The following is a 54,383-nucleotide window of genomic DNA, read 5'->3' as shown; positions in this document are numbered from 1 at the left end:
TGGCCTGCCAACTCTCCTGACCTGAACCCCATAGAGAATCTGTGGGATTTTGTGAAGAGAAAGTTGAGAGACGCGAGACCCAACACTGGATGAGCTTAAGGCCGCTATCGAAGCATCCTGGGCCTCCAGAACACCTCAGCAGTGCCACAGGCTGATCGCCTCCATGCCACGCCGCAGTGAAGCAGTCATTTCTACAAAATGATTCCCCACCAAGTATTGAGTGCAGAACTGAACATAATTATTTGAAGGTTGACTTTTTTTTTTGTATTAAAAACACTTTTCTTTTATTGGTCGGATGAAATATGCTAATCTTTTGGGAATTTGGGTTTACATGAGCTGTGTGCCAAAATCATCAGTATTAAAACAGATTAATTGCACACCAACTGAAATATTTCAGGTATTTTACTATCATATAAATGAAAGTTTAATTTTTATAATTACATATGATAATGAAATAGTGAACTTTATCACAATATGCTAATTTTTTGAGAAGGACCTGTATATATATATATATATATTATATATATATATATTTTTTTTTTTTCTTTGTTTGCTAATAACTCTGGAACTGTGACAAGAATAAAAATGTCTGTCCTACAAATCCTTCATTGCTTCCAAAAAATGTTTTCATATCCATATCAATTTCCATTTCATTTGACAGATAAGGGCTTGTGCAATTTTGGTTGTGTGCCATAATACTAAATCGGCCTGTCTCTTGTAAGTGTAACTGCGTTCCAGTTCGTTTTTATCATGCCCTTCACTCGCAAACTGCCCTCCGTCTCGTTCACTCGGATGTGCATCATTGCTTACGTTGCATGAGTGCCCACTACTGGCGGTAACTTTGCAATGGACTGAACTGGAACGCCCTAAACCCTTGATCACTTGGAATCCACTTTGGAGTTGATTTATTATTATTATTTTTTTCCTTTACGAAATAGTTTAATGCAGCATTCTATATGTATATGGATGTGTCTGGGTTGTTTTAAATGTTTTAAAAAATATCATAGAGTTGTTTGTGGTGGGGTAAATTAAACGCAGTGGTGGGCTGTCAGGGCCATTAGGGCCTTCTCTGCTGGCCCTGCCATTTTTTATGGCGACGGCGTGGGGTGTGTTGATCGTTAGTGAAGGCCCTGGCTGAAACCCCATGGTACGCTACTGATTAAACGCGGTATGTGGTGACGTCACAGTCGCGTTGCATTGTGGTATATGAAGCTATCTGAAGTGTACATATGAAGTAGACTCGCTCACTCGGTCAAAATCGATGGAGAAAGGGTCTGTCCATATAAACTTCCCTTGTCCACTTCACGAAGTGGAACACACTTCAAAATGGCGGCGGGGATTCCCCCGAGGGGAAGTGCTTAGGGAAGTTTGCAAGTGCGTTTCTAAAAGTGGAGTGGAACGCAGCAATGGTAGACATGGACAACAGGTGGGTTCATTCAAACACACAAAAAAAGCATTACATGTCATTTATGATACTGGCATACATTCATGCATCTTGTATAAGGGTGTCAAGGTTCAGTTGAGAGAAACTTCTGTAGAAAATGTTTTGTTTCAAACGATCTTTTGGTGTATAAACTACAGAGTCGATGCTTAAATATGAGTACTGTATAGTTTTGAGTGACCGGTGCTGAAGAAAATAACGACATTTTGGAGGAAAAAAGACCACGCACTAAAATTATTTAAAAAATAAGTTACCTGGTTGCCTTAATTTTGAGTTCATTGAAATTAAATACAATGAACATTTTTGAGAATCGACAACCTTTATTCAAATATTATTAAAGGATTTTGTAAGCATATTGGGTAATTGCGTGTTTTATTTGTGATGACGCAGTGAAACATGCCAAATTGTGCTATTTTCATGATTTATCACATTTTTTGTAGTTCAGATAAAATAATATTTTGAATTTGCTTCTTTGTATCAACTTTTTATTTTTATTTCTATAAACTCAAATTTTTAATGCAAACAGGTAACTTACTTTTTTAAGTTAAACCAACAATATTTTTACATTGTGGTTGTAAATTTCACACTTTTTTTGCATTTTGTCTCAAAGCAGTTTGTCAGGGGATGTATGGATCATTGTAATGGCCAGACCCCATGTGTTTGCCCAAAGTTATAGAGCCCATTGTTCCTCTTGAGCCCAGAAGCCATACATCGGAGCAGCAAAGTTTGAACGTGTGGCTCACAAATGAAATAATCTGTATAAGACTTTAGTGCCTGTACTGTATATACAGTAGGCAGTTATTGGGGAGTTTACAGTGATACAGTTAAGCTTATACAACAAAATGTAGGGTTTAACATTGGACTTGGACCTATACATTAATAACATCTCTATTTTAGTTATAAACTAGATTGCTTTGGCAATTGTTGTAAATGTTTCTCCACCGAAAATAAAACCCAATCATTCTCTAAACTCACACTAGCCTAAAACATGGAATGAAACCGGCCAATGAAAAACAAGACACTGTTAACTGATGTCTTTATTTTGCCAAATGCAGACATACAAATCATGCATTTCAAACGTGGTATATAGAAGAGATTAAGCTACTAAATGAATCTACTGTTCTCTCCTCTCAGACGCCCAGGAGTTTCTTAACCATATAGCCAGGCATACTGTAGAGGAACAGGGCAAGAAGGGCCAGAAGCAATAGCACCAACACAATTTTGATGACCAGCCACTTGTATTGGTCGCAGACGAGATGGCGGATGGCCTTTAGCGGGCTAAGGAACCACAGCAATGTAATGTCAGGGCGGCTGGTGGGACAAAATCATTGAACAAGCTTTTAAAAATTGTAAACATAGACAATTTTTACATGTTTGTCTCATTGATGGCATGCACTTTTGGCAGGTTCAAAGCAGTGATTAACATGCCTTCATGTGTAATGGTGCACATTAGCTGTTCAACGAAACCCGAGTGTTCAATCTCTAATGGAGAACAAACATGGCTGTTCAATTTATGCTTACTAATGGATTTTAGATATGCCTGTTTAGTGCAAAGAATTTGCGCTCAAAGATAATTCACGATTAAATTGGTTCGAGTACAGGTGCAGAAAATGCATGAAAAGATTTGTCAACGGTTAAAAAATAAAATGCAGGTTTTTGTTTTGTTTTATTATTGATTTATTAGTAGCAGCCAAAGCACACAACAACACATCTTTCAGTGAAGAAATATTACTTCCAACAATCTGATAACCCCAGAAACTAACAAATCGATATAAAAACATCATACATCAGCATTGGATATGCAGAGAAATGAGACAGGTTTTTGGATTTTGTACGTTTTCTGAAACACAAACAGCTAACAACTATGGTTGGGAAATAACAGGTCAAATTTAAAAAGGCAAAACTGCAAATGCTTTTATAGTGGTTCCCAAAATATTACGAACTTTATGGTCTCAGTTGTGCTTTGCCCATTAAAGCAGTAATGATTTTTAACAAAATAGGTATGATGACTTCAACAAACAAATACATCATTCTAGCTGAAATAAGATTGAAGTAATATCAAATACTGCAGGCATTGAGCGAGCTTTTCAAGCACCCAGAAGCTTTTTCACCATGTAACCTGGCATATTGTACAGAAACAAGCCCAGCATTGCTAATATCAACAGAACCAACACAATTTTGATGACCAGCCACTTGTATTGGTTGCAGACGAGATGGCGGATGGCCTTTAGCGGGCTAAGGAACCACAGCAATGCAATGTCAGGGCGGCTGGTGGGACAAAATCATTGCACAAATTTTTAAAAATTGTAAACAGACAATTTTTACATGTTTGTCTCATTGATGGCATGCACGTTTGTCAGGTTCAAAGCAGTGATTAACATGCCTTCATGTGTAATGGTGCACATTAGTGCTCATGCATGGACTCGAGTGTTCAAGAGTAGCTGTTCAGCGAAACTGCTTAGAATTCAAGAGTTAAATCTCTAATGGAGAACAAACATGGCTGTTCAATTGATGGATTTTAGATGTGCCTGTTTATTGCAAAATAATAGGAAATTGCACTCAAAGATAATTCACGATTGGATTGTTTCTTGAAAAGTGGCAGGATTTATAAATAAAAAGCATGTTTATTTTTTATTTTTTTATTATTGATTTATTAGTTGAAGCCAAAGCACACAACAACACATCTTTCATTGGAGAAATTACTTCCAAAAATCTGATAACCCCAAACAAATTAATTGATATAAAATAAAATAAAATTACACCAGCATTGGATATGCAGTCAAATAAAACAATTTTTTTTCCTCTCCTTTTTATAAGTTTTCTGAAACACAAACAGCTAACAAATCTGGTTGGAAAGTAACAATTTGAAAAGATAAAACCGCAAATGCTTTTGCAGCATTTCCCAAAAATGCATGAACTTTGTTCTCAGTTGGGCTTTGCCCGTTAAAGCAGTTATGATTTTTAACAAAATAAGTATGCATCTGACTTCAACAAGTACATAATACCAGGTGATATCAAATACTGCAGGCATTGAGCGAGCTTTTCAAGCACCCAGAAGCTTTTTCACCATGTAACCTGGCATACTGTACAGAAACAAGCCCAGCATTGCTAATATCAACAGAACCACCACAATTTTGATGACCAGCCACTTGTATTGGTTGCAGACGAGATGGCGGATTGCTTTTAGCGGGCTAAGGAACCACAGGAAGGTTGTGTCAGGGCGGCTGGTGGGACAAAGAAAAACTCGTGGTAAAACTCGAACTTTAGCTGTCAAAATCATTACGCTTTGGGATTTATGATCGATTTATGCTCGATTTATTCAGACATGCGTAATGGGGGGATATATTAGTACTTCATTTATGATGCACAGACAATTAACATTGTCCACACATTTAGGGTCATGGGAGAAATCAGATATTTTTATTTTATGTATTTATTTATGTATATTTTTAGAAATGTACTCCAATCAATGCTGGAAGCATTGGAAACAAGGAAAACATGAATCTAACATATACACAGATGAGTCAAAACATTATGACCACCTGCCTAACCTGGTCCTCTGCGTGCTGCGAAAACGGTGCGGACCCACCGAGACCTGGCCTCCACAAAAGCCCTGGAGGTGTCCTGTGGTCTCCGGCAGAAGATCCTCTAGGTTGCGAGCAGAAGTCCTCTAGGTTGCCAGGTGAAGCCATCGTGGATCAAACTTGTTTGTCCAGTGCATCTCACAGATGCTCAGCTGGATTGAGATCTGGAGAATTTGAAGGCCAAGGCAACACTGAACCCTTCATCATGTTCCTCAAACCATTCCTGAACCATGTGTGGAAGGGTGCATTATCCTTCTGAAAGAGCCACTTCCACCAGGGAACAGCACTGTCATGAAGGGCTGTACCTGCTATGCAACAATGTTTTGCACATTTACGCCTGGATGAACGGCTAGATGAAGGGTTTCCCAGCAGAACATTGTCCAGACCATCACACACACTCTCCACCAGCTTGTCGTCATCGTCCTGCAGTGATCCTAGTGCCATCACTTTCCCAGGTAAATGGCACACAACAACACGGCTGTCCACGTGGTGTAAAACAAAATGGCACTCATCAAACCAGTGATCTTCTTCAACTGCTCCAAGGTACAGTTCCGACACTCATACCCGTTGTAGGAGGTTTCGACGATGGACGTTGTCATCGTAGGCATGTAGAACAGAGTGTGATGCACTGTGTGTTGTGAATAGACTGATCTGCCGGTGATCACAGACTGGCTTATCTACCTGGTATGCTATTGGTGGGTTCAACACGATGACAGATAGAGAAGCGATGGATTGATGCCCGTTGATCACGCCTCTTGTCGTCAGATTAGTTGAAGGACTATCCAATTGCGTACGGAGTCATTTGAATGATGCCCATTGATCATGCCTCTTGTGCAGTAGAAAACGCAGAGCAGACTCCCCCGACCAATGTTCAATCTTAAATTGACCTTGGTCTGGTGATAGCCAGACAATGTTGTGACACATTCCTCCCATAAGCTCTAACGACCATGCTCTCGTGCATCGATGAGCCTTGGACCTTTAACACCCTATCGCCGGTTTGTGGTTTGTCCCTCCTCTGACTACTTACTAGATCCTCTCTGTCCATCGCCATATTGTTCTTGGCCTGCCTCGTTTGTGCTTGCCTGTTGGTGTCCAATGCAAAGCCACTATAGGTATCCTTTCCAGAGATATCCTGAGCACATGTCCAAGCCATCTTAATCGGCATATCTCCTGAGATATGTTCTTGGATCTTGTCTTTTTGAACATGTTGGCATTAGAGATGGTACTGGGCCAGTAGATGTTGCAGATCGTCCTAAGGCAAATTTTATGGATGACATCTATCTTCTGGCATCTATCTACCTGGATGGCATCTATCTATCTGGATGGAGTCTTCAATATACTCCAACATTAAGAGCCACACAGAAGCACTGATTTAATCTTGCTGTTGCAAAGCGTGATATTTGTTCCTAGGCTTACCTGTTTAGACTTCCAGTTGGTTCTGAGTCTGGTAAAAGCTTCTCATGCTTTATTTATTCGGGCCTTGATGTCTTTTTGGGCTCCGTTATCAGTGCTAATGGCGGTGCCAAGATAAAATGAAATCATTCTCATCCTTGATTGGCACTGGCCTGTGTCTTCTGCTTGTTTATGTGTAAGCCGGTCTGTTTAGCATTTCTGCTCAGTCTATCTGACATTTCCTGGATGTGGGTGTGTGTGGCTGATATTACAGCTAGATCATCGGCGAAGTCAAGGCTTTCCAAATAAGAGATAAGGGTCCATTGAATGCCACGGGCATGGTCGGAAGTTCAAAGCATAACCCAGTCAATATTGTTCAGGAATAGAACCCTGTCGTACACCAGACCTGACTTCGAAGTATTGTCAATGTACCATCAAGGATAATGAGCACTCAAAGCATTTATAGAACTTCCCAATAAGTTGTACAACCTTGGATAATATTCCATTAGCTTACAGCATCTTCCATAAGCTATCTCGGTGGACACTGTCAAATGCCTTTTTGAAGTTTATACAATAGTGGTGGGTTCCATTCCAGACATTGGTTACACAGTGTAAATATCTGGTCTATGCCTCCTCTTCCTCTTCAAAAACCTGCTTGTTCTTCTCTCAGTTTGTGGTCTATGGCACTATCAACCCTTTTCAACAGGATCCTACAGAAAACCTTGCTGGCAATACAAAAAGTGTAATACCCTTCCAGCTGTCCCAGTTGCTGAAGTGTCCGGTTTAAACATAAGGCATTTGCTCCAATCCTTTGGGATAGTGTCTTCTTCCCAAATCTTCTTAAAAAGGTCTGTTAGCATGCTGGTTGACGTGTAGATGTCTGCCTTCAGCAGCTCTATTTGAAAGGAGTCAAACCCTGATGCATTACCGGATTACGTGGCCTTAATAGCATCCACTACCTCTTCTTTGGTGGGAGGGTGGATGTCTATTCCACAATATTACTGGATGAAGCATGAATGACTGGCTCATCTGGTTCCAATTGGTTGGGAACAATTTTTGACCACTCAACTGCTTGATCTTGTAAACCATACTCAGTATCCCCATTCTACAGCCTGTTCAGCTTCTCAACAAAGGTTACCCTATCATTTTGAGCACTCCTCTTTACTCCTCTGTATTTGGTCCTATAATCTTCTAGCGCTTGCTGAATGAGTCTGGGTGATCTAGCACTCAGTAGTTTTTCCTTGGCTACTCTTCTTACATCTATATTCTTCCAAGTACCAGGTGTTAATCATGCCTTGTCCTTCTTTTTCCTGTAGCCAATCACTTCTTTTGCAGTCTCTGTGGAAAAACCTCCTTGATATTACCCCATATATCTTCCACATTCTCCTGCTCTTGTTAATCTTTGCTAGTGCTTCGAAGTGGTTCCTCAATATAATGGAAAAAGGTTTTGCAGTCTCTGCTCAATCTTTCCCCCAAATTTTTTTTTTTTTTTTGGTGTGTTTTTTTGTGTGGTGTTTTAGCTTCACTTCATGACCAAGTAGTGATGACTGCTGACATCTGCAGCCCTATGGACCCTCACATTTTGTAGGAATCGGTGCCTGCGTCATTTGTTATTGGACATGGTCAATTTGGTTAATAGTGTGGCTATCTGGTGATCTCCATCCCAATTTGACAATGTCCCTATGAGTAAAGATGCTGAAGTCAACACGTCTTTCTCCATTGATGCCAACCGTGATGCCTCATAGACTCCTCACTGTTGGTATTACCATTGCTTACTTTGGTATTCATGTCTCCTATCATCAAGACTACATCATGCATTGGGACATTACTGGTGGCCTATTGTAATTGTTCATACCAGTCATCTTTGTCCTCATTGGTATAAGCATAGCAATGCAGTATGGTCAGTTTACAGGATTAAGTGATCGCTGATGGGTTCCCACTCTAGCAGACATTTAACTACATTCTTCTTTATTTATCCCTCCTCGGGCACTGTTGGTAAAATATCACCACTGATGATGGGAGCAACAAGAAGCTTTGCCATTTCAGAGATACTCTCACCCAATCGCCTTGCCAGGACAGTTTGGTCGTCAGAACTTTATTCCTGACCTTTTCTCCTTCATCCGACATGTTGATTACGAGAACTAATTGTTTGCTGATCATCTAATCTACCTAGACCTTAATATGTGGCCTTGTTAAAAGATGATCAACAATATTCGCTTCACCTGTTACTGGTCATAATGCTTTGGCTCATCAGAATAAGTAAAAACCCATAAAACTTTTGCAACTTTTTTGTGCTAATTTAAATAGTATTTATTTGAATGTTTTAAATATTATCATAAATGTTTTAAAGTTATGTATAATGTGTAGTTCAACAAACAAGATGTTTTTAGACTTTAGTGAAATTTTAAAATTGTGAGTGGCAAATGACTGTTGAAGGCAGATGTAAGTTAGTGTAACTGCAGCTCTTACTTGGGTTTCTCTAGAGGCTCTGGTTCATTGCGTCCTTCACCAACAGGACTCTTCTCGGCCTCCTCACCTGTCAGCAGGTGAAGCTCTGCTTCTACTTTTCCCTTAAGGGATTAAAAAACATTAAACTAAACATCAGAGCTGAGCAAAAATGCTGCAATGGTTTAGGAGTAACATTATCATTCACAGGGTTAGATCATGCAACAAAAAGAAAAAAAGTAATGTACTCACTCTCATGTATTTACAATTTGTAAGATTTTCTTTTTCTCTGAACACAAAGCAAGATATTCTGAAGAATGTTCAAAAGACAGCTGAAAGATAATTTTAACTACCAAGCTCCAAAAAATGTCAAAAAGCATCGAACAAGTATCAGTACATTACTCCATATGATTTTCATTGTTCAGAATGTTGTGCATCATGCAAATGAGTTTCAATATGCAGAAGTGTAATATTTGGAATTTGAAAACATAGATGGGAGATTTTTTTCAATTTTGGTTTGGAATAAAAAGGAATATTGCACATTTAGTCATACTTCATGTGCCAGTGGTCTTCAGACTACATAGCATGAGCTGATGGTTCCTGATGTGTAATTCTTCAGCCAATTAATTTGCATGCATTTAAATAGTCTAGTGCAAGTGTCACTGTAAGTTCACGATGTTCACATTACTTTCCCCCTCCTCCTCCCCAGCACCACCTGTCTATATCTGTTTGTGCAGCCGCAGCTTGGATACTCACTGGCAGATGTTAGTGTATATCTTGGTGTAATGGACATAGGCCAGTAAGGCTTTGTGTGTAAACCACACTCCCCTGGCCTCAAGAGGTGCGCTAACAACTTGTTTGCACGCCCACCTCCAATGCCGGAGACACCGGTTTGAATCCCACTCTGAGCGGGTCAAGTAGGAGCGGTTGCATTTGGTGCCGTGACCCGGATGGGAGTTGGGCTTAGGGGTTGAGTGTAATGGACGTAGACCAGTAAGAGCTGTGTATGTAAACCTCACTCCCCTGCCCTCAAGAGGTGCGCTAGGGCAGAGTAGGACCAGTTATATTGGTATACATGCTGAATTTTCACCATTATTCCAGTCTTCAGTGTCACGTGATCCTTTAGAAATCATTCTAACATGCTATAATATTTAAAACTCAATTGGTTTACAACATTTTGACCAGCAGGCGCCACTAGCCTGTGGCTTTGCAAGCTCTCTGGAAAAGTGAATCATTTTGTGAAGCAATTGGTTCAATGATTGTTGAAAAGTTTTGAAAAAAATATAAATATCACTAATTGTTGTTCATTTCGTAATTACTATATTTATTTGCAGATCACTTACTGTAATTTCCAGCTCATCGTTTTCATCGCGGGCCACAAACGGCCACCAGCCTTTAATTCTCTTCTGTTTGAAGAGGTTGACCATGGGCATATCTTGCTCATTAATGACCATGTCAATGGAGCATTGCTTTGCTGTCTTTGCACCTCGAGGAAATCGATTCAGGTCAAGTTCGATTGCACCTGAAACAAAAAGCAAACACACGTGACCATCTGAATGAAGGCCATTTGGACTGAGCCTGAATCAAAAATGACCTTTACACAGGAAAACACAACAGCACACCCAAGAAGTCGTCTGCAGAGAAATGATCCGCATCCCACACTTGCAAATTCAGTCGGGCAGGAATTTTATACTCAGTCTCATCCCAAGAAAACATGGACTCTTTCTTTGAGATGACGATCTTTTCTTCGGCCTGGAGGTAGTCAAAGGGATAAACAAAGCGCCAGTTGAAATTGCCCTCTCCGGTCAGTGAGTGATAGTGGACGTCTGTGTCCTGCTTGTCTTCTTGTTGGCCTTTCAGCCATCTGTTGGTCAAGTTGCATAGTGATGGTACAGTTAGATAGTAGTCTTATGATTACGAAAGATATACTGGATCATGTGACAATTATTACTGTTTTTATTGCATTAATGCAGCCTTGTTGAAAATAAGATACTTCTTTCAAAAACAGTATAGCTCAGTAAAAAAAAAAAAATGGTTATAAACATGTTATAAACTCAGAATTGCGAGAAATTAAATTACAAGTTTATCTCTCATAGTTCAAACTCTCTTGACATTCAAAATGTATATCTTACAATGCAGAGAATGAAACTTGGAATTGTGAGAAATAGTCAGAAAATAAGATAAAAGATAAAAACACGCAACTACGAGAACATTTTTGGAACTGTGATGTATAAACTAAGAATTGCGAGAAAAAGTCTCAATTGTTAGGTATAAAGTCGCAATGACCTTTCATCGCAAATTTATGTCTGGCAATTTAGATTTTTTTTTTTTATTGAGATATAAATTGTTTGTGAAATAAGTTTTTATTACAATTCTGAGAGAGAAACATTTGAATAGCATGAAAAAAAGGAAGAATTGTGAGATAAAAACTCACAATTACAAGCAACGTTATAATTGTGAGAATGTGGAATTGGGAGAAAAAAAAGTCTGAATTATTACGTATAAACTCACAATTAGCTTTTTAAATTTACAGTTTATATCTCAGTTCTGACTTTTTCCTCACAATTTTTACTTTATTTCTTGCAATTTACTTTTTTTCTAAAAATTTTGATTTTGTTTTTCACAATTTATTTTTCTTTAAATTTCTTCCAAGTCAAGAATGTTCAAGTCAACTGGCAATTAAAAAAATAACTGTGAGTTTATACCTAACAATTCAGACTTCTTGCAATTCTGAATAGGAAAAAAAGTCAGAATAGAAAGAGATGTCAGAATAGAAAGAGATGTCAGAATTGTGAGATATAGTGTCACAGTTAACTCTTTTTTTTATTCAATAGTGGAACCAAGCATTCATAATATACACATACTGTTCATAGGATCAAGTGATTTCAGTGAAAAAGATCCCGTACCCTCTCACAAATATGTCACTTGATTTTTCTCCTGTGAAAATGTCATCGTCCTCCAGAACGACTTCATCTGTGTTCCACACGATCACCCTGAGCTCAAATCTGTCAATGATGAAAAGGTATTTTGATCATACAATATTTGTCCGTATTTGTCCAAAAAACTTTCACAAAGTTGTTCCTACTTCTTTGGCTTCCTGGGTGAAATATCAATAGCGGGTCCAGGTGCAGGCATATCCTTCGGGAACATGTCCACCCACATCTCAATTCTCCCCTACATCACAAGCACTCATGTTCACTAACGGTTCATTATCGCCATTTCGTTATCTGACAGTGGTGCTTTTGGGACTTTATTCCTGACCTGCTCAATCCCAGGTTTATCAGGATTCAGGAGAGGCCTCGTCTCCACATGCTCCGGAACCAGCTTGCAACCTAATCGTGGTATATCTTCCCAGCGGTTTAGTACAGCAAGAGCCAGGTGCTCATCCGTCTGTTTCTTCAGTCCTGCCATATAAAAGTATGTGCATTTGTTCTGATGTGCTGCTCTTCGATGGGAACTCAGCAATTCAGAAAAATGTGATTGCTCTGAACCATGACGACCACCATTATACTTGTTCCCTTTTCAAATGCTTTGTGAAAATGTACATACCATTTTCATCCTCAAGTTCAGTTGGTCCCGTGTAAACTCTGTTCGCCACTTTCACTTTTCCTCCTGGGCCGTACTGGGGTGGATCCATTTTTCCATCTTTGCAGAGTTTGGCAAGGATTTGTGTTGGCTTTAGTGGGTCCCTCCACACATTATAGCCATGACTAAAAGAAAAACAGTAGGAAACGTTTTATCCATCCATCCATCCTTTTCTGAAGCAATATTGTTACCTCGAGCTACCCGAGATAATGACAGCATTTCCCCATAAATTTATTTGAATGTATGTAGTCACCAAGTGTCGATGTGTTTAAAAGAAGAACTGCATACATTGCATAGCTGGTGCTGATACCACATGTTGCTCTGTGCTTGCTATAGTAACGGTTCTCCAAGTCAATCTTCGTCTCGCCAATCAGGTCATCAGTTCCCACCAAATCCCAGTCGTAGATGGACACAGTGAGGGTAGAATCCATTGGGAGTGTTGCTTCAATATCAAAAGACCTGGGAGTTTGAAGGCAGTTGAAGTTAACATTGATATTATCTAGTAATAAATGAGAAGTCTTTAATCAACAGTACTAACTTTCCAAACAAAGGGTTGAGTTGCTTAGAGATGTAGTTCTCTTTATCCTTGATGTCTGTATTTCCAAGCTTGATAGCGATATATGGGTCAGCCTTCCCATTGATGTCTGCGGGATGCAGATCTGTTGCCTGAGACAAAGACATAACAATTGTCCAAATGGCCACACAGAAAAAGACTCAATGCACAGCTCTAAGATCTGTGCGTCTACATACCCTGATGACATAGACCCGGACGAGGATGTTAATTGGATCGTTGTGTGGGATGTTCTGGAACATGCCCATGTTGGAATCAAATCCCGTTTCTCTGAACGCTTCATCTGATACAGGGACTTTGTAGATGCACAAGGAACCCTACAGTATACACAGCAAACAAACTCAGAGATGAGCTTCAGAATGATGAATGCGTTTAATACATTTGTGGGAAGTCAGAAGCAAGAGGAAAGATTGCAATAAGTGACGACAAACCTTGAATTTTCCAATAAGTCTGTCTTCATCTGCTGCGTTCTGCTCAACATTAGCATCATCAGAACACTTCCCTCGATACAGGTTAAAGGTGTGAAGCCAATCTTCAAAGGTGCCGTACTCATATTCAAGCTCTCTGTTGTACACCTGTAGAGGAAACAATAATCCCCGCACTCTTTTACATCCACAAGTCCCCAAGGTATCCCACATGTTTTGCTGGCCTGGGAAGCCATTTCCAAAAAGAATAGAGGTCTTTATCTTATTTTTATTTAAAATAAAATGCTACCAGCCAATGATAGTGCTGAAAGAAAACATGTGGACAACCTATAAAGAACACAACTCCCATGCACGTCTGACTGACAAGTTTGATAATAATAATAATAATAATTCATTACATTTATATAGTGCTTTTCTAGACACTCAAAGCGCTTTACATATTGAAAGGGGAATCTCCTCAACCACCACCAATGTGCAGCATCACCTGGATGATGCGACGGCAGCCATATTGCACCAGAGCTTATGGTGGAGAGGAGACCAAATGATGAAGCCAATCAGGATATGGGGATTATTAGGAGGCCATGATGGACAGAGGCCAATGGGCAAATTAGGACATCCTGGGATTTTTAACGACCACAGAGAGTCAGGACCTCGGTTTAACGTCTCATCTGAAGGACGGTGCTCTTTGACAGTATAGTGTCCCCATCACTATACTGGGGTGTTAGGACCAACACAGACCTCAGGGTGAGCGCCCCCTACTGGCCTCACTAACACCTCTACCAGCAGCTCCTGGTTTTCCCAGTTGGTCTCCCATTCAGGTACTGACCAGGCTCAGCCCTGCTTAGTTTCAGTGGGAAACCAGTCTTGGGCTACAGGGTGATATGGCTGCTGATAAACCACACATTCTTTATTTTAGTATTGTTCCATTACTGTTGGTCACTCTCAATGTTTTATCAAAATGGCGACACTAGGGGTAACTCTTGGGAGCCCCGAACACGTCTGACATATTCAGAAAAGGACAATGACTGTGGAGTTTGCATGTCTGGCCATGGACATACGGGTATAAAAGGCATGCACCACACACTCAGCATTGTTCTTCGGAACCAAAGCGCAGAGTCTCTTTATGTAAGAGAAACACATTTTCCATTCACCTTATTGCTGCTTGAACCCGAGCACACATCAGCTGTCTCTCTAGTCGTTTGCAGAGATAAGTGAACCCTTGGTGTATCAGTGGCGTTCTAAAAGAGGCAGTTCCCTTAATAAAAGCGCAAACTGCTCTAAAAGAGCTACAATGCGGATTGTATGGACCTCTGTGTCCTTCTGGGTGTAAGAAGCGATTCTGGGCGATTTCTATCCCTCGGAGGGCCTACGCCAGGGGTGTCCAACCCTGTTCCTGGAGAGCTACCCTCCTACAGATTTTAGTTCCAGCACTGCTCCAACACACCTGTCTGTAATTATCTAGCACCCTGATTACCACGATTAGATAGTTCAGGTGTGTTTGATTCAGGTTGGAGCTAAAATGGAGCAAAATCTCATGCTGAAACAGCATTCATGGATGGGTCATGCACTCACTACGAGAACATGCCCATAGCAATGTTGTAGCCCCAGAGAGAGTGTATGACTTCGGTGCATTTATGGCTGCAAAATGCCACCACTTGGAGGAATCGTCCAAGGCTCCCATCCAACGATTGTAAGTTTACCTCATCTCTGATGGTGAGGGCTTACAATGAGGATGGCCAGACCGCCTCCATCCTGCATGTGATGGCAGTCCTTCAGACCAGTATATCAGACCCAAAGCATTGAAAGACCTGCACAAGGCTAGTCCTGATCCAGAGGTTATGCTCTCCGACATCCACAATAGTGGTCCAGGAGTGCCATCTATGGTTAAACCTTGCTGAGATGTGGGAAAATGTACTTTCTTGATGCTTCTATTGCCCACAAGGGCCTATTTGGTGACACTGTCGAGGATTTTGCGCATCAGTTATGGAGCACATCTTGCCTCGGCGAGACTCTACTTCTAGACCCCTGAGAGCACAAGCTCCACCTGTTTGTTTGCCTTTTCTGAAAAGGTTAGAGATGTATGGAGCTCACAAGAGTGACCCCTAGTGTCTGTATTTCGACACTGTGTGCACACTGTAAAAATTTTTTTTAGAAAAAAAGTTACCTGGTTGCCTTAAAATTTTGAGTTCATTGAAATTAAAATTTTGAGTTAATACAATGAACATTTTTTTGAGATTCGACAACCTTTATTAAAAGGTTTTGTAAGCATATTGGGTAATTGTGTGTTTTATTTCTGATGACGCAGTGAAACATGCCAAATAGTGCTATTTTCATGATTTATCAAATTTTGTTATGTGATTCAGATAACAAAATATTTTGAGTTTCTATTTATTAAAAAAATTTCCTTCATTGTATCATTGTATACATTTTTTATTTCAATAAACTCAAAATTTTAAGGCAACCAGGTTACTTACTTTTAAAGTTAAACCAACAAAAACCAAGATTTTTTTCTACAGTGCACTAGCAACTGTGATGTTAATGTAGGGGTTATTTTAGCATACAGGTACTTTCTACTATGCAACGACATAGTTCAAATAAACTTTATAGTTGATTTGAACTGTGCATATTTTTTTAGACATTACGTTGCACAGTCCAATTCATGTCCTTGAATGAGCGTATATTTATATTCATATTTGTGAGCCTTCATATAGCATTGACGAGAAGAACGACTGCACCTATGCCTTCCCTTTTCAAATGAACTTTAGTTGTTAAACAAATGTACCTTCAGTTCTTCTATTTTATGCTTCTTCTTCTCTGGTACGCCATCCCCAGGCATGGCTTTGTTCTTGTTTCCCTTTCCTCTCTTCTTCTTGGTCCCTTTCCAACATCATCGGTACAAAGAACAGAAAAGAAGAGAACAAACAAGCATTGAGTTTCAATATTACAAATAGAGCTAATACAAACTTTTAAACAGGATTATTATATGTGAATAAATATCTGTCAACTAACTTCATCTGGGAAGTACTAAAATGTTTTTATAAAAAGGAAATTGTTGATATATTGTGTTACATAATGAATTGTCTTATGCATAAATATATTATTTATTAATTATTATGTCCTATTTATGTTTTTAATGGGGAAAAGTAATATTTTACTGGACTGAAGCAGCTTAGGTTTTACTTACTAGATAAACAAAATCAAATAAGAAAATTTTTTGAGGAACGTTTATTTTTTCATCTTTCAATCATCATTGTATTGCATTGCATTTTATATTTTTTTAACAATAGAGCTTTGATAATAAAACTAAGCATTTAAATATAATCAACTAAGATATTTTTGACAGAAATAGTGACGGCTGATAATGAGATCTCATTGATTTACACACATCAGAAATTCATATTTTTGTTCATATAAATATCAGTATCTGCACCAAACTGTTTGTTCAGTTTGGGCCTTTGAATAAAATTGAGCTGTTTTCATATTCTCACTATAATCAGACTATATGAGCCATAAACTGGTCTATCAAATATGATACTCAACAACAACAAACTTCAAAACAATATTTCATGCCAGGCATTACAGGGTTACATTTAATGTTGATATAGTGCAAGTTAATCAATGATTTTAGATTTGTACAGGTGTCTCGTGTTAGAGAAATAATCAATGACACTGCTTGAGTTACCTCCACCCTCTCCAGAGTCAAAATCCTCCTTTTCGTCAGCTTCTGCCTCTTGTGCTTTCATGGTCTAAATTGTTCAGAAAATAGTATTTTCTCAGTTTAAAAAAATCCTAAATCATGCATTTTATGGATTTCAAGGTATCTTTTGGCAAATGTAAAATAATTCCATTCTTCAATAGCTCTTACCTCTTTCATTGTTTCAATTGAGGCAAAGTATTTGGACCACCAGTCCAGCATGCTTTCATCCAGTTCCTCCTCTTCAGCCTCCTCACCCTTCTTCCGCTTCTTTTTCCCTTTCCCACCTTTGTCATCATCTGGCTGCCACAATGTTCAAGACACACAATTCAAAAAGCCCTTTTCACACAAAAATAATGAATTTATGAATGTTATTTTTTCCCCAGCTAATGGGGAACGTTCTCTGAACTTTGGCTAATGTTCTGGCAAGGTTCTCTTAAAGTTATGAACAAACGTTCTTCCAGTAACATTATCAGGTCTTTAATTATGTCCTTAGAATGTAAGTGCAAGTGCAAAAACATCATTCAGGGACTGGTTTTTAAATGTCACTAGTTGTTTAAGAATGTTCAGATTGTTTTTTTGTTTTTGTTTTTTAAAGTTACATTTGCATGTTTGCAAAATGATGAACTGGAATGTTCCCTTGACATTTGCATAACCAAGAAGAAATGTTTTTAAAAAATGTTTTAATGACTTTATGGGAAAATTAGCAAAAACATTATCAAATTTGTTTGCTGGGATGAAAGTGACAGGCACTAAGCATAATACTTCTACTTCTTTCGGCTGTTCCCTTCAGGGGTCGCCACAGCGAATCATCTGCCTCCATCTATTCCTATCCTCTGTATCCTCTTCTCTCAGACCAACTACCTTCATGTCCTCCTTCCCTACATCCATAAACCTCCTCTTTGGTCTTCCTCTTGACCTCCTGCCTGGCAGCTCTAACCTCAGCATCCTTTTACTGATGTATTCACTCCCCCTCCTCTGAACATGTCCAAACCATCTCAACCTGGCCTCTTTAACTTTGTCTCCAAAACATCTCACATGTGCTGTCCCTCTGATGTACTCATTCCTGATCCTACTCATCCTCGTCACTCCCAAAGAGAACCTCAACATCTTCAGCTCTGCTACCTCTAGCTCTTCCTCCTGTCTTTTACTCAGTGCAACTGTCTCCAAACCATACACCATCGCTGGTCTCACTACTGTCCTTTACACCCTTCCTTTCATTCTTGCTGGTACTCTTATCACACAACAGACCTGACACTTCTCCACCCATTCCAACCTGCCTGCACATGCTTCTTCACCTCTTTTCCACACTCCCCCATTGCTCTGGACTGTTGACCCTAAGTACTTAAAATCCTGCACCTTCTTTACCTCTTCTCCCTGTAACCTCACTGTTCCACTTGGTTCTCTCTCATTCACACACATACTTGCTGCGACTAACCTTCATTCCTCTTCTCTCCAGAGCAAACCTCCAACTCTCTAGACTTTCCTCCACCTGCTCCCTGCTCTTACTACAGATCACAATGTCATCCGCAAACATCATAGTCCATGGAGATTCCTGTCTGACCTCATCTGTCAGCCTGTCCATCACCACCGCAAACAAGAAGGGGCTCAGAGCCGATCCTTGATGCAGTCCCACCTTCACCGTGAAGTCTTCTGTCTCACCTACGGCACACCTTACCCCGTCCTACTGCTCTCATACATATCCTGCACCACTCTAACATACTTCTCCGCCACTCCAGACCTCCTCATACAATACCACAGCTCCTCTCTCGGCACTCTGTCATATGCTTTCTCTAAATCTACAAAGACACAATGCAGCTCTTTCTGACCCTCTCTGTACTTCTCCATCAACATTCTCAAAGCAAATAATGCATCTGTAGTGCTCTTTCTTGGCATGAAACCATACTGCTGCTCACAAATGTCCACTTCTCCCCTTAGCCTTGCTTCCACTACTCTTTCCCACAACTTCATTGTATGGCTCATCAGCTTAATACCTCTGTAGTTTCCACAACTCTGCACATCTCCCTTGTTCTTAAAAATCGGCACCAAAACACTTCTCCTCCATTCCTCAGGCATCCTCTCACTCTCTAAGACCTTGTTGAACAACCTAGTTAAAAACTCTACTGCCATTTCTCCTAGACACTTCCATACCTCCACTGGAATGTCATCAGGGCCAACTGCCTTTCCTCTCTTCATCCTCTTCAAAGCTCTCCTAACTTCACCCTTGCTAATACTTTCTACTTTCTGGTCAACGGTATTTGCCTCTACAACTCTTCTCTCCCTATCATTTTCCTCATTCATCAGTTCTTCAAAGTACTCCTTCCATCTTTCCCTCACCCTCCTGTCACCTGTCAAAACATTTCCATCTCTATCTTTAATCACTCTAACCTGCTGCACATCCTTTCCATCTCTATCCCTCTGCCTCGCCAACCGATACACATCCCTCTCACCTTCCTTACTATCTAACCTTGCATACATGTCCTCATACGCTCTCTGTTTGCCCTTTGCCACCTCTATCTTAACCTCACGCTGCATCACCCTATATTCCCATCTACTTTCCTCCGTCCTCTCACTGCCCCACTTCTTCCTAGCTAACCTCTTCCACTGGATACTCTCCTGGACTTCCTCATTCCACCACCAAGTCTCCTTGTTTTCTTTCCTCCTTCCAGATGACACACCTAGCACCTAGCATATGCACTAACAACATTCAACATCACACCTTCAATATCCAGCTTCAGAATCACTCCAACTCCATTTTTCTTCCTGTCCACACCATTATAAAACAGTTTAAACCCTGCTCCAATGCTTCTAGCCTTGCTCCCTTTCCACCTGGTCTCCTGGACACACAGAATGTCAACTTTCCTCCTCTGCATCATATCTACTAGCTCTCTGCCTTTACCTGTCATTGTACCAACATTCAAAGTCCCTACTTTCAGTCCTAAACTCTTGCCTTTCCTCTTCTCTTTCTGCCTACGGACACGCTTTCCTCCTCTCCTTCTTTGACTAACAGTAGCCCAATTTCCACCAGTGCCCTGTAGGTCAACAGCACTGATGGCGGTCGTTGTTAACCCGGGACCCAACCGATCCGGTACGGAAGTCATATTCGTGATTTGCATAATGGATTTGGCAAAAATTTTACGTTGGATGCCCTTCCTGACACAACCCTCTCTATTTATCCGGGCTTGGGACCGGCACAAAAGGTACACTGGCATGTGACCTCCTGTGGCTAGCATAATACACTGTAAAAAAAAAAAAAAAAAACAGGTCTCTAATTGAAAATTTTTAAGTGACTGAACACAACTAAATTTTTCAGTTGGACGAATTAAATTTCTGAGAATTAGAAAAAATTCAGAAATTCAGAAACTGCATCATTTCACAGAAATTAAATTCTGCCAACTGAAAAAATTAGATGTGATCTGTCACTAGAAAAAAACTTTTATTAGAGACCTGATTTTTTTTTTTTTTTTTACAGTGTTAGAAAGAAACACATCTGATATCTGTATACATACCATATCAACTTTAACCACAGCATCAGATGCCTGAAATTCAATAAAATGAACAAGTTCAAAAGTCAGGTTATAGCATAATCTTTTGTTAAACAATGTTTTTATAAAACCCCTATAGTATTAGAAGATGATTTACAGTACCAGACAAAAGTTTGGACACAACTACTTATTGTTTATAAAAAAATCTAATATTACAATCACATAAATTAAAATAACACAAATGCAGTCTGCATGATGTAGTGATAAAAACATGACAATAATGAAAAGTCATATTTGATGGCATAAACAATAGCGAAGGAGATGCATCACTGCAAACTTTTTATGTTTCACTAGTCCATCCAACGTTCATTTTGCAGGAACCTTTATCCAAAGTGACAATTGAGGAATACAGAAAGCGATTCGTCATGAAGAGGCGAGTAAACACAAGGCATTGCTTAGAGTAGCATAAGCTAGAATAGAGAGGGATTAAAGGAAAGTGAAAGTGTACGTTTTTTATGTGTGTCCAAATGTTTGATTGATACTGATTCATTTTTATTTTATTTTGTATAGTTTCCTACTGAGTCAAGTTTGACCACTGTCTCAATCTTCTTTACGGGTGGTTCTGGCTCTGTGTGGATCACAACCTCCTCTGTAGAGGAAGAACAACATTAGTTGAGCTTGGTATAGCTGAAAAATGAGGATTATACACAAGTTTGAAATGATTATCATTTATATAGCCCTGCATACACACCCATAGCAGACCAGTTATTGACACTCTTGTCCGACGGCCTGTAAATAAATTTGCGTAGAGTTGTGACGGCATGAGAGCCGACTAGCGTGTAACGGCCAAACGCCCGGCAGTCCACCACCCGAATGTTCAGAGGGGGATGGAGAAGCTCGTTCTCAGGCAGGTCCTGGGGGAAATCATCAGTGCCATCACATGTTTGCAGTGCAACCATTTTGAAAATTCAGAGATATAAAAGTGCAAAAACTCACCACTTCAAACCACTTAACCAGAGTGCTGAAGTTGGGGTTTTTCTTGTAGTTCTGAATCAGCGCTGACTGAATGCCTTTCCCCGCACACTCGATGTCCACACGGGGACGGTCAACTTGGGCGAGGTTCACCCGCTTTAAATCCCTCAAGCCCCAGAAGAGAACCTGCACAAATATTTAGTTCATTTAATTCAGATATTTTTACTTAGATTTGTGCAGTGGGCGGTGGCATGGCGGCTTCAACCGGTTGGACGCGTAGCGTTTTTACCAATTCCTCCGTGAGTGATGTTATAGTTGTATAAGTGCACCTTGCTTTTTTGTGTGACCGTTCTGGCTCTTCTTCACAAGACTGTAAGTCATGATAGTCTAGTGGAGTATTTTTGTAGTATGTTTCACTCTTAGAAGAAAATAATCGATCTGCACTACGTGTTTGGAAAAAATGGTTCACTGCAAAAAATGCTTTTCTTCCTTAGTATTTTTGTCTTGTTTCTAGTCCAAACATCTAAACATTCTTAAAATAAGAAGTATTTACTAGACAAGCACAAGTTATTGTCTTGTTTTGGGGAAATATATCTTTAAATTAAGAGAGTAAGAAAAATAAGCTAAATAATCTGCCAGTGGGGTAAACAAAATCTTAAAACAACATTATTTTTCTTACCTCATTAGCAGATTATTTATCTTATTTAAGCAAAAACTCTCTTCATTTTGAGTTATTTTTTCCCAAAACAAGACAATAATTTTTACTTGTCTAGTAAATGTAAGAATTTTGCGATATTTAGACTAGAAACAACACAAAAATACTAAGTAAGAAAAGCATTTTTTGCAGTGTTTATAGAACCTTTTTAGCATAAAAGTATCCTCAACTCCAAAGAACATTTTATGCTAAAAAGGTTCTATAATGACAAGAAAGAACCTGTTTGGCTCTTAAAGGGTTCTATATAGAACCTTTTAGGGGTTCCAAATACGTAGCGCTGATAGAACCTTTTCTTCTAATTGTTAAAATCCAGAGACAGTATATATACACCGGTCAGGCATAACATGGACCACATTCCCTAATATCGTGCTGGTCCCACTTTTTCTGCCAAAACAACCCTGACCCGTCGAGGCATGGACTCCACTTGACCCCTGAAGGTGTGCTGTGGTATCTGGCAGCGAGATGTTAGCAGCAGATGCTTTAAGTCCTGTAAGTTGTAAGGTGGATCAGACTTGTTTGTTCAGCACATCCCACAGATGCTCGTTTGGATTGAGATCTGGGGAATTTGGAGGCTGAGTCAACGCCTCAAACTCATGTTGTGCTCCTCAAACCATTCCTGAAGCATTTGTGCTTTGTGTCAGGAGCATTATCCTGCTGGAAGAGCCACAGCCACCAGAATACCGTTTCCATTAAAGGGTGAACATGGTCTCAGCAGTGCTTAGGTAGGTGGAGCGTGTCAATGTAACATCCACATGGATGGAGGACCCAAGGTTTCCCAGCAGAACATTGCCCAAAGCATCACACTGCCTCCGCCGGCTCACCTTCTTCCCATAGTGCATCCTGGGGCCATGTGTTCCCCAGGTAAGACACACACACACACACCCGGCCATCCACGTGATGTAAAAGAAAACGTGACCTCCTTCTTCCATTGCTCCGTGGTCCAGTTCTGATTTTATTAAAATTGACAATTCTTTTTAATGGAATATTGCAGAATGTATTGGTCATGGTCATTAAAATTAATGGTCCTTGTAATCTTGAATCAGAATAACTGCTCATCTCTTCTCTGATGATGAGGGCGGGGCAACCTGTCACTCACATGAGATCCACCAATAGCAATCCATAGCCATCCAATCAATTCCCCACAGACACAATCAAGCCCCGCCCTACATTTGTTCTTGTTTCACTCGGATATATGGCACAATAGCGAAGAAAAGACCAGCGCAACTTCTGTTTCATAGCGACTTTAACATCTTGATTTTTATAAAGCTAATATGTATTGAAAAATGCTACACAGATCATTTTTACTTGACATATTTGGAATTCAAACCGACGAAATTCCCAAAAAGACGATGAATTTTTGTACCTAAATACAATAATCACATAACATAATTACCAAAGGTAAAAAAAAAATATGTTTTTGTCTTTTGAAGGTTGTCTAGGCCAGGTGTTTTCAAACTTTATGATGCCAAGGACCCCCAATTATGATAAACCTTAATGAGGGACCCCCTTCCTAAAATCCATCTCTATATGTTTCTTTATGAAAAAACCCCCAGTAAGTCATAGTAAGTGTGACATTATAAATACAACATATGGTTTCCAAACTTAAAGGTCCCGTTCTTCGCGTGTTTTTGAAGCTTTGATTGTGTTTACAGTGTGCAATATAACATGAGTTCATGTTTCGCGTGTAAAAAAACAGTATTTTTCACACAATTGGCTTATCTATACAGCGCTGTTTCCTCTGTCCTAAAAATGGCCTGATGACTTCCTTGTTCAATGAAGTCCCTCCTTCAGAAATACGTAACGAGTTCTGATTGGGCCAGCGCTTCCCGTGTGATTGGACAGCAGCTTAGCGCACTTTGCCCGGAAAGGTCCCGCCTCTTACCATAACGGGGCGATGCAAGCTCTGAATGCGCGCTCTTCTCCACGTGGGAGAGCAACGAGACCACGCCCCCTATTGTGCGTGTTCTTGTGGGCGGAGGGTTAGTCAACAAACGGTTCTAGTGACGTCATTACAGCAGGAAGTGCAGCGGTTTAGTCCAAACCAGCCGTTCGCTGTAGGCTGTGAAAGGGAACTTCTGTTAAATAAAATATCTCGCTTGGCATTGAACTTTGAACTTTATAATTTTACAGGTATTATTTATGCTCTAACAGTAACATTACACACTAACTAAAGTTTGAAAGATGGAATCACGAAAAACAGGACCTTTGAACTTGCTCTATTTAATGTTGGATGTATAAACCTGAAGAACATTTTCAATTAAAAATGATTTGTATAAGCAACTTTCACCATAAATGCATGTAAACAAGCCCTCATACTGCGTTAAGAAAACTACCTTACAGCCCCAGTGAGTGAGATAAAGGGAGAAAACTCACTATAAAAGGTAAAAGACAAACATATACATTCTGGAAAGTTTGTTTATGGCAAGAAAGAAGAGAAACATTTAGAAAACGAAACAGTTTATCCATTTTTGCTTTGTCTTTTTATTCCCTGAAATTTTCTGGGGACCCCTTAGCACCTTCTGGAGGACCCCAGTTTGAAAACCCCTGGCCTCAAAAGGACACAAGATAATGAGCTACTCACCTCAATTCGGTATTTACTCAAGACAGGTCTTATGCCAATAGGAACGGGCAGGATTGGACCACGGTCAATATCTGTCGGTCCATCTATTGGAGGCAGGTCGGCCTTTCCAGCGGGTCCAATCTGGAAGATTTCCACAATACCTGAATATATATGCACACACACATACACAGACTAAAGTTTAAAAACATGTCCTGGCAGTGACAGGCGCACCTGAAGCAGTTCAAAGGCAGCGAGCATTTCTCCCGCAGTGCAGTTTCCCCGGTAGATCTGGTAGTACTCTAGTTGAGGAGGGAAGCGCGGCGGCCCGTAATGCTCATCTGACATCTTGGTTATAGGTTTAGCAAATGTCCTACCCATGAAATCGGCTTTTCCCTTGAGAAGCACAATGAGATTGGAGCACATTTATGAGCGTGACAACAAGAAAAGCAGAAGAAAGTGAACACTTCTGAAGTTATCAACACTCACGACAGTGTCCTGGTCATAGATCTCAATGACGATTATCGGAGGATCGTCTCTCAGTTCGCCAGCCTCGCCATAGAGCTCCACATTATCGAACACCAGCAGCTGATCCCATGTAGGACACAACGTCTCATTCAGCACCTGAGAAAAATAATCAACTTTTTACATTGTTCTTTAAACTCTGTGTGGTGATTTGCTACATTAAATCTCAAACAGCTCAATTATCATCTGCTTAAGCTAAAAAGCACCAAACTACTTTTTTTAGTACGTACACTATATTGCCAAAAGCTTTGGGACGCCTGCCTGCACATGAACTTTAATGACATCCCATTCCTTTGCAGCTCTAACAGCTTCAGCTCTTCTGGGAAGGCTTTTCCACAAGGTTTAGGAGTGTGTTTATGGGGATTTTTGACTATTCTTCTAGAAGCGCATTAGTGAGGTCAGGCACTGATGTTGGACGCGAAGGCCTGGCTCTCAGTCTCTGCTCTAATTCATCCCAAAGCTGTTCAATCGGGTTGAGCTCAGGACTCGGGACTTGAGCTCGGGTTGTGCAGGCCAGTCAAGTTCCTCCTCACCAAACTCGCTCATCCGTGTCTTAATGGACACTGTACAGTGGTGCACAGTCATGTTGGAACCGGAAGTGGCAGTCCCCAATCTGTTCCCACAAAGTTGGGAGCATGAAATTATCCAAAATGGCTTGGTATGCAGAATTATTAAGAGTTCCTTTCACTGGAACTAAGGGGCCAAGTACAACCCCTGAAAACAACCCCACACCAAACTTTACACTTAGGACAATGCAGTCAGGCAAGTACCGTTCTCCTGGTAACCGCCAAACCCAGACTTGTCCATGGGATTGCCCAAAAGAGAAGAGTGATTGGTCGCTCAGAGAACACGTCTCACTGCTCTATAGTCCGGTGGCGGCTGCTTTACTCCACTGCATCCCATGCTTTGCATTTCTCTTGGTGATGTAAAGCTTGGATGAGCTGCTTGGTCATGTCATGAAGCTCTCTATGCACTGTTCTTGAGCTCATCTGAAGGACACATGAAGTTTGGAGGTCTGTAGTCTGACTCTGCAGAAAGTTGCCGACTTCTGCACACTGTGCACCTCAGCATGCGCTGACCCCGCTCTGTGATTTTACATGGCCTACCACTTTGTGGCTGAGTTGCTGTTGTTCCCAGTGGCTTCCACTTTGTTATAATCCCTCTAACAGTTGAGCATGGAATATTTAGTATTGAGGAAATTTCATGAATGGACTTATTGCACAGGTGGCAACCTATCACGCCCGCACGCTTGAGTTCACTGAGCTCCTGAGAGCGGCCCATTCTTTCACTAATGTGTGTAGAAGCGTCTGCAGGCCTAGTACTTTATTTATACACCTGAGGCCATGAAGTGATTGAACACCTGAATTAGAGGTTTTGGAGGGGTGTCCCAATACTTTTGGCAATATACAGTGCCTTGCGAAAATATCCGCCCCCCGTGAACTTTGCGACCTTTTGCCACATTTCAGGCTTCACACATAATGATATGAAAATGTAATTTTTTTGTGGAATGAAGTGGAATGAAATTTATTGGATATTTCAAACTTTTTTAACAAATCAAAAACTGAAAAATTGGGCGTGCAAAATTATTTGGCCCCCTTAAGTTAATACTTTGTAGCGCCACCTTTTGCTGCGATTACAGCTGTAAGTCGCTTGGGGTATGTCTCTATCAGTTTTGCACATCGAGAGACTGAAATTTTTGCCCATTCCTCCTGCAGAACAGCTCGAGCTCAGTGAGGTTGGATGGAGAGCGTTTGTGAACAGCAGTTTTCAGTTCTTTCCACAGATTCTCGATTGGATTCAGGTCTGGACTTTGACTTGGCCATTCTAACACCTGGATATGTTTATTTTTGAACCATTCCATTGTAGATTTTGCTTTATGTTTTGGATCATTGTCTTGTTGGAAGACAAATCTCCGTCCCAGTCTCAGGCCTTTTGCAGACTCCATCAGGTTTTCTTCCAGAATGGTCCCGCATTTGGCTCCATCGATCTTCCCATCAATTTTAACCATCTTCCCTGTCCCTGCTGAAGAAAAGCAGGCCCAAACCATGATGCTGCCACCACCATGTTTGACAGTGGGGATGGTGTGTGTTCAGGGTGATGAGCTGTGTTGCTTTTACACCAAACATAACGTTTTGCATTGTTGCCAAAAAGTTCAATTTTGGTTTCATCTGACCAGAGCACCTTCTTCCACATGTTTGGTGTGTCTCACAGGGGGCTTGTGGCAAACTTTAAACAACACTTTTTTCTTCTTGCCACTCTTCCAGAAAGGCCAGATTTGTGCAGCATACAACTGATTGTTGTCCTATGGACAGAGTCTCCCACCTCAGCTGTAGATCTCTGCAGTTCCTCCAGCGTGATCTTGGGTCTCTTGGCTGCATCTCTGATCAGTCTTCTTCTCTTATGAGCAGAAAGTTTAGAGGGACAGCCAGGTCTTGGTAGATTTGCAGTGGTCTGATACTCCTTCCATTATAATATTATTGCTTGCACAGTGCTCCTTGGGATGTTTAAAGCTTGGGAAATATTTTTGTATCAAAATCCTGTCACGGTTCATCAATCCATCCTCTCATTCACTTTGTGTTGTGTGGTTGTGTTGGGGGCGTGGTTTCTGATTATTGCCTGAGCACTATCACCTGCTGCACTCATCACCGCTGCCTTTATAGACGTGTCACTGATTGCACACATTGTCAGATCGTTGCAGGCTACTGTGGTCCCTGGTGTTGGCCGTGTTCTCCCGGGAGATCGCCTCTGTTCCGGATTCCAGGATTCCTTCGGTTCTTCTGCCCACTGCTTCCACTGAGCCTCTGACCAGCTCACCGCCTTCTCCGTCTTCTGGACCTGCCTGGCCGTTCTGGACCTTGCCTGCCCGTTCTGAGTTTCTCTGTGGTCTTCGGACTTTATGAACTTTGTGCAGTTCTGTCAAATAAATGAGTTAATCGCATTTGAATCTTTCAGTCCCTTTTTAGAACCTGACAGAATGATCTGACCGCAAAATGGATCCAGCGAGAATTGCAGGACTGCAGGAGTATCTTGCTAACAGTAACCAGAGGATGGACCACCAGGAGGAACAGGTGACAGGGACCACCCAGGCGGTACAGGCTCTCGTGGCGCAGGTGTCCGAGCTCTCCACCCAGTTACAACAGCTCAGACAACCCACTGCGCCAGCCCCACCGCCGGTCCCCCAGAACCCAGCTAACATCAACGGCCAGCACGAGCCTCGCATCCCCACGCCGGAACGCTATGCAGGCGAGCCTAATCTGTGTAGATCCTTTTTAACCAGATGCTCCCTGTTTTTCTCGTTACAGCCCATGACATTTGCCACGGAGAATTCTAGAGTGGCATTAGTACTGAACTTGCTGGCGGGCCGTGCTGCGCTGTGGAGAATGGCGGTTTGGGAGAACCAACATCCGTGCTGCTCCTCGTTCCAAGCACTCTCGGAGGAGATGAGACGGGTCTTCGACCGTGCCGTAGTGACTAGCGGAGCTTCGCCAAGGCAATCGACCCGTCTCCGATTACATCATCGAGTTCCGGACTTTAACAGCAGAGTGCAAATGGAACGAGGAGGCGCAGTGGGATAATTTCCTGCATGGGCTGGCTGACCGTGTCCAACGGGAGATTTTCACGCTGGAACTACCCACTAATCCTAACGGACTCATGGAGTTGGCTGTGCGAGTGGATTCACGCCTGGAGTACCGTGACCAACATTTTCAGACAAGGAGATTACCAGAATACCGGGAGTTTCTGACCAATGACACGGTCAGCCCACCCAACGATCACGAGCCCATGCAGGTGGGGAGAGCTCGGCTTTCCCGGGAGGAGAGAGAGCGCCGGAGGACGGGAGGCTTGTGTCTTTATTGTGGCGCGGCGGGGCATTTCCTCAACCAGTGTCCGTTAAAAGATCGAGCCCGACATTAGAACGGGGGTTACTGTCGGGTGGAGCTGCGTTGGGGAAATCCTCGTCCGCGACTCTCCTTCCGGGTAGGTTGCAGTGGGCCACCGGATCTCACCACTGCCAGGCGTTGGTGGACTCCGGGGCAGAGGGTAGTTTTTTGGACCGTTGCCTTGCCTCACAGCTTCAGATCCCTCTCACCCCCCTTCCCAACCCCATTGCTGTGCACGCCCTTAACGGACAGACTCTCCCCACTATCACACACACCACTGACACCCTCACTCTGGTCATATCGGGCAATCACACTGAGACTATTAAATTTTTCATCACAGACTCCCCCCTCATCCCCGTTGTCCTCGGTCATCCCTGGTTGTTGAAGCACAATCCCAGGGTTGATTGGGGACACAATTCGGTTACTGGATGGAGTAATCAGTGCCATGCCTCTTGTCTTGTTTCTGCTCGTTCGTCTGTGTCTTGTTCTGTGTTTCAGGAGGAGACGATGGATTTGTCTAACGTGCCTGCGGAGTACCTCGACCTGAAGGAGGTGTTCAGTAAGTCCCGGGCTGCTTCTCCCCCTCCCCACCATCCCTATGACTGTGCTATAGACTTACTGCCAGGCAAGTCTCTGCCCAAAGGCAAGTTATACTCTCTTTCTTTACCCGAGAGGGAGGCCATGGAGAAATACATTTCTGATTCTCTAGCTTCTGAGTTCATCCGCCCCTCTTCTTCTCCAGCGGGGGCGGGGTTCTTTTTCGTGAGTAAGAAGGATGGTTCTCTGCGACCTTGTATTGATTACCGGGGGTTGAACAACATCACGGTAAAGAATACTTATCCCTTGCCGTTGATGTCTTCAGCCTTCGAGAGGTTACAGGGAGCATCCGTATTCACGAAATTGGACTTACGTAATGCTTATCATTTGGTGCGCATAAGAGAGGGGGATGAGTGGAAGACGGCGTTTAATACCCCTAGGGGCCATTTTGAATATTTGGTCATGCCCTTCGGGCTTTCCAACTCCCCCGCAGTCTTCCAGGCACTAGTCAATGACGTGTTGGGAGACATGGTCGATCAGTTTCTGTATGTCTACCTGGATGACATATTGATTTTTTCTTCGTCTCTCCAGGAGCATGTCCGACACGTCAGACTAGTGCGTCAGAGGTTGCTAGAGAATGGGCTTTTTGTCAAGGCAGAGAAATGCGTGTTTCATGCACAGTCTGTTTCTTTCCTGGGTTATATCGACTCATCCGAGGGAATGCGCATGGATCCTGACAAAGTTAAGGCTGTGATAGATTGGCCAAGTCCAGATTCCCGTAAGGCCCTACAGAGGTTTCTGGGATTCGCCAATTTCTATCGGCGTTTTATTCGCAACTTCAGCCAACTAGCCGGGCCTCTAACAGCGTTAACCTCCTCCAGAACTGTCTTCAGGTGGTCTGGTGCAGCCGAGGCTGCATTTTCCAAACTCAAGAGCCGCTTCGGTTCGGCTCCCATTCTGGTGACCCCTGATCCATCTAGACAGTTCGTGGTGGAGGTTGACGCGTCAGAGACGGGGGTTAAACTTGCATTGGAAGAATGGTGTCATTGGTTAGAGGGGTCAGGGGTACCTTTCATCGTATGGACCGATCATAAGTATCTTGAGTACATCAGATCTGTTAAAAGACTCAACTCTAGGCAGGCTCGGTGGGTCCTTTTTTTCGGACATTTCAATTTTTCTCTATCGTACCGCCCGGGTTCCAAGAACATCAAACCCGATGCCTTGTCGCGCGTTTTTGACCGCTCCAAACGCCCGTCTACTCCCGAGTGTATTTTACCTGACAGACTGGTGGTCTCCACACTCGTATGGGAGGTCGAGTCGAGGGTAAAGTCGGCCCTAGAAGGGGTAATGCCCCCGCCCGGCGGGCCACCGAGTCGGTATTTAGACGGAGACTTGATTACACACAGGTGGATTCTATTTATCATCATTAGTCATTTAGGTCAACATTGGATCATTCAGAGATCCTCACTGAACTTCTGGAGAGAGTTTGCTGCACTGAAAGTAAGCACGCCCAACTTTTCAGTTTTTGATTTGTTAAAAAAGTTTGAATTATCCAATAAATTTCGTTCCACTTCATGATTGTGTCCCACTTTACTTTACTTTACTTTTCAAATTACAGTTTCATATCATTATTTTTGAAGCCTGATATGTGGCAAAAGGTTGCAAAGTTCAAGGGGGCCGGATATTTTCGCAAGGCATTGTAGTATATTAATATAGGGTACCGCAGATATGACGCAATTGACAGGCGACTTCCTCAAACGCTATGCTGACACGTCCCGGTCCATAGTTAAAATAGCAATTTTCTCACAATTTACAAAAAGTTGGAAACGTTTGGGATACTGTAAGTACTCAACTGAACAAACTATATAAGACTGGCCTATGCTGGAAGAACACTTGATTTATTCATAATAAAAATAAATGAATATGCATATACAATTAAATCAATTTTTTTTGATCATATTAATTATATAATAAGAATAAAATATTCATACTTTTCATGTACTGTATTTACATTTCTATGGTCTTCTCTAAAAGTTTTTTTTGTGAATATTTTTTATTTATTTATGAGTGAATGAATGAATGAATGAATGAATGAATGAATGAATGAATGAAAATATGGAGAAGTGAATTCTCACCAAACAACTTTGATCTCACCTCTGTGACTTGACTGTGAGTAGAAAAGAAAACCCTGGCGAACGGGTCTGAAAGGCCTGTGCTGTCTGCCGCAAACAGACTTCGAGCCTGATACATGTGAACCCTCAGCTGGAAGATCTGCTTCACTGTTGGTATGAAATGAAAGACTTTTCACCAACTATAAAATAGACAGTCTGAAGCCATTCCTGTAAATGCATCTATATCTTACTGGTGTACATCAGGCTGATGGGGGGCGAGGACTGAACGCCAGGCCCTTTAATGGCCTTGTTCTCCTCAAAGCCATTCGGCAGACCGCTCAAGTAATCTTTGCGCTGTCTGCTCAGGCCGAGCCACAGGTACAGCTCAGTTTTAGCCTGAACCGTCCAGCCTGCAGGTCCAAAACTTTTCTTACCAGGAAGCTAGAAGGATAGGATGAGCAGAGTGAAAGTAATTTAGTATTCAACGTAAACTCAAATAAATTGGCAAAAAACAAAACAAAATGGAGGTAATTATTTACATCAAAAACATTAAGTGAGCAGAACTGCCAGATTTATATTGTACGCATAAATTTGAATTACTCTTAACTATACATATTTGAGAAGGCAAATTCATACATTTTAATTAAAATGATTGTGTAATCTCAATTTAAATATTTTTAGTTGTGAAAGCTTGGCTAGCTTTAACTAGCTAATTCATTAAATGCTAACTTGCTAATTTTAACACAATAGCTTGATAGCATTAGCAGTGCATAGCACTTGCTGAATGAGAACGGCATATCGAACATTTAACATCTGTCCTCAAACTAAGCTCATGCTCCACTCGTCACATAATGGAAACCCCCCAAAAAAACACATAACAGAAACTCTTCTAAACTAGCATAGCAAAACATTAAACATCGCACTTAATTTGAGCATTTATTTTCCTTTTTGAGTGTCATGGCAAAGCATGCTCGGAAATTCCAGCCCAGATTCAGTTAAATTTAAGTTTCTTGTCTAAATTAAAAGAAACAAGTTCATAAATTTCAGAACAATTAAACAATTCAGATCTACTTAAAAAGTTCTAAATACTCATAAAAATAAATTAGACTAAACTAATATGTTTAATTTAAGTTTTCCCTACTCTAACCAATTAATTATTTTAAGTTCAGAGCAAGCCAATTAAAGGCTTATATTATAAAAAAAATCCTTTTTAAAGGATTTTTTTCCTTTTTCCCTTGTTTTATGTGGCATTGTATAGAAGCTTGTTTCCGCCACCAAATAAAAAAAAGGGTAATTGCAAGTTTATCTTACTATTCTGAGGAACAAAAGGTCAGAATTGTAAAATTATATGCAATATACAGGTCCTTCTCAAAAAATTTGCATATTGTGATGAAGTTCATTATTTTCCATGTAATGATACAAATTAAACTTTCATATATTTTAGATTCATTGCACACAAACTGAAATATTTCAGGTCTTTTATTGTTTTAATACTGATAATTTTGGCATACAGCTCATGAAAACCCAAAATTCCTATCTCAAAAAATTAGCATATCATGAAAAGGTTCTCTAAACGAGCTATTAACCTAATCATCTGAATCAACTAATTAACTCTAAACACCTGCAAAAGATTCCTGAGGCTTTTAAAAACTCCCAGCCTGGTTCATTACTCAAAACCGCAATCATGGGTAAGACTGCCGACCTGACTGCTGTCCAGAAGGCCATCATTGACACCCTCAAGCGAGAGGGGAAGACACAGAAAGACATTTCTGAACGAATAGGCTGTTCCCAGAGTGCTGTATCAAGGCACCTCAGTGGGAAGTCTGTGGGAAGGAAAAAGTATGGCAAAAAACGCTGCACAACGAGAAGAGGTGACCGGACCCTGAGGAAGATTGTGGAGAAGGACCGATTCCAGACCTTGAGGGACCTGCGGAAGCAGTGGACTGAGTCTGGAGTAGAAACATCCAGAGCCACCGTGCACAGGCGTGAGCAGGAAATGGGCTACAGGTGCCGCATTCCCCAGGTCAAGACACTTTTGGGCTACAGAGAAGCAGCACTGGACTGTTGCTCAGTGGTCCAAAGTACTTTTTTCGGATGAAAGCAAATTTTGCATGTCATTCGGAAATCAAGGTGCCAGAGTCTGGAGGAAGAATGGGGAGAAGGAAATGCCAAAATGCCTGAAGTCCAGTGTCAAGTCCCCACAGTCAGTGATGGTCTGGGGTGCCATGTCAGCTGCTGGTGTTGGTCCACTGTGTTTTATCAAAGGCAGGGTCAATGCAGCTCGCTATCAGGAGATTTTGGAGCACTTCATGCTTCCATCTGCTGAAAAGCTTTATGGAGATGAAGATTTGGTTTTTTAGCACGACCTGGCACCTGCTCACAGTGCCAAAACCACTGGTAAATGGTTTACTGACCATGGTATTACTGTGCTCATTTGGCCTGCCAACTCTCCTGAGCTGAACCCCATAGAGAATCTGTGGGATATTGGGAAAAGAAAGTTAAGAGACGCGAGACCCAACACTCTGGATGAGCTTAAGGCCGCTATCGAAGCATCCTGGGCCTCCAGAACACCTCAGCAGTGCCACAGGCTGATCGCCTCCATGCCACGCCGCACTGAAGCAGTCATTTCTGCAAAAGGATTCCCCACCCAGTATTGAGTGCAGAACTGAACATAATTATTTGAAGGTTGACTTTTTTTGAATTCAAAGCACTTTTCTTTTATTGGTCGGATGAAATGTGCTAATTTTTTGAGACAGGAATTTTGGGTTTTCATGAGCTGTGTGCCAAAATCATCAGTATTAAAACAATAAAAGACCTGAAATATTACAGTTGGTGTGCAATGAATCTAAAATATATGAAAGTTTAATTTTTATCATTACATTATGGAAAATAATGAACTTTATCACAATATGCATTTTTTTTGAGAAGGACCTGCATAATGCCGGTCTGAGCCATTTGTAGTTCTTCGCCGTTTCCACAAGAGTGTTGCTCAAAGGATTTGACATGTGAATTGATTTTGTTTTGTGAATTAACACATTTACCTTGTAAAGCTTAATTTTTTTCTTTATCTTGATACATTATAAGAGAAATCAAACACAAAACTACTTTACACTTATTCCCATATTCGTTCCAAAAACATGAATTCTAGCCTTTTCCAAGGAAAATGTAATTTTTAGGAACACATTAAGTTTAAGTTTTGTGCAATGTCATCTTGAATGTGTTTAAAGTTTTGATTCATGTTTGTTCTTTTTTAAAATCCGCTTTTAATTTTTTGTTTTACACTTATAATAATTGAATCCTTGACCACTATATTTGCTATTCTGATTGTTTTGCATATTTTTTGTACATGTGTTTACAGATTCATGTGTTTTTACATTTTGAAATCACGTTTATTATTTTTTGATCCATGACTGCAATACATTTGGCGGGAATTTAATCCCATTGAGCGGAAGCTGCTCACATGGACAGGAACATCACAAGTTTTTACAAGCTTTATCTCATTTTAATTGTATTGGCTGTTTAAGAATAACAGTGCAGATCCTACTCCTTATTAGATCCCCCGATAGGCGTTGTAACGCAGTCAAGCGCTGATTCGTAAATGATGTAAATGAGAAGCACACGAACGAGTGAAGGAGACGCGCTGCTGAAGTGCCGCTCAGTGACAGCAGAGGGCGCTGATGAACAGCAGAATGCAGCGATTACCCCGGAAACCCCACAAACAAAACAAAACCGCACTAGTGTAGTTTTTAAAACAGCCATTCGTTTTTTGTAATCTCAATGTTGTTCATCACAGCACCAAATACTTAATACTTAAAGACTTAATAGGCTATTATTTTTTAAAAATTAAACATTTTTATGTATTAATCTGGACTACAACATGCCCTAATGATTAGAATTTTTTTGATCAGTAAAACTTTGAGACATACGACTTCAAGTTATTTAATTCTTACCAAACTGACAATGAAAAACACTTATAAAGAATTAATTCTTCTAAGTAATGTTAATTTCTTAGTTACCGTTTAATAACATTAAAATAAAAATAAAAATAACTTTTTTAATGGACCTAAGATAAAACTAACAATGATCAGTATTTCTTAACTAACATTACCAAAAACATTATACTTTCTGTATCAAATGTAGCTATTGCTCAATCTTAGTGAATGCTTTAAATAATGAGACCTTATTGTAATTTGTTACCTGTTGTTCTTTATTGCCTAATTCTTTTGCACTTTAATCTGTTTGAAAATTGTACTTTTACAGCTCTGAAAAAATCAAGAAACCACTTAACATTCATTTCATGTTAAGTGGTCTCTTCATTTTTTCCAGAGCTGTATATATTTTGTGCATTGTATATAAACATTCAGTTATTTTTGTTATTACAAAAATAGTTCGTAAAGCTGTTATGCTATGACAATACTTTTTTTGCAACTTATTTCAATATTGTGATAATATCGTATACCGTGATAAAACGTCAGCAATTAATCACAACATGAAAAATTGATATCGGCACATGCCTAGAAGTGACTCTTGAGTTGTTTTCATAATACATAAAGGAAAACATGATTCCTGATGATTCAAGATAAATATTCTGACATGTGGTTTTTAAGACATGTTCAGAGTGAATTCATCCAAACCTTAAAAAAGATCGTCTGGACCTTCCCACAGTCCTTTCCGGTTTCTTCCTCGACAGGTGAGTAGAGGATGTCTTTGGAGGGAACGCGAGCGTATGCGATGCGCTTGCTGTTGCTTATCATCCATATGTAAATATCTGGAACGCTATGTTGTGGCTATGATGAAAAACCAAAAGGATTGACATGAATGTTTTTTACAGTGATCTGAGTTATATATGGCCATATAACCAAACATGTTGTGCAGTACCTCATCAGACAAGAATCTGAGCTTGAGGAGGAAGTTTTGTGCCAGTTTTATTTTGTCCCTCACGTTGCTTTTCTTAACTTGTGACCGCATGCTCTTTGCTTGCTGGCCCATGTTTTCCTGCAACAGACACAAAAACAAGCCAGCATTAGTTAATAATAGCATTTATTTGTAACATATGCTTTTAACTGAAGTCAGTGTTTTACCATTTCCTGCATGCATAATTTCACCCTCTCCCGGTCCAGTTTAGTCTTCCCGGCCTGATTCTGGTCATTGTTTGCCAATGTTACAAAGTTACTGAAAGAGATATGAAATTCACTATTATTATAGTGTTCCTCTAGTGAAAATATAACAGTCGTTCAACAGTGCCATTTGTAGCTCAAAATTCCAGAAAAATCCATTTTAAATGTAAAAATAAGGGAGGTGATTCCCCTAATATAGCTATGTATCTAACCCTAGATCTAATCTTAAACTTGTCAAATGCATCCGTATAAAAGAGGACATATGATGCTTAAGTAAGTCCATGTTCATCTTTCGTTAGTGTGTAATGTTCTTCTCTATATAAGTGTCAGTGTTTCTGAACTCCTGAAACGCCTCCATTGTAGTCTTAAGTTTTCTTCGGGGAACAAACACGCCACAATATTTCTCTTTTAAATAATTCATACTCAGAATAAAGGTGCGGAGCCTGGTTGAGTTTGTTAGTCACGTGTTGAAAATTGTGGTGAGACATTTCCCAAACTGACCAATCACAAAACACTGCTCCAGCCGACCAATCGGAGCACAGTGTGCTTTCAAAAGGAAGGGCTTCATAGAGACAGGAATTAAATAGGGAAATGTTCCCATGCAATGTCGTAACTCACTGCGCAACTACCATTGTACGATGCATTGTTGAAGAATCCAACTAGAACATGACTGCTTCCTGAAACCAAATTGTCACAAATTTGTTGTTCAACCACGATGGTTAATGATGCCAAGCAGGCAGTGGAACCTGAGTGTAACGTGTATATTCTGTTTTTGTTCTGTTTCTAATCCCTTATGATTGTGTGTTGACTTGGGGCTGTTTGCACGACACCATTTTCAACTAAAAACTTTGTATGCGTTTTGGCTGTTTATTTACATGACAACTGCATTTTGGGGGCCTTAAAGCACAAACATGAACCGTTTCACTGTGAAAACCGTGATGGTATCCACATGCGTATTACAGCTATTATAGATGTGCATTTGGCGCGAGTGCTCTGCAAAATATGGCGTATTTCTACAGACCCATAGTCTTTCTTTACAAAGTGACATCGCCATCTACTGGCCTGGCATGCATAAAACAGCCTTTGAAAATGTGTTGTTGGCGTTGTGGTGAAACATACCCCTAGTTTCCTCTTGTGTGCCATTTAATCACTAATTAAGTTCACCTGTTGTTCATTTAGTTCCCTCCTTTGCCTCGGTGTATTTATAGCTCTCAGATTGTTCTGGGGGAGATTTGCAGATTATCTCAACTGCAAATGTTTTATTGAAAGTGTAAATATTAAATACAATTAAAAAATAATCTAATACCATTAAATATAAAGTGTGAGTTATTATATTAAATTGTTAGTTTTTTTATGGACAGCTTGGTTAATCAATCCAGTAGGAGACTATTAACTCCAACTTTTCCTTTTTATTATACAAATGTGTCAAGATTTTTTTTTACAAATGTATAAAATCGATCAGAGATGAGGTATAGACACTGGTTCATTGGTTAATCGTCCCCAGCGCCAAACGATTGAAATGTATGATGTCACAAATCCTCGATTACTGAAATCACATGCTCCGAATCACTGGTTTGCAACAAAAGAGTCACAAAGGTTTCAAAGCTTCACGAAGCAGTGTTTTACATGCCTATCGCTACTGAGGACTTATTTTCATTTTGCTTTATTTTCAGATTATCCGTACTAGAGCATGTATGCACATGGGCACGCTTCAAAAGCAGTGCTTTAAATCTCTTGATAAACTAAAAGACGGAAATGACATTTGTATAAAGGTACAGATTGCACTGAATGTCAGCTTGCTTATTTTGCTCCAGATAAGGATTTATTAAGCCCACACATCAGGCAAATAAGAAACCCCAGGTCGAGAGCTGTTGTTCCAACCACACAACTGCTTGCGGATGTTCGCTGGAACTATGGTTTCAGGAAACACCCACTCGTTGAACTATTCTGATAATGGCAGAATGTGCAACTATAGTTGACTAATGATGCTTTTGGGAAACACAGCCCAGAGGGTTGCTGACAGTCTGGGAAGAAAGAAGGTGCCACAACAATGGAGAATATGGGGAAAACAATGTGTTTTTTGAACATTCAACCATGAAAGCTTGTTCAAATAGAGCCAAAAAACTAAATCAAGACTTTGAATAAAAGCATAATATGGCCTCTTTAAAATCACAGGAACACCAATGAAGCACAAATGGCACTGTTTCCAGAGATCGACTCATAACTGGCTCATGATCTGCAGAAATACGTGTTTGCAAACCTGCATCCAATGCTGAGCTCCTCCAGGACTCCTCTGAGTCTGCGCTCAGGAAAGGCTTTCTCCGTTTTAATGATCTCCTGAACATCATTTAACCCTTCTTCCTATAAAAGGAGACAGAGCACAGCCTGCAGTGTTAATGTATGCATGTATTTTCACAGGATTATTTTAATAAACTACAACAACAATTAGATTTAAGGTAAGACACTATAGGCAAAAGCATTGTTTTTTCATGCACTCCTCAAGTTTGAGATTTTGGGCTTCCATAACATGTCTTCTTTAAGACTAGTGGAAAGAAAACATAAAATAACACTTCTTGCACTTCTTACATGCACTAAACTCACTTAACATTAATGCACTGAACATTTATTCCCTATAATCTAAAGGTTAATACAGAAGGCTTGTTTATATATCACTTGATATAACAATTTATTCTTTAAAATATGGGGGACATTTTCAACACTGATAATAATCATAAATGTTTGGTGAGCATCAAATCCTCCTATGAGAATGATTAGTGAAGGATCACGTGACACTGAAGACTAGAGTAATGATGATAAATTCAGCTTTGATCACAGGAATAAATTATACTTTACTATATTTTGACATTGAACTCTTAAAAAGTTATTTTACATTTTTTCACAATATTACAGTTTTTATTTTTAAAAAATGCAGCCTTGGTGAGCATAAGAGGCTTCTTCTAAAAACATAAAAAAATCCTATAATGATCACAAACGTCATATCTCAAAACTAAAATGTGTGTACAGACAACCGTAAAAAGATACATATTTCAGGAACTGATATATCCCATATTTATTGATCTATTACCAATTTGTCTGCAATGTTGTCCATGATGTTGGCATTATAAAGTCTTCTTCTTTGGTCCTGCCACCAGCTCTTGATATAGATGCAGGGCTTCCTCTCAAAGTAGGGGAGGTGGAAATAGTTTCTGCAGGAAAAATAAACGTGATATTTCACATGAATTTGCAGCAAAAGTAAAATAAATAAACAAATAAATAAAAAGATACGTTTTGGATCATCAGATTCAGTAGGTGTCAAGTGTCTGAACCTGTCAGTGATGACTGGTTTCATTGGAGGGGTGGAGGAAACTGAAGATATATCTCCTCCATCATCATCCTCTTCCTCACTGGAGCCGTGAATGAGCTCGGTCTCTTCATCACCATCGCCACCTTTCCTCTTCTTTGTTTTTGGCTTGGTTGGAGTATCAAGGTCACTGCCGTAGTTCCCTTGTGTTGAGAGGATAGTTTAATGAGGAAGGCATGTGACACATTTCCTAGATTCACTTCATTACTTGCATAAAAGAGAAGTGTTTTTGAAATTAAATAATTATATATTAATTGTGGGGGAGCTAGACGCTTGATTAGTGCATTTGATAGTTTTGGACAGGGGCGTAGCCATCTTTTCAGAAGTGAGGGGGACAGAAATGTCGTATTACCATTTTTATTTTTTTTTTGGACCAATATAATTTATCGCATCTCTTGCTTTTAATTGGGCAAGATATCAAATAGAATGGTGAACAATAATCAATAATTAATATCTATAATATTATTCTCCTATTTTTTTTGCCAATTTTATGATTGGTGTATATACTACAAACACTTCTGCATTAAGACTCCATAGATTTTATGCAATGTAATATATATATATATATATATTATATCATATATATATATATATATATATATATATATATATATATATATATATATCAGCATATATATATATATGCTGATGTAACTCATCTGTTCTCTATGTGAATATATAGTAAAATGTAATTTATTCCTGTGATCAAAGCTGAATTTATCATCATTACTCCAGTCTTCAGTGATCCTTCACTAATCATTCCCATATGAGGATCTGATGATCAACACACATTTAGGATTATTATCAGTTGTGCTGCTCATGGTGATGCTTAATTTTCTAAACATTTGTGGTAAAATTAAAAAAGAGAGAAATTAATACTTTTATTGATCAGACATGCATTAAATTGATCACAAGTGATATTTTTAATATTACAAATTAGATAATTTATTTAATAAATGCAAATAAATGCTGTCCATTGAACTTTCTATTCATTAAAGAATCCTGAAAAATAACATGTAGGCTATCATGGTTTCCACAACATTTTGGGAAATGTTTTCAACACAGATAATAATCATAAATGTTTCTTGATTATGAAATCCTCATCTGAGAATGATTAGTGAAGGATCATGTGGCACTGAAGACTGGAGGAATGATGATAAATTCAGCTTTGATCACAGGAATAAATTACTATATATTCACATAGGGAAAAAAAGCGGTTTTAATTTGTAATAATGTTCAAAATATTACTGTTTTAACTATTTTCGATTACATAAATGCAGCCGTGGTGAGCAGAATACTAAACATTAAAAAAGCTGCATTATTCATATGATACTTTATTGTCAATAAATAGCCTACATTGAGATGACTTAAAAAACACACATAAAGCATATATTGTCGCAATCGTCTGATTGTCGTCGTCACGTTTCATCACTCATAACGATTGTTTTCCTTCAGCTGCAGCTCCAGCTTGACAGGGTATTACGAATCCACTTTTGGACTTTCTGTGAGAGCGCCCTCCTCATATTAAGATTCGGAAAAAATTACAGGTCATGCATAGATAATTTTTTGTCTCTGAGTTTAAATCTTGATGTATTCACATTGGTTTCTATGTAAATACACTTGCCCCTGACCTCAAGAAGCGCGCTATCAACCGAGTTTAGAGAAGGCTGTCGTTAGCGTCCCTGTTAACTAGTCCGCCCCCGCACAGGGTAACACTGGTTCGAATCCCGCTCGGAGCGGGTCGACTAGGATCGGTGAGACCCAGTAAAAGTGCGGGGGACGAAAATACATTTTATTAAAAGTGAGGGGGACACGTCCCCCGCGTCCCCCGCGTAATCTACGCCCATGGTTTTGGATGATGTTTAGTAACATTTTCATTTAATCATCCGCATGCTGGATTAACAAAAATGCATGTATTTTGTTTGTTAGTTAATGCCAACAAAGTCCCTTTCAAGGAAAGTCTGTTCACTCGGCGGCCATATTTGTAGCTATTTTGGTTTATTCAAGACTAAGTTTCTGCCATATTGTGCATTGCAGTTTTTCCCCATTCTTAAATAATATGAGTAAACCATCTTTCTATATCTATAGACTTTGGTGCCAATTAAGGCTTTGCATACAATTCAACTGTGAATTTGTTTTGAAACAACCAAAACATAAAGATTGTTTTATTGGACTATAAACTGTATAAACACCTTCTACATTTACTTTAAAAGATTGAATACCTTTTTAACTCTACGGTCTCTTTAATTCTTCATTCTGTTTACTATCTCAATTCAGTAACATTCTGAATGGTATACTCTGACTGCAATATATTACAAGAGCTATCCCTGTAGTTCAAGGCGCTAGCAATGTCAAGGTCATGGGCATGAGATGATCAAGTGTAGACCTTCCATGGAATGTAATTTGCTTCAGAAAAAAGTGTCTGCCAAATTCACACCTATAACTTTAAAGGCTAACTAGTCTACCATAGATTTTACCTATTGTAACCTCAAAGTTGATGGGTTTGTCTCCAATCTTCCTGTCAATCATAGTGGCCTCAAGGAAACATCCGAAGAGAAAGAATTCCTCAATTTTCCCCGTGGCATTCTAGATATAAGAAACAAACAATAGATTAAATAATGTTTTGTGCATACCTGGGCCTTCCTAAGATTATCCAACACTTAAAAACCAGTGTGTTCATAAATAATTCTGGAGTTGTGGAAGTATTCCCGAATGATTAATTTTTAACAGCAAGTCACATGCAGAATGACTGTGCAGATGATTGTCTTGCACACACAAAGAACTACTATGAGTATTACTGCTAAATATATAATGTAGGGAGATAAATAAAGATAATTAATTATTCACTGTAATTGGCCTGTCGAACCCCCACCCCCTCATCAGTGGATCACTTACATCTGAGATGTTGGGTATCCCCTCCACCTGTACCTCGGTGGAGGTCATTACTTCAGGAGAGGAGGTGTCTAGTATCTCCACCGCCAGGCTTATCAGGAGACGAGCCCGGAACGAAACGCCTTCCCCTTGTCCTTCATTCAGGTCCTGGTACTCATCCATGAGCGTGTAACTGCGTGTCGAACCGTACATGTTGACCCAAGCTGGGCCCAGAGTTGGAAGAAAGCCTAAAAATGGAAGAAGTGATAAATATTTCTGTTTGTATCTTTGACCTTTTGATCAATAACATTCCATGATTTTTCTAACAGTTGGTCGAGTCAAGTCGAGTCTGGCCAAGTCACATCGACAATCTCGTCAAGTCAAGTCAAGTCGACAATCTCGTCAAGTCAAGTCTGGCCAAGTCAAGTCGACAATCTCGTCAAGTCAAGTCTGGCCAAGTCAAGTCGACAATCTCGTCAAGTCAAGTCAAGTCGACAGTCTCGTCAAGTCAAATCAAGTCAAGTCCGACCAAGTCAAGTCGACAGTCTCGTCAAGCCAAGTCAAGTCAAGTCAAGTCTGACCAAGTCAAGTCGACAGTCTCGTCAAGTCAAGTCTGACCAAGTCAAGTCGACAGTCTCGTCAGGTCAAGTCTGGCCAAGTCAAGCCACCAGTCTCATCAAGTCAACTCTGGCCAAGTCAAGCCACCAGTCTCATCAAGTCAACTCTGGCCAAGTCAAGCCGCCATTTTCGTGTTGTCAAGTCAATCCGTCATTATTGTGTCATTAAGTCAAGTTTCACCAAGTCAAGTCGTCATTCTCGTGTCGTCAAGTCAAGTTAAGTTTCATCAAGTCAAGTCAAGGGTTCAGTCTCATCTCGTCGCATCTCGTCAAGTCAAGTCTGGCCAAGTCAAGCCGCCATTCTTGTGTCGTCAAGTCAAGTCAAGTCAAGTCAAGTCAAGTCAAGTCAAGTCAAGTCAAGTCAAGTCAAGTCAAGTCAAGTCAAGTCAAGTCAAGTCAAGTCAAGTCAAGTCGTCAGTCTCGTCTTGTTGCATCTCGCCAAGTCAAGTCTGGCCAAGTCAAGTCGACAGTCTCGTCAAGTCAAGTTAAGTCTGGCCAAGTCAAGCCGCCATTTTCGCGTTGTCAAGTCAAGCCGTCATTCTTGTGTCATCAAGTCAAGTTTCATCAAGTCAAGTCATCATTCTCGTGTCGTCAAGTCAATTTTCATCAAGTCAAGTCATGTAAAGGTGTCATTCTCATCTCGTCACATCTCGTCAAGTCAAGCGTGTCTGATGGTACAAAATATCATTTATGAAACTAATTTCATTCAGCTACATTGCAAAAAGTGTTTAAGTGCTGTTTTTTTACTTAACTTTTTTCATTCATAACAATTGATTTAGTTGAGACTGCAACATTTGGCTTGAATAAAACCAGTTCAGTTAGATGTTATATTTTTTAGGTTACCATTTGTTTCAGTGTAAAGCAGCCGTACAGAAGACAATGATTATCCAGCTCAATACTTTTCAAGTTTTGTTCTCATCCAGTAGTGTCTGTGTTTCTTGCATTACAAAAAATTGGATAATGGTATTGAACAGCAATGTAGTGATGGCATCTGTGGTTGCGCATCCAAAGCAAGATATTTTAAACAACAAGAAAGATTTATTTTGCAGACTTTAACTTTTCCCTGTTACCTTTGTCTCCATCATTCGCAATCTTCCGCAGGTCAATGAAGTGCGTTCCGATAGCCACATCATTGACTTTATCTGAATCACGGATCTGCAGTTTCATTCTCCCACACAATGGTGGAAACTGCTCAGTGAAAACGACCTGCTCATTCCAGATCGGCTCATAGCTGCTCTTCTGAATGGAAGTTTTTCCCTGCATTGTGGACAGATAAAAACATCAGTTTGAGTTTTGTAACATTTAGATAATGTCTGTTAGATTTGATGTCATCTAGATGTAAGTTTCCTTCTAAAAGTTAGGTTTCTGGATGCCAATATGCAGTATGCACACTTAAAATGTAGTTTGTCTCTTAAAGGACAATTTACAAATGAAACTGATGCCTCCCTTTGTGAAAAAAGTACACTTTAGCAACATTTAATTCGTAAATATTTAAGTGCAAACTAAATGTAATGTTTCCAGACACTTAATTGCATGTTATATTCAATATATGAAAATGTATTATTTTGTACATTTATATTAAATGCAATTAGTTGAACTTAAGAGTGTATTTTGGAACCACTTAAGTAGGACTTATATGTAGTAAATGTTCATATGTAATTTTATAATTTGGTTAAAGTGACCTGTCAAATGTACTGTTAAGTATTTACAAAGTATTTTAAGTATTTAGGTTAACTAAAACTTGAATGTTATTTATAGAAATTTGTATCTCATGTATTTAACTACATTTGTAATTTACAAATTATGAAGTTGTAATTTATTATATATAAAATATATTAACTTTGGTAACTATTTGGCAGTGTCCTTGTTACACGTTACATATAGCTATACATTATGCATAATTTCATGCCACTAACCCTAAACTAAACCCCAATCCTATAATCCCTAAAAACTTTTAAGTACATGAAGTTATCTATTATTACTTAGTACTTAAATACTGGACCATGGAGGCATTAAAATAAATGTAATGTCAAATAACACATTACAGAATAAGTATAAACACAAGTGTACTTATTTAAAGCATGACAAAAGATTATTACAACATAACAAATTAAAATGTTATTTGAAGTAAAACTTTTGAAATTATTACAAAGTGCACTTTTTAATCATGAACTTAAGTATGCTAGGTAGCATAGTTATGAAAGTGTACTCTCTTTAAATACACTTAAGTGGCCTTTTATTTAATTAACATCATATTATCTGCTAGAACAGTTTTTTAAAAATATACTTTTAAGATTTGAAGTACACTACAAGTGCAGATTCAATACAATTAAGTGTACTTCTTTTTCACAAGAGTTCTGCTACTGACTAACAAGTAGGAAATGGTGATTCAGCTGTGATGGAAACAATACAACATTTAATGTGCATATATATTAATAAGAATTCTGCTCACCTTCTGTCCTGCAAATAGCACCTGGACATAAGGATCAACCAAGTCCTTATTTTCTCCAATGAAAGCTTTTTTGACATTTGCCATAATGCTGGTGTTCATTTTGGGTAACCCCTCGGCTCTGTATATTTTGACATAAAATCTTGCCCACTGCCGCTCAGACGGGACATCTTCCGGCAACAGAAGATTACTGGAACAAGAAGAGAAATTAATAAAAGAAGCTATTTTTGTTACTGCATATATAACTGCCTTTATATTGGCTTTAAATATATTGTTATATGGAATTATCTGGGAGACCTCTGCATTTTTATTGTTGTGTAAAATACTATTCTGAACAAGTCATATTTGACATTTTCCTCAGAAAGGAAGAAAAATCACTGCCATGATTGCAACGGCATGGTTTCTGAACTGTCCTAACAATTTGGGAACAATGGAGTTTGTTCAGTGTAAGAAACAGCAAGAGCAATGCTTTAGAAAACAACGCTAATAATAGCATTAACAATATAGGACAGGTTTTTTACCCCTCTATGTCATCCTCATCGCTTTCATTTGCTTTGTGCTGAGTCTTGATTGTGTCGCCCTTTGCAACAACTGCGATGTCACACTTGACGTAGCCTTTGCATCCTGCAGTGATGTCTTCGGGATCACATAAACTGGCCCATTTGTGAAAAAATTGATGCTCTGTAAAGGAAAGAAAAAAAATCCTGACAACCTGAAGTCTTTAGTTAAATTGAGAGCTTCATATAGAAACATGTACAACCAGTTACCAGGCTGTGAATATACTGTGCCCACATCAAGCTTGAAGCTTCCGACCAGTGTGCCACTTCGCAAAAGATTCTTAGAGTGAATAACCTAAAACAATTTAAAACAAGTTTAAAACTAAGCTTAATGCAAAAAAAAAAAAAAAAAAATAATAATAATAATAATAATTTCACACTTAAGTATATTGTAAATAAATACATTATTACTATAATAAGTGCTCTTTTTAAAAAGTATGCTAAAGTGTAGCAGATGCTTTATTCTCTAACCGTTAATCTATGATACTTACTGATACTTTCAGGATCTTGTCAAACATGGCATCAGGAGGAACGTGGAAGTCGAAAACGAAATACTACAAAAAAGTATGTATATAATAAGGTTTAGGATGCATTTTCTCAACGTTTAATTTGCAATGCTTAGAGAACAAAGCGTTAGTAGACAACATACAAACCAATTTTTGCTTTTTGTCATTAATTTTCCATATGACAATATTACAATCCTATACCTCATTGTAGTAAGGGCAGTTGGTTGACTCCTTCATTGAAGTGTATTTTTTATCATCGCCGATTTCCACACACACCACTGGATCCATGTTCAGTCCCACCAGCTGTCTAGCCTCGATAACAGTGACACTAACCTGGAAAGTGAGGCACAACACATTTCTGAAATACTGTATCTAAATATACGATGGCCCCAAACCATCATAATTAGAAACAAACTATTAAAGCACGTGTCTGTATCTGCGGGTGGAGTATATCTTAGATTTGTGTTTACATGTTCCACTAAAGCTTCACCAATGCAAAAATCGCAAAACATTGACTGCCTTCCTTTCCAGCTCTATTGTACACTATCTATTGTTTAAGCATTACAAACCAAACCAAACTTTTCATTCTTTACAATAAATACCCCGGCTTTAACATGCTTTGATGTTTTGTTATCTAATACAATGACATTCAGTTCCCTTTCGAGGGAACTCACGCTGCGTCTGAGTAGAGATGCTATGGGAACACATCAGTGTGTTCGCGTCATGAAGCATGTGTGAAATCAGTCCAGAAAGCTCTATAAATAGCACCTGAACCAAACAATGTCAACTTCTGTGCCTTCAGCAAGCATTTTGTCTTAATTGTTCTGTCTTATTTATTGTATGTTTGTCCCGTAACATTCATATCAAGTACAAAAGCATTATAATGGAAAGCACACAACAGTTCAAAGTGTGTGTTCCTCCCTGGAGCTCTGAGGGCTGACTGTGCTCATTCTGAATGTTTACTGTTTAGGACGCGTTCCGCTCCAGCCTGACGCTCTTTAAAGTGGGCATGCAGGCACTTGCTCCTCGTGGTTCAGGTCCTGCTTCTGCAGAGGCAGCTGAGATTGTGAGTTTTTCAAATGGATCTAGTGGATGGGTTGGAGATGGGCTCTGCCTTTTCTCTGCCCTCACCTGCTAGATCCAGCCCCTTCTCTCTGGGATTGGAAACACGCTCTGCTGTTTCTTTCACCTTAAGTGAAGGCCTGGTGCTGCAGCTGTCCAGCTCCAAGGAGGTGGATGTGCTCAGCATCAAGGAGAGATTGAAAACTTTCCATCTCACTCTCCTGCTTATGAGGAGCTGGTGGAGGTTGTCACTTAAACTGTGTCCAAATTAAGCATTGGCACTCATCCCAAAAGAAAATTTGACAAACATTTCCTTACTAGTAAAATGCAACCTCCATGTCAGGGCCTGCTGTTTTTTTATTTTTTGTTTTTTTTATTTTTTTTAACCAATCTCCACACAGCCCATTTTCAGCCCCCCGAGTCACAAATTATTCAATCATCATGGGGTTAAAAGAACATGGGTATGGGGTGATGCCTAATATAGAGCAGACACAAATGAGCTTTCGCTCCCCTGACTCAGCATCATAACAACAATAAAGCTTCTATGGCAATAGGTCAGGATGGTGTGTGTCTGCACACCATGGCAATATTTTAAGCATACCAGGCTGACCTGTTAATAGACCGAAGGCAAGGGGTGGGACCAGATGCAATCACAGAACTGCATTGATAGATTTGTATTCCAGGCCACAAATGAGATGGCCACAGTCACTGTCACAGCCCTAGCAGGTGACCAGCTTTCCATACATGGTGCTACAGAAGCAGAGTGTCACCCCTCGCCGTTGTGCTATACTTTTAAACGACAGAGCCTTTAAACCTTCTTTAGCCACTTTTCCACTGGCCAGCGCGAGCACAGAGGCTGAAATCATGCCTGCGGCACTTCTGTAAAATCCGCCCTAAACACGCATTGGACTATGTCACACAAAAGACTATACAAATGTACACCAGCAAAAGGGAGATGAATAAAGTAAATCACTATACAAATATATCAAGCTGTCATTTAGTCTTTATTTACTAACCTGGACACCACACGCTATTGACTGGTAATAACTTGCATTTTTCATTCGTTAATGTATCGCTATTTTTTGTGTGTGTGTGTGGGGGGGGGGGGGATGTACCGAGTAAAATATTACTGAAAATTCATTAGTAATGCCTTACAGTACTGCCTTACATCAAAAAGTAATAAGTTACTGTAATGTATTACTTTTGTAATGCGTAACTCCCAACACTGCGCACTAGTGATGGCAATGGAAACAAAACAGGGAATAAAAGAAAACAGGTCTTGGCTTTCCTGAGCCAGAACAATAATTCTGGCCCAATCATCCATTTTGGGTGGACCGATCTTCCGTCACGGGTTGTGTGCAGGTAGGAAGACGACGGAAGCAGAATGAAGTTCAAAAGGGAGTTTAACAACTGGAACAGGCAGGTAGGCACACGTATTGTTACACAACGGAGATCGGACAAGGACTGAGAGAAAGGGTAGAACTAAATATCAAATGGAAAGTTAATGAACAAAACACAGCTGAACAGAACTAGACTATTAATGGTAACCCTGGGAACTGATGAGTATCAGGAAACAGAACAATGAACCATGTGACAAATGAAAACACATTGAAAGTCTATGAACAAACAGAACGTGGCTGTGACAATAACACGAGTTTGGGGGCTTATAAAGCTTTGTGGTCAGGAATATCCCTGCAGGGAATGTGTGATGCGGCTTGTTGGTCCTCGCCACACACATTCGTGAGGTTTTATGACCTGGATATGGGCTCCAGACCACACTAGAAAAGCACAGTCACACTAGTCAGTACGGTGTAGGGGATATTAATGGTTTGTGTCGCTACTCCGACGCAGCACAAGTGCGTGTTTATGTATCACAAGCTTCAAACCGGAAACATGCCCACACTGCACAAATATACAGAGTATCCAGCTCTTTGCACATAATATACATATTTTCCTACATTGGTTCTGTATTTGTTTTAAACAGCAGACATACTATTTATCTGTGCTATATTGACTATTCGCATAGCTGCGTTGTTTTTGTGTGTATTGTGTTATATTGTGTATGCCATATAGATGTTTTAGTTGCATTAAATATAGGTGATGGCTCTGAACGGATTGCCCTAAATTTCGCTATACTTGTATAGTGACAATAAAGATACTTGAAATCTTGATATCTCTAATTATTTCTGGTCATAATTTGAAGACAATGAGCATATGAACCACTGTGCCATGCTGCTTATATTTTTCACGCAGTAAAAATTCCCCATCTCACACCCAAAACCAAGGACTAGTGGGATGTATTCCTGCTCCGTTTCACAGACTGAGTGAAAGGAGATTTTCAGAATGACGGGACATTCATTTATATGACACTTTATTCAACAGGAAGAACAGCACGTGCTGTATCATACGCTCTTTGTATGTCACTGCATATGCGCAGTCCTTTCAGTTTCGGTTTTTAATCCAATCAAGTGTTTACATGTTCTCTCGATCGTATTAGAAGAGGTATAAACCCACCCCTTTCAATTCAGATCGAGTTCAAACTAAAAAATTAAGGTGTTTAATTGAAGACATTTCAGTCCAATTGAGCTGTCAATCCGATTACTAATGGATTTTTGAAACGTAGCTGTGGTGTGGCAAGCAGCGGGGGCCGCGAGAGCGGGCCGGTGAAGAGTGGTAATGAGTACCAGCTGCGTGACACACCGGTCTCGTCTCGCGGCCAAGGGACGGGAGCATAAAAGGAGGAGCGAAAGCAGCGGAAGACGAGAGAGGACCAGGCCTGGACTTTACGTTATGTTTTGTTTATGTTTTATTATGTTTATGTGGGCAGTCGTCCGCGAGGGGCTGCCCGAGGTTTTACTTTTGTTTTGTTTATTTATTTTGAATTAAAGTTGTGAACGTTCGCCGGTTCCCGCCTCCTTCCTTCTCATCTACGAACCTTGTTACAGTAGCCATTGTTTGGTCCAAGTTATTTATAGAGCTTCCTGGTCGTGAAGACACACTACGGGCTGATGTCCCGCCACATAATTGGACTGATTTCACACACGCTTCACAAACATGCAGAGCTGTTCCCATAGTTTCGTCACTCCAACACAGTGTCTCGTTCCCTTCTCGGGGAACCATGGTTGCACTCGTAACCTGAGATGATATTTGGGTAATACTTTATTTTGATGGTCCCCTTGTTCTACTTACTATAATCAACTTATATGTCAACTAACTCTCATTAGTGTATTAGTAGACTATCTGCTTAATATCTGCTAACACATTCTTTGATGCTGCCCAACAGACATTCTACTGACTATAAGTAACTTTGCAAGTACATGTCAACTTATTCTACTAACCCTAACCGTCTACTACTACTCAACTAATGCTCTAATGAGAGTTAGTTGACATATAAGTTTCTTATGAGAGGTGCAACGTTACTTATAGTCAATAGAATATCTAAAGGGGACCATCAAAATCAATTGTGACCAACATTTGTAAGAGTGGCTAATTTGGCGTTTGATGATATTTATTTAATTCTCTTTCTGTTTTACATACTTGGAAATCCATTGGTCTTCCAGCGCTAGGTTCAATCTTGATGTCAGGCTTTGATCTAAAATATTTAGAGCATTTTTGGATGAAGAAAATAATGCTAGAACATACCTTAAATATATATGACGTAGAATATCATATTTGATATTTATGTAAATATATTTTGGTCACCTCTTATTGGAGACATTGGTTGTGACAGCAGTTACTGATGCTAGTGAGATGGTATCCGGGTCTGGCATCCTCATATCCTCGGTCTCAAGAATGGCCGGTTCATCTTCACAAGTCGAATATGATGAAATGTCATTATGAACAGCAGTATGTATTTCACTTTTATAAATTTTTTACTACAGTCCCACATATAAAATACCTAATATAATCGATTAAATATAGTATTATCTAAATATTATATAAATATAAAAATCTATTTATTATCCACTACAATTATAACTGAAATAATTATGTGGAAGAATTCAGGATAATTGATAACATTTTCACACAAGTTCATAAAAGCTTTCACCTTTACCTTTGCCATCATCCTTAGAGGCGCGATGCTTGCTACGCTTCATTGTTATGAATTTGATTTATCCTCTGGATATATGATAGTTTTCACCATGGAAAATGGAAAATAAAAGTTAAACATCTGTCATAAACATCTTAACATTAATATCTTTTGAAATTTGTATTGCTTTATTCGCTCACGCATTCCATTTTAATTAACTTAAACAACAGCAATAGCCAGAAATTATTATAAATTAGCCAGTAATTTGCATTCAGTAATTCAATAAAATTGATTACCTAAACCTAACCCATCAGTAATTAGGAGAGACATGAAGAATTTACTGTTTTTAGAGCTAACAATGGAAATGCTGAATGTTGTAAATGAGCAAAAAAACAAAACAAAAAAAAACCCAGAAAGATTATTACCAACTACACATTACAATCTGACAATTATGGATACTTTATATAATCTAAACAGAGCTAATGGATTATGTGCAGACAAACCAATCAACTTTACTGGTTTTTAATATATCTTCTTTCTATTCCAAAAAAATATCTTTCTTAAACAGCAATCATAAATTATGATTGTATAGTGTAAAGAAAATATTCCCATTGCAATGTTAAGGTGTTTTTGGATACAGTCATATATTACTGTTTTAACTGTACCCTTCCCCTGCTTAATTTCACAGAAAGTCATCTAACTTTTTATCCCAATACATTTCCCATTATGTTTAATGTTTTTATAAATACACCAATATATATATATATATATATATATATATATATATATATATATATATATATATATATATATATATATATATATATATATATATATATATATATACAGGTATGCCAAATCTGAAATGCCATTGTCATTAAGTTATAGCCACTAGGATTGCAATGTTTTCCATGACACACAAAGCAAACGAAAGTCTCATGCGGTAAGTCTGAATAGATGCTGTAAACTTACCGTACAAAGCAGCTGGTTCTCGATTTTTCTGAATCACATCTAGGAGTTTGCAGTACAAACAAACTGATTCCAATATCGAGATGCTTTTAAAATAACTTGCCTACAAACTCATTATTGACATTTGGATGACAGAAACAGAGAAGACACAAAAGTAACTCAAAAAGAGTCTGGTTTGGTCTAAGCTTGAAGATGGTCAGGAGAGATGTGATATGGCCATGAATAGTGTATGAGTGTTGAACCCGAGACACTGGTAACTAGAACTAGTTCCTGATGAGAGAGATCGTGTGGAACTTTGACAAGCCGCTACTATATAACGCCATATCCTCAGAGTAACAAACCAGGTAAAAAACAACTAAACATTAACCTGCAGAAGCAACAATCAATAGTTTAAAGGATTTTGAACATAATTCCTTACTAATCTCCAACTCTCACCAGTGATGGGCTACATGTAATCTAAATAATACTTCCACAAGGTCTGGAAGAAATGGCAGTGCAATGTGTTGACCTATTTGACTCCAATTATCCTTGTTTGGAGTCTATAAGATTGTTAAGTTTTTGAAAGGGTCTCTTCTGCTCACCAAGGCTGCATTTATTGTATCAAAAATGCAGTAAAACACTAACATTGCTAGATATGGTTCTAATTTAAAGAACTGTTTTCTATGTGAATATAGGATATTTTATAATGTAACATTTCATGAATTTTCAGCTTCATTACTCCAGTCTTCAGTGTCAGATGGATCTTCTGCCAAGTGCTTACTTATAACAACAATAACAGTAAACTGTACATCTACAACCCCAAATCAGAAAAAGTTGGGACAGTATGGAATGTGCAAATAAAATAAAAAAGAAGTGATTTCTAAAATTACTTTGACTTGCATTTCATTGCAGACAATATGAACACAAAATATTTCATGTTTTGTCTGG

The 54,383-nt window shown here is 39.6% G+C and overlaps 1 protein-coding gene across 1 annotated transcript; it reads right to left on the bottom strand.

Annotated features, from left to right (window-relative positions):
• Nucleotides 1-2,566: 2,566 nt before the first annotated feature.
• LOC137091621 (otoferlin) lies at nucleotides 2,567-52,554 on the bottom strand. Its single transcript, XM_067456237.1, has 41 exons — nucleotides 52,506-52,554; nucleotides 52,160-52,262; nucleotides 51,995-52,049; nucleotides 47,597-47,728; nucleotides 47,381-47,443; nucleotides 47,100-47,184; nucleotides 46,854-47,013; nucleotides 46,336-46,522; nucleotides 44,954-45,140; nucleotides 43,291-43,514; nucleotides 42,873-42,981; nucleotides 40,361-40,538; nucleotides 40,120-40,240; nucleotides 39,295-39,395; nucleotides 36,999-37,089; nucleotides 36,796-36,912; nucleotides 36,552-36,704; nucleotides 32,169-32,358; nucleotides 31,961-32,085; nucleotides 25,356-25,490; nucleotides 25,101-25,262; nucleotides 24,891-25,010; nucleotides 21,619-21,780; nucleotides 21,374-21,536; nucleotides 21,201-21,271; nucleotides 20,647-20,676; nucleotides 17,309-17,440; nucleotides 17,126-17,189; nucleotides 16,226-16,320; nucleotides 13,450-13,593; nucleotides 13,198-13,335; nucleotides 12,986-13,113; nucleotides 12,736-12,906; nucleotides 12,412-12,572; nucleotides 12,124-12,266; nucleotides 11,948-12,036; nucleotides 11,769-11,867; nucleotides 10,485-10,726; nucleotides 10,206-10,384; nucleotides 8,887-8,987; nucleotides 2,567-2,752 (listed from the first exon to the last, which is right to left on the bottom strand). Exons 1-41 carry the CDS (start codon nucleotides 52,552-52,554, stop codon nucleotides 2,572-2,574), a joined length of 5,340 nt encoding a protein of 1,779 aa, XP_067312338.1. The 3' UTR covers nucleotides 2,567-2,571.
• Between the last annotated feature and the right edge of the window lie 1,829 nt (nucleotides 52,555-54,383).

The sequence above is a fragment of the Pseudorasbora parva genome, chromosome 10 (assembly GCF_024679245.1).
Source record: "Pseudorasbora parva isolate DD20220531a chromosome 10, ASM2467924v1, whole genome shotgun sequence".
In the NCBI taxonomy this organism is placed as follows: domain Eukaryota; kingdom Metazoa; phylum Chordata; class Actinopteri; order Cypriniformes; family Gobionidae; genus Pseudorasbora; species Pseudorasbora parva.
The sequence above is the reverse complement of the archived record's forward strand: the minus strand, read 5'-3'. Positions and strand labels throughout refer to the sequence as shown.

Excerpts from the sequence above, each read along its gene's own strand:
- LOC137091621 (XM_067456237.1), bottom strand. The coding sequence starts at position 52,554 with ATGAAGCGTAGCAAGCATCGCGCCTCTAAGGATGATGGCAAAGGTAAA. Across the intron at positions 20,677-21,200 it reads CAGTGGTCAAACTTGACTCA|GCATCTGATGCTGTGGTTAA; the intron begins GTAGGAAACTAT and ends ATTGAATTTCAG. Across the intron at positions 13,114-13,197 it reads TCCGGGTCTATGTCATCAGG|GCAACAGATCTGCATCCCGC; the intron begins GTATGTAGACGC and ends TCTTTGTCTCAG.